Below are 72,089 nucleotides of genomic sequence, written 5' to 3' on the forward strand. Positions count from 1 at the left end.
AATCACGATAATCTATACACATACGAAGCGACCCATCTTTCTTTTTCACAAACAAAACGGGAGCACCCCACGGTGAGGAACTTGGTCGAATAAACCCCTTATCTAACAATTCTTGAATCTGAGACATCATTTCTCAGATTTCTGACGGAGCTAATCTGTAAGGAGCTTTTGCAACTGGCGTAGCACCTGGAACCAAGTCAATTTTATACTCTACTTCACGTACTGGAGGTAACCCTGGTAAATCATCGGGAAACACTTCTGGAAATTCTGACACAACGGGAATATCGGTTACCTGCTTCCTTTCTTTCTTAACATCGATCACATAATCTAAGAACGAATCACACCCTTTCGATATCGCCTTCTGAGCTTTCATTAGGGAAACCATAGGAAAGTTAAATCCACTGCGCTCTCCCCTAGCTATCACTCGGGATCCATTGGCCAAACGGAAAGAAATCATATTCTTATCACATTTAATATTAGCCCTATTAGATCTTAACCAATTCATGCCTATGACTACATCAAATCTAGGTATAGGCATCAACAAACAGGTTAAAGGGAAGGAATGGCCGTCGATTTCGATGGTAATTCCAGACACAGATGATGTGCATGGAACCATTTTACCATCAGCTACTTCTATTCCCAAAGGTGCATCTAACATCCTAACAGGAAACTTCAACTTATCACAGAAGCCTAAGGACATAAAAGAACGATTCGCTCCTTAATCAAACAATACATGAGCTGGCAAGGAATTAACCAAGAACATACCGGTAATAACGTCATCGGTAGCGGTTACAGCGTCTACCGTCATCTGAAACGCCCTTACCTCTGCTGTTGGAGGATTCTTTCTCTTCTGCCCAGCGGTAGAAGCAGAAGATCCCCAAACGTTACTGACCTCGCCCCTTACCCTGCCCCAGAACCGGCTCTTAACACAGATGGATAATCCGCTGATCTATGTCCATCTTGATGGCAACTCCAACAAACATTAGACTTAAAGGAACAAGCTGTTGATTCATGACCTAACACTCCACATTTCAAACACCTTCTGGTCATTGGAGAACACGGACCGACATGGGTCGACTTGCAAACATTACACCACCCAGACTGACTTGAACCCGTTTCGCTCATACCAGACTTACTTTTCTGTTTAAACCCGCCTGACTTTTTACCACGAAAACCAGATTGCTTACTCGACTGCTGAACAGACTGACCACCTGTTTGACTTTCTGATTTCCCCCCAAAAGATCCACCTCTCGAACTTTCTCTTTTTGCTGCATTGTTGTCACCCTCAGTAATTTTAGCCATCTCATGAGCCTGTGACAAAGTCGTTGCAAATCTCGCAACGGTTCTGTACTCCGGCCTAATCACCAGCATAAAATGCTGAATCTTATCTTTCTCAGTTGGTACCCACTGTTGAACAAACCTTAGCTTAGATGTGAAATCTATGAAAACCTCATCAGTCGTCATGCTTTCTGTCATCTTCATACTCAGAAACTCGACTTTCAATCTTTCCATCTCATACTCAGAACAATACTGCTCATGCACCTTAGCAGCAAATTGTTCCCAGGTTATTTGACTGATCTGTTCTTTGGGTAAATATACAGTGATAGAGTCCCACCATTCCATTGCTTCACCTTTGAGAAGCCTACTAGTAAACAGTACCATATATTCAGGCTTACAGAAACATGCTTCCAACGCTCACTCTACTTCTCTTAACCAATTGAGTGTCATTGTAGGGTTTGTGTGACCACTGTACGTAGGAGGTTTGCAGTCTAGAAACTGTTTATAGGTACACTTCTTTCTCGTCTCGGGAACTTGAAATGGGTATATCATCTGATTTGGAAACGTCTGGTTAAACAGGAATGGCATTTGGAGGTCTTAATAGGTGGTTTGAGGAAACTGTGACTGAGAACTACCACCGGCTTGAGTATAAAGGTTTGAAGGAAAAGTTGTGTTCAACGCAGTGGTATTAGGGTGCCATTGCGCTTGTTCTTGTTCTAATTCTTTAATTTTTTCTTGGGCTTCTAGTAATCAACTTTGAAGGTTTATAATTTCTTGTGAGGTTTCCTCTTCTGATGACACATGTCCATCTTCATCGGGAGCTCTAAAAATATCAGTTCTAGGGACAGTGGGGCCAGTAGCGTTTGCTTCATTATCTGCCATTACTGCACTACCACAACACTCACACCAAGGCTTAGTATAAACTCTGTTAGTACTAACAACTAACACATAACCTGTCCTAATACTCACTTAACCCATCCCCACCATGTTATGTTTGACATGACTCGACTAAGTTTGGGAACATGACATTTAAATCACAATGCACATACTGCCAAACTAAGCTCTGATACCAACTTGTGACACTACTAATTATTTTTTTATACATATACGTGGAAGCATTTATTAATTAATTACAATTTACACTTACCAGTGTCACGTGACAACATACAAAATACATATTTTAAACGGAAGAGACGTAAATGTATGATGTTTAAAAAAAACACATTTTAACTGAGTAAAATCACATCAGAGTTGACTCATGTCAAACAAAACATTCACATGCCCGTCTTTTCCCCAAAATGCATCATTTACAAAAGCTAACAACCTGCAGGGAGGAGATGGAGGGGAATTAGCACGAAGCTAAGTGAGTACGGCTAACTACAGGCAATAGTATACAGAAACCGTCATACTAATCATGTCACAAAGGCTAACACACAAACATCACCCAAGTGCCGTCTACAGAGACTCTGGTGGCTCGGCCAAACCATTAACCACCAGCTGATCGGACTGGGGCTTACCAGAAGTTCCTCCACCACCGTGTGTATATATATAATCCACACGCGATGGACGCATCATTCACATATATATACACCTCGATTGTCTAGGCTACCACATGAGGAACCCAACCCGCAGGCTGATCTCTCCTACCGAGGCTACCACACAATAGGGACGCACTGGGCTCCAGCAGACAAGCATCAACTAACATGCAGTCATCAAAGTGTACTAACTAACCACAACAATAAGTATATCTAACAAGCATGACAATCGTAATATAACATGCTACTATATACTATATTCTCCAGTTAGTCCCACTCACCAATTACCAGCAACTAGCTCAGTTAATCTACTACTGAGCGGCTTTCTTATCCTTATCACCTGATCATAAGGCAAATCAAGTTAGTTACTGTCCATTAACATCAAATAACATAGTACAGAAATTTTTGTATCAAAAAGCGTCCGCTAAAAGTTTTTGCTTAACACTTATGCACTTTAAAAATTTACATCCTGAACATCAAAATACAAACGGGCAGCATAACGGCTAAAAATCAACACGTAGTAAAATATTTCACTGCCAAAGACACTCGGTCGACTGTCAGAGACAGTCGGCCGACTGCCTGCACTCACTCGACCGAGTGTCTAATCACTCGGTCGATGGTCTAGTCGGTCGGTCGACTGTCATGAGACACTCAGCCGACTGTGTTTATCTGCAGAAGCTGAAGACAAAGTGACGGGTTTCACCCAATTTTGACCAAATCTTGTTCCTGAACCTGTTTATGACCATGAAATCGACTATACTTTATACACAAACCATTTGGGGACTCAAAGCAACTCATTTTACACTCAAACAACAACATCTCAAGTGATTTTGACCCAAAATCACCATTTTTACAAAACTAAACAAAAATCCCAATTTTGACACTAATTGAACATAAAACACTTGATTCTTACCTTGATAGATTCAGTGAAACACAAGGAACACGATTTTAACACTCAATCAGATTCAAGAACAAGAATGGAAGATTTAGGGTTTAGTTAGGTGGTGAAAAGGAAGAACAAGTGGGTGAGTGTGTGTGTGTGGTGAATTCTGGAAAGTGCCAAAAAGTGACAGCCACAAGTCACTTAATTTAGATTTAATTCCTACACTGTGCAACACACGAGTATTTATCAGTTATCTGATATCTTTCGTTCATTATTTGGCAACCCAAACAAAGTCCAAATTAAATAAACAAACATGTTCTGTGACCCTTGTCACAAACTAGTCCTAACCACATCATTAAATAATAATTAATTGAATAAAAATAAAAGCATATAATAACACAACATATACTTAAGGGCATTTTAGTAATCTTACAGCTAGGCCCGATTGAGGATGTTACATAGAATATGTTTCTGCTAGTAGTTGTACTGCTCAAGTACTATGGATGCAAAGCCAGCTGAAGGACTAAGGTATTCATTTTACCAAAACTCCAATCTACTGTGACAACACCAGTGCAATTGCTATTACCAACAATCCTGTGATGCATTCAAGGATAAAGTACGTTGACGTTCGTTATCACTTCATAAGGGATCATGTTCAAAAAGGAGATGTGGAGCTACATTTTATTTCAACAGACCAGCAGTTAGCAGATCTATTCACAAAGCCCTTAGATGAGAAACATTTTAACTATCTCATCTCTGAGCTGGGTATGCTTGAACTTTAAAATAAAAGACAATTTTGTTGGTGTGCTGGTTCTACAACATGTAGGGTAACCCAGTAAGTCACAAATTCTTTACTTACTGCCTACATGTCAAATAATCAGTACAACAAGGTGTTTTATATCATGGTTATTCAATGTCTAAAATGAAATAATAAATAGCTCACAACATTAAATGATACCTTAAAACAGAAGCTCATTTACTCCCAATGATTTAAAATTAAATTCATAACATATTAAATGTAACAAAGAATTTTTAAAACTTTGTTTTGTAGTCTTTAACTTCATTTTGAATTAAAACCTACTGCATTTAATGCTTAATGGGAGGTATGACAGTTCAAGCCGATTATACGTCATGTCAACAGTCTGTGTCCTCTCGAAAACGTGTCAGTCTGTCACATCTGCCCACGCGCCTGCAGATGACAGTTTTTCTCTCTCCTGCACTTTTTTCCACCAATCCGAAAGGTTAAATAAGGCGATCCATTTCTCATAATAACCTTCAGTTATTAACTCTTCAATTTACCTTTCAAAACACACTCTTCTCTCTAATTCCCCAAATCTTCAAATCATTCATACATTCATCTTCAACAATCTTCTCAATGGCAGACCAACAACAATCACCACCCGTCGAGAACCAACCAGAGGAACAACAACAGCAACAACAACCAGAAAAACAACCTCCACCGGCACCGGTGGAACCAATTGAACAGGGACCATTGTTCAACCTTCATCCAAGTCTTGTTTGTAGTGACCCGAACTTTTCCATGTTTATATATATTAATTGAGATTGATATTTACATGATTAAATGTTTCCAACATGTTAAGCAATCAAACTTGTTAAGACTTGATTAATTGAAATATGTTTCATATAGACAATTGACCACCCAAGTTGACCGGCGATTCACGAACGTTAAAACTTGTAAAAATGACATGACGATATATATATGGATATACATATGGTTAACATGAGATTATGATAAGTAAGTATCTCCATAAGTATATTAACAATGAGTTATATACATATAAACAAGACTACTAACTTAAGGATTTCGAAACGAGACATATATGTAACGATTATCGTTGTAACGACATTTAAATGTATATATATCATATTAAGATATATTAATATATCATAATATCATGATAATATAATAATTTAACATCTCATTAGATATAATAAACAATGGGTTAACAACATTAATTGAGATCGTTAACTTAAAGGTTTCAAAACAACACTTACATGTAACAACTAACGATGACTTAACGACTCAGTTAAAATGTATATACATGTAGTGTATTTAGATGTATTAAAATACTTTTGGAAGACTTTAAGACATATATCAAAACACTCATACTTAACGAAAATGGTTACAGTTACTTTCCCATTCTTTTCTTTCATCAAGAATTCTAGTCGTATTCTTACCCGTATTATACACAGCTTCAAAACGTACTTACTATGGGTATATACCAATAGGAACTAGCATGGGATTCCACTCTTGATTATGTCATGTATGACTAATCAATTTTAACTTCTACCATGAGCTAGTCAACTAACTAGAACTCCTTTTAACCCCACTCACCACTCACCAATTACCACTCATCATTCACTCCATTTCACTTCCAATTCTCTTTCTAATTCTCTCTCAACACACACACACTATTATGAACGTATTTTTCCAGTAGTTAATCATCATCTTCATCAAAAATCACTTCAAGAATCAAGCTATAATCATCATAGGAAGAACACTTCAAGAACACTTCAAAAATCCCTTCAAGTTTACTAATTTACTTCCAAGCTTTCTAATCCATTCCAAGTAATCATCTAAGATCAAGAAACCTTTGTTATATACATTAGGTTATCTTTCTTATTCAAGGTAATATTCATATTCAAATTTTGATTCAATTTCTATAACTATAAACTATCTTAATTCGAGTAAAAATCTTACTTGAACTTGTTTTTGTGTCATGATCCTACTTCAAGAACTTTCAAGCCATCCAAGATCCTTTGAAGCTAGATCATTTCTTTTCACTTCTAGTAGGTTTACCTACTAAACTTGAGGTAGTAATGATGTTCATAACATCATTCGATTCATATATATAAAACTATCTTATTCGAAGGTTTAAACTCGTAATCACTAGAACATAGTTTAGTTAATTCTAAACTTGTTCGCAAACAAAAGTTAATCCTTCTAACTTGACTTTTAAAATTAACTAAACACATGTTCTATATCTATATGATATGCTAACTTAATGATTTAAAACCTGGAAACACGAAAAACACCGTAAAACCGGATTTACGCCGTCGTAGTAACACCGCGGGCTGTTTTGGGTTAGTTAATTAAAAACTATGATAAACTTTGATTTAAAAGTTGTTATTCTGAGAAAATGATTTTTATTATGAACATGAAACTATATCCAAAAATTATGGTTAAACTCAAAGTGGAAGTATGTTTTCTAAAATGGTCATCTAGACGTCGTTCTTTCGACTGAAATGACTACCTTTACAAAAACGACTTGTAACTTATTTTTCTGACTATAAACCTATAATTTTTCTGCTTAGATTCATAAAATAGAGTTCAATATGAAACCATAGAAATTTGATTCACTCAAAACGGATTTAAAATGAAGAAGTTATGGGTAAAACAAGATTGGATAATTTTTCTCATTTTAGCTACGTGAAAATTGGTAACAAATCTATTCCAACCATAACTTAATCAACTTGTATTGTATATTATGTAATCTTGAGATACCATAGACACGTATACAATGTTTTGACCTATCATGTCGACACATCTATATATATTTCGGAACAACCATAGACACTCTATATGTGAATGTTGGAGTTAGCTATACAGGGTTGAGGTTGATTCCAAAATATGTATAGTTTGAGTTGTGATCAATACTGAGATACGTATACACTGGGTCGTGGATTGATTCAAGATAATATTTATCGATTTATTTCTGTATATCTAACTGTGGACAACTAGTTGTAGGTTACTAACGAGGACAGCTGACTTAATAAACTTAAAACATCAAAATATATTAAAAGTGTTGTAAATATATTTTGAACATACTTTGATATATATGTATATATTGTTATAGGTTCGTGAATCAACTAGTGGCCAAGTCTTACTTCCCGACGAAGTAAAAATCTGTGAAAGTGAGTTATAGTCCCACTTTTAAAATCTAATATTTTTGGGATGAGAATACATGCAGGTTTTATAAATGGTTTACAAAATAGACACAAGTACGTGAAACTACATTCTATGGTTGAATTATCGAAATCGAATATGCCCCTTTTTATTAAGTCTGGTAATCTAAGAATTAGGGAACAGACACCCTAATTGACGCGAATCCTAAAGATAGATCTATTGGGCCTAACAAACCCCATCCAAAGTACCGGATGCTTTAGTACTTCGAAATTTATATCATATCCGAAGGGTGTCCCGGAATGATGGGGATATTCTTATATATGCATCTTGTTAATGTTGGTTACCAGGTGTTCACCATATGAATGATTTTTATCTCTATGTATGGGATGTGTATTGAAATATGAAATCTTGTGGTCTTTTGTTACGATTTGATATATATAGGTTAAACCTATAACTCACCAACATTTTTGTTGACGTTTAAAGCATGTTTATTCTCAGGTGAATATTAAGAGCTTCCGCTGTTGCATACTAAAATAAGGACAAGATTTGGAGTCCATGTTTATATGATATTGTGTAAAAACTGCATTCAAGAAACTGATTTCGATGTAACATATTTGTATTGTAAACCATTATGTAATGGTCGTGTGTAAACAGGATATTTTAGATTATCATTATTTGATAATCTATGTAAAACTTTTTAAACCTTTATTTATGAAATAAAGGTTATGGTTTGTTTTAAAAATGAATGCAGTCTTTGAAAAACGTCTCATATAGAGGTCAAAACCTCGCAACGAAATCAATTAATATGGAACGTTTTTAATCAATAAGAACGGGACATTTCAGTTGGTATCCGAGCGTTGGTCTTAGAGAACCAGAATTTTGCATTAGTGTGTCTTATCGAGTTTGTTAGGATGCATTAGTGAGTCTGGACTTCGACCGTGTTTACTTGAAAAATGATTGCTTAACAAATTTTGTTGGAAACTATATATTTTTAACATGTGAATATTATGTGATATATTAATCTCTTAACGCGTTTGATATTATGTGATAGATGTCTACCTCTAGAATGAGTTCCATTGACTCACCTAATAATAATGAAGAGTCAAATGTAAATTGGAATGATTCGTGGACTGATTCACAAGTTCCCGAAGAGGAACCGGAAGAAGAGTCGGAACCGGAAGAAGAATCGGAACCGGAAGAAGAATCGGAACCGGATGAAGAAATAGAACCGGTGGGGGAAATAATAAAACGGTTAAGTAAAAGAAAATCCTCAACCAACCGACCAAGGTTAATTATGGTCAATGGTGTTTCCGCCAAGGAAGCAAAATATTGGGAGGATTACCAATTCTCCGATGAATCGGATTCCGACGATGTTATAGAAATTACCCCAACTAAATTTAAAAAGGCAAAAGAAAATAATAAGAGAAAGGGCATAAAAATAGAGAAATCTAATTCCAACCCCGATGAACTTTATATGTATCGTCAACCCCCGAAGTCCTTAAGTTGTAACAATGACCCGGGAACCTCTAAACCACCAGGTTTTTCTAAACCAATGTGGAAAATGACGGTTCGTATTAGGGGAACATCATATATCCCTAGAAACTTGGGAAAGCGAACCAAAACCGAAGAAGAAGAAACGAGCGAGTCGGAATAAGATAGTTGTATTCGTTAGGTGTAATATATGTAATATAGTGTGCTTATGCTTTATGATATATGTAAAAATTGCTTGTATTAATAAGTAAATTTTTTTATGAATTTAACTCTTGTCTATTTTACAGTTTAAAAACACAAAATGGATAGACAACCCAATATTTTAAGAGACCTACCCGGAGACATGATTGATGAAATCTTGTCTAGAGTCGGTCAGAATTCCTCGGCATAACTATTTAAGGCGAAATCAGTTTGTAAGACATTCGAAGAACGTTACAAGAATGTCTTGGTTTATAAGAGGCTTTCGTTTGAAAGATGGGGGATATCACATTGGAAAATCCATAAGTTACGATGTGTTTACTTTGACGCATATATTGCGGGGAACCCAAATGCTATTTTACGCAATGGGTTAAGAAATTATTTTGACTCAATATATCCGAATATTGGACTTCGTGATTTAGAAAAATCGGCTAACATGCAACATAAAGAAGCATGTTATGCTTACGGATTAGTAATGTTCGCTTCTCACCAAAGTGAGAACAAGAACATCGGGCTACAACTATTAAACAAAACGTTCCCACAAGTGACGGAGTCGGTAATTGGGGTAAGAAATGAGGTTTTTAGATTGTTACGGGACTGTTGGACATTACGTAACCCTCGTCCCTTTGACGACGTTACAACACGCTGTCTTATCAACGGCCATAACGGTTATGTTCCACAAGACCAAGGATGGGAAGTAATCCTAGTAAAACCAGAATGCATGACTTGTTTCTGGACGTATGATTTACGTGTCTTTATTGCCTTTGCTGAACGACTTGTGTACTAGCTAGAATTATCTTCACAACCATCTTGTATCAAATTTATTGTGTGCTATATTTCATGTTATATGTAAAATAAGCGGTATTGTAAGTTTGTAAAATATTGTGTAAAAGTTTGAACGCGAAATATTATTATAATTAGTTTTTCATATAGAATTGTAGTAGTTGAATTGTATATTAGCTACTAAGTATGAACTTAACGGGTAGGTACTACCCGAATTTAAACTTATAAAACGCTAATATGAAGAAAAAGCTTTTATAAATGAGTTCATATTATGCTACGAAATACTATTAACTACTCTTAATATTCTGTATGATTAACTTGTTCCATTTGACTATTTTGAAGGAAATGGCACCGACTACTTGACACACCGTGAATATGAATGAAGAGGAATTCCGTACTTTTCTAGCTTCAAACATAGCCGCAGTACAGGCTGCGCTACATACCAACAATAACCTTGGATCTAGCAGTACAGGAAATCATGTAGGATGCACCTACAAAGAATTCACTGCCTGCAAACCTTTGGAATTTGATGGAACCGAAGGACCGATCGGATTGAAACGGTGGACCGAGAAGGTCGAATCGGTGTTTTCCATAAGTAAGTGTACTGAAGAGGACAAAGTGAAGTACGCTACGCATACCTTCACAGGTTCTGCGTTAACATGGTGGAATACCTATCTAGAGCAAGTGGGACAAGACGATGCGTACGCACTACCGTAGTCAACATTCAAGCACTTGATGAACGAGAAGTACCGTCCCAGAACCGAGGTCAATAAGCTCAAGACAGAACTTAGAGGGTTACGAACCCAAGGATTTGATATTACCACGTACGAAAGACGATTCACAGAATTATGCCTATTGTGTCCGGGAGCATTCGAAGATGAGGAAGAGAAGATCGACGCGTTTGTGAAAGGATTACCGGAAAGAATCCAAGAAGATATAAGTTCACACGAGCCCGCCTCCATACAACAGGCATGTAGAATGGCTCACAAACTAGTGAACCAGATTGAAGAAAGAATTAAAGAACAGACTGCTGAAGAGGCCAATGTGAAGCAAGTCAAAAGAAAGTGAGAGGAAAACGGTGATAAGAATCACCAATACAACAACAACAGCAATTACAACAATAATCGCAACAATTATCCCAACAATCGCAACATCAATCGCAACTACAACAAACGGCCCAACAACAACAACAACAACAACAACAACAACAACAACAACAACAACAACAACAACAACAACAACAACAACAACAACAACAACAACAACAACAACAACAACAACAACAACAACAACAACAACAACAACAACAACAACAACTACAACAATCATCCCAACAACAATAATAACCGCAACAACAACAACAACAATCAGAAGCAGCTATGCCAAAGGTGTGAAAAGTATCACTCGGGGTTCTGCACCAAATTTTGCAACAAGTGTAAAAGAAATGGTCAGAGCGCGGCGAAGTGTGAGGTCTACGGACCAGGGGTTAATAGAACGAAAGGAACAAATGGTGTCAGAACGAGTAATGGCGGAGCAAGTAGTGTCGGAGCAAGTTATGCCAATGTAGTTTGTTATAAATGTGGAAAACCAGGCCACATTATTAGAAATTGCCCGAACCAGGAGAACACGAATGGACAAGGCCGCGGAAGAGTTTTCAATATTAATGCGGCAGAGGCACAGGAAGACCCGGAGCTTGTTACGGGTACGTTTATTATTGAAAATAAATCTGCTTACGTTTTATTTGATTCGGGTGTGGATAGAAGCTATATGAGTAGAGATTTTTGTGCTAAATTAAGTTGTCCATTGACGCCTTTGGATAGTAAATTTTTACTCGAATTAGCAAATGGTAAATTAATTTCAGCAGATAATATATGTCGGAATCGAGAAATTAAACTGGTTAGCGAAACATTTAAGATTGACTTGATACCAGTAGAGTTAAGGAGTTTTGATGTGATAATCGGTATGGACTGGTTGAAAGAAGTGAAAATAGAGATCGTTTGTTACAAAAATGCAATTCGCATTATACGAGAAAAAGGAAAACCCTTAATGGTGTACGGAGAAAAGGGCAACACGAAGCTACATCTTATTAGTAATTTGAAGGCACAAAAACTAATAAGAAAAGGTTGCTATGCTGTTCTAGCACATGTCGAGAAAGTACAAACTGAAGAAAAGAGCATCAATGATGTTCCCGTCGCAAAAGAATTTCCCGATGTATTTCCGAAAGAATTACCGGGATTACCCCCACATCGATCCGTTGAATTTCAAATAGATCTTGTACCAGGAGCTGCACCAATAGCTCGTGCTCCTTACAGAATCGCACCCAGCGAGATGAAAGAACTGCAAAGTCAATTATAAGAACTTTTAGAGCGTGGTTTCATTCGACCAAGCACATCACCGTGGGGAGCTCCTGTTTTGTTTGTCAAGAAGAAAGATGGTACATTCAGGTTGTGTATCGACTACCGAGAGTTGAACAAACTTACCATCAAGAACCGCTACCCACTACCGAGAATCGACGACTTATTTGATCAACTACAAGGCTCGTCTGTTTATTCAAAGATTGACTTACGTTCCGGGTATCATCAAATGCGGGTGAAAGAAGATGATATTCCAAAGACTGCTTTCAGAACACGTTACGGTCATTACGAGTTTATGGTCATGCCGTTTGGTTTAACTAATGCACCAGCTGTGTTCATGGACCTTATGAACCGAGTGTGTGGACCATACCTTGACAAGTTTGTCATTGTTTTCATTGATGACATATTTATTTACTCAAAGAATGACCAAGAACACGGTGAACATTTGAGAAAGGTGTTAGAAGTATTGAGGAAGGAAGAATTGTACGCTAAATTTTCAAAGTGTGCATTTTGGTTGGAAGAAGTTCAATTCCTCGGTCACATAGTGAACAAAAAAGGTATTAAGGTGGATCTGGCTAAGATAGAAACTGTTAAAAGGTGGGAAACCCCGAAAACTCCGAAACACATACGCCAGTTTTTAGGACTAGCTGGTTACTACAGAAAGTTCATCCAAGACTTTTCCAGAATAGCAAAACCCTTGACTGCATTAACGCATAAAAGGAAGAAATTTGAATGGAAGGATGAACAAGAGAAAGCGTTTCAGTTATTGAAGAAAAAGCTAACTACGGCACCTATATTATCATTGCCTGAAGGGAATGATGATTTTGTGATTTATTGTGACGCATCAAAGCAAGGTCTCGGTTGTGTGTTAATGCAACGAACGAAGGTGATTGCTTATGCGTCTAGACAATTGAAGATTCACGAGCAAAATTATATGACGCATGATTTGGAATTAGGCGCGGTTGTTTTTGCATTAAAGACTTGGAGGCACTACTTATATGGGGTCAAAAGTATTATATATACCGACCACAAAAGTCTTCAGCACATATTTAATCAGAAACAACTGAATATGAGGCAGCGTAGGTGGATTGAATTGTTGAATGATTACGACTTTGAGATTCGTTACCACCCGGGGAAGGCAAATGTGGTAGCCGATGCCTTGAGCAGGAAGGACAGTGAACCCATTCGAGTAAAATCTATGAATATAATGATTCATAATAACCTTACTACTCAAATAAAGGAGGCGCAACAAGGAGTTTTAAAAGAGGGAAATTTAAAGAATGAAATACCCAAAGGATCGGAGCAGCATCTTAATATTCGGGAAGACGGAACCCGGTATAGGGCTGAAAGGATTTGGGTACCAAAATTTGGAGATATGAGAGAAATGGTACTTAGAGAAGCTCATAAAACCAGATACTCAATACATCCTGGAACGGGGAAGATGTACAAGGATCTCAAGAAACATTTTTGGTGGCCGGGTATGAAAGCCGATGTTGCTAAATACGTAGGAGAATGTTTGACGTGTTCTAAGGTCAAAGCTGAGCATCAGAAACCATCAGGTCTACTTCAACAACCCGAAATCCCGGAATGGAAATGGGAAAACATTACCATGGATTTCATCACTAAATTGCCAAGGACTGCAAGTGGTTTTGATACTATTTGGGTAATAGTTGATCGTCTCACCAAATCAGCACACTTCCTACCAATAAGAGAAGATGACAAGATGGAGAAGTTAGCACGACTGTATTTGAAGGAAGTCATCTCCAGACATGGAATACCAATCTCTATTATCTCTGATAGGGATGGCAGATTTATTTCAAGATTCTGGCAGACATTACAGCAAGCATTAGGAACTCGTCTAGACATGAGTACTGCCTATCATCCACAAACTGATGGTCAGAGCGAAAGGATGATACAAACGCTTGAATACATCCTACTAGCATGTGTTATTGATTTCGGAAACAGTTGGGATCGACATCTACCGTTAGCAGAATTTTCCTACAACAACAGCTACCATTCAAGCATTGAGATGGCACCGTTTGAAGCACTTTATGGTAGAAAGTGCAGGTCTCCGATTTGTTGGAGTGAAGTGGGGGATAGACAGATTACGGGTCCGGAGATTATACAAGAAACTACCGAGAAGATCATCCAAATTCAACAACGGTTGAAAACCGCCCAAAGTCGACAAAAGAGCTACGCTGACATTAAAAGAAAAGATATAGAATTTGAAATTGGAGAGATGTTCATGCTTAAAGTTGCACCTTGGAAAGGCGTTGTTCGATTTGGTAAACGAGGGAAATTAAATCCAAGGTATATTGGACCATTCAAGATTATTGATCGTGTCAGACCAGTAGCTTACCGACTTGAGTTACCTCAACAACTCGCGGCTGTACATAACACTTTCCACGTCTCGAATTTGAAGAAATGTTTTGCTAAAGAAGATCTCACTATTCCGTTAGATGAAATCCAAATCAACGAAAAACTCCAATTCATCGAAGAACCCGTCGAAATAATGGATCGTGAGGTTAAAAGACTTAAAACAAGATACCAATTGTTAAGGTTTGATGGAATGCTCGTAGAGGACCCGAGTTCACCTGGGAGCATGAAGATCAGATGAAGAAGAAATACCCGCATCTATTTCCAGAAGATTCGTCAACACCTTCAACAGCTTAAAATTTCGGGACGAAATTTATTTAACGGGTAGGTACTGTAGTGACCCGAACTTTTCCATGTTTATATATATTAATTGAGATTGATATTTACATGATTAAATGTTTCCAACATGTTAAGCAATCAAACTTGTTAAGACTTGATTAATTGAAATATGTTTCATATAGACAATTGACCACCCAAGTTGACCGGCGATTCACGAACGTTAAAACTTGTAAAAATGACATGACGATATATATATGGATATACATATGGTTAACATGAGATTATGATAAGTAAGTATCTCCATAAGTATATTAACAATGAGTTATATACATATAAACAAGACTACTAACTTAAGGATTTCGAAACGAGACATATATGTAACGATTATCGTTGTAACGACATTTAAATGTATATATATCATATTAAGATATATTAATATATCATAATATCATGACAATATAATAATTTAACATCTCATTAGATATAATAAACAATGGGTTAACAACATTAATTGAGATCATTAACTTAAAGGTTTCAAAACAACACTTACATGTAACGACTAACGATGACTTAACGACTCAGTTAAAATGTATATACATGTAGTGTATTTAGATGTATTAAAATACTTTTGGAAGACTTCAAGACATATATCAAAACACTCATACTTAACGAAAATGGTTACAGTTACTTTCCCATTCTTTTCTTTCATCAAGAATTCTAGTCGTATTCTTACCCGTATTATACACAGCTTCAAAACGTACTTACTATGGGTGTATACCAATAGGAACTAGCATGGGATTCCACTCTTGATTATGTCATGTATGACTAATCAATTTTAACTTCTACCATGAGCTAGTCAACTAACTAGAACTCCTTTTAACCCCACTCACCACTCACCAATTACCACTCATCATTCACTCCATTTCACTTCCAATTCTCTTTCTAATTCTCTCTCAACACACACACACACACACACACTATTATGAACGTATTTTTCCAGTAGTTAATCATCATATTCATCAAAAATCACTTCAAGAATCAAGCTATAATCATCATAGGAAGAACACTTCAAGAACACTTCAAAAATCCCTTCAAGTTTACTAATTTACTTCCAAGCTTTCTAATCCATTCCAAGTAATCATCTAAGATCAAGAAACCTTTGTTATATACTGTAGGTTATCTTTCTTATTCAAGGTAATATTCATATTCAAACTTTGATTCAATTTCTATAACTATAAACTATCTTAATTCGAGTAAAAATCTTACTTGAACTTGTTTTTGTGTCATGATCCTACTTCAAGAACTTTCAAGCCATCCAAGATCCTTTGAAGCTAGATCATTTCTTGTCACTTCTAGTAGGTTTACCTACTAAACTTGAGGTAGTAATGATGTTCATAACATCATTCGATTCATATATATAAAACTATCTTATTCGAAGGTTTAAACTCGTAATCACTAGAACATAGTTTAGTTAATTCTAAACTTGTTCGCAAACAAAAGTTAATCCTTCTAACTTGACTTTTAAAATTAACTAAACACATGTTCTATATCTATATGATATGCTAACTTAATGATTTAAAACCTGGAAACACGAAAAACACCGTAAAACCGAATTTACGCCGTCGTAGTAACACCGCGGGCTGTTTTGGGTTAGTTAATTAAAAACTATGATAAACTTTGATTTAAAAGTTGTTATTCTGAGAAAATGATTTTTATTATGAACATGAAACTATATCCAAAAATTATGGTTAAACTCAAAGTGGAAGTATGTTTTCTAAAATGGTCATCTAGACGTCGTTCTTTCGACTGAAATGACTACCTTTACAAAAATGACTTGTAACTTATTTTTCCGACTATAAACCTATACTTTTTCTGCTTAGATTCATAAAATAGAGTTCAATATTAAACCATAGCAATTTGATTCACTCAAAACGGATTTAAAATGAAGAAGTTATGGGTAAAACAAGATTGGATAATTTTTCTCATTTTAGCTACGTGAAAATTGGTAACAAATCTATTCCAACCATAACTTAATCAACTTGTATTGTATATTATGTAATCTTGAGATACCATAGACATGTATACAATGTTTCGACCTATCATGTCGACACATCTATATATATTTCGGAACAACCATAGACACTCTATATGTGAATGTTGGAGTTAGCTATACAGGGTTGAGGTTGATTCCAAAATATGTATAGTTTGAGTTGTGATCAATACTGAGATACGTATACACTGGGTCGTGGATTGATTCAAGATAATATTTATCGATTTATTTATGTATATCTAACTGTGGACAACTAGTTGTAGGTTACTAACGAGGACAGCTGACTTAATAAACTTAAAACATCAAAATATATTAAAAGTGTTGTAAATATATTTTGAACATACTTTGATATATATGTATATATTGTTATAGGTTCGTGAATCAACCAGTGGCCAAGTCTTACTTCCCGACGAAGTAAAAATCTGTGAAAGTGAGTTATAGTCCCACTTTTAAAATCTAATATTTTTGGGATGAGAATACATGCAGGTTTTATAAATGGTTTACAAAATAGACACAAGTACGTGAAACTACATTCTATGGTTGAATTATCGAAATCGAATATGCCCCTTTTTATTAAGTCTGGTAATCTAAGAATTAGGGAACAGACACCCTAATTGACGCGAATCCTAAAGATAGATCTATTGGGCCTAACAAACCCCATCCAAAGTACCGGATGCTTTAGTACTTCGAAATTTATATCATATCCGAAAGGTGTCCCGGAATGATGGGGATATTCTTATATATGCATCTTGTTAATGTCGGTTACCAGGTGTTCACCATATGAATGATTTTTATCTCTATGTATGGGATGTGTATTGAAATATGAAATCTTGTGGTCTATTGTTACGATTTGATATATATAGGTTAAACCTATAACTCACCAACATTTTTGTTGACGTTTAAAGCATGTTTATTCTCAGGTGAATATTAAGAGCTTCCGCTGTTGCATACTAAAATAAGGACAAGATTTGGAGTCCATGTTTGTATGATATTGTGTAAAAACTGCATTCAAGAAACTGATTTCGATGTAACATATTTGTATTGTAAACCATTATGTAATGGTCGTGTGTAAACAGGATATTTTAGATTATCATTATTTGATAATCTACGTAAAACTTTTTAAACCTTTATTTATGAAATAAAGGTTATGGTTTGTTTTTAAAATGAATGCAGTCTTTGAAAAACGTCTCATATAGAGGTCAAAACCTCGCAACGAAATCAATTAATATGGAACGTTTTTAATCAATAAGAACGGGACATTTCATTGTTAAGGCTACTAACGCACCTGCACATGATCTCATTCGCATATCTAGAGGCAATGCAGCACATGCTCTCTCTATACCCAAGTCGAAAGCCAACATAGGCTATGAGACTTTGATCGACTACATCAGGCGTTACCCTTTGGCGAGATCTATCACCGAAGTGCATTCTCGACTTTATCCAGCCTGCTTAGCCCGATTCTGGTACACTGCCACCATGGCCACCACTCAACAGAATGCTCCATGTATTCGTGGAATGGTTACTGACGCCATATGCTGCCTTGACACCAGCAATGCTTGAGTATCTAGCTGCTCAAGGTGAAGTTACCCAATCGACTGCCTCTGGTGTTGCACCAGCTGAGGGGGAGGGAAGTCAGCGAAAGCCAGCTACTCGTAGGAAGAAGCCAGCTACCTCAACTAGAACAGCCACCGTCTCACATACTGGTAAAGCAGTAGTTGTATTAGAATCTAGTGTTATTTCTTAATAAAGACCAGCCCTAGTCTTATATACTGACTACCCACTTCTAAGTATTGGAATCCGTTGCTTATCTATTTCTTGGTAACAGGCAAATCCAAACGTGCTAAAGATGCCTCCATGCAAGCCACATGGGAGATTGCCCCAGTCTCAACTGCTGCTTCTGAAAAAAGGCTGCTATGGAACCTGGTGCCTCTCTAGACCAAACAGGAGAAATCTCTAACTTAATTAAAACTATTTTAACTGCTGACTTGAAAAATGAAAGTGGAGTTAAAGGTACAACCTTGGCTCCCAAGTTGACTGGTTTTAAAACTAGTGTTAAGAAGAGTAGCAACCCATACTCTTCTAACTAGGCACTTCCACATTTTTCAAAATTATACTTCAAGAAATATTCTCTACTGACAGTACAACCAGCAGAGAACATAACTGTCCCCCAAAGCAGACTTGAGCTGGCTCCTCATCGTGTTGAATCACCTCAGGTTACTGCACAGCCCAAATGTTACTTGGATCATGATAAGTCTCACACTCCTACATCATTACCAGCCAGAACTCTTACACAATCTGGGTCAACATGTGTTGCCAATGAGTTAGCAGAGTCACAGCTGCACTTACAGACACCTTACTCTGTCTCAATTAAAGGGATGACACAATCACCAGTTTGTCCCCAAAGACTAACAACAGATGCAATTGTTGAGTCAAATTAATTTGGTTCTACAGTTGTTAACATAAAATGCTCTTTTGTTTCAGTTCTTAGCAGGGTAGATGAACAGGCAGAAGGGGAGCAAGAAAAGAATGTTATTGTTTCTACTGATGAGCTCTCTATTTCTGCTACTGGTGTTGGTGCTACTGATTTGCCTACTGGTGATGTTGATACTAGTGATGTTGCCTCTACTGCTGCTGGTGAAACTGAGGATCTAGTTGATGTTGGTTCAACTATTCCTACTGGTCATGAGGAGATGGTTTCTGATGTTACTGCTGCTGCTATTCCTCCTCCTATTCCCAGTATTGCTGTCTCAACTACTAATTTTGAAGTAGTTGATGAGATGATAATGGAACCTCCTCCTGCCCTTGAAAAAGTTATTGATACTATTGTTAAGGAGGTTCTTGATTTTGATGTTACTGGCTCTACCACTATTATTCATCTAGCTGCTGCTACTGAGGAAATCACTATAAGTGGTGACCAGGATGACGTGGTGCTTACTGATGAGCTTATTACAGCAAATGATGCCTCTTCTGCACATGTCACTGGTTCTGTTAGTATTTCGGATGTTGCTGATCTTCAATCAAGATAATTTATTACTGTGGATCCTGCTGGTAATCTACAGGTTTCTGATTCAATAACGGATACTTTCTTTAAAGGTGCTGCAGATACTGCTTCTTCACCTACTGCACAGTCACCTACTGCTGCTACTGGTTCTATGGAACCCACTATGGATGCTGTTACCTCTACTACTGCTACTACTGAAACTACTCTGGCTTCTGTTTCTGGTGAAAAGCCCAAGCATGTGTGTCAGGTACCAGATCCAGATAAAGTTGTGCCCAACTTCATTTACGGAGGAGCCTCTATCACTCCCAAGATTGCCTTGCTGGTGGATCAGCTGACTATTGATCCTCAAAGTGCATTAGTTTCAGCCAGCAAGTTACCCACAGAGGAGCTGACCGAACTACTATCTCAGCTTGACCAACTAGCCCGTGAAGAGGTATATGAGAGGCTGGCCACTCTACAACAAATTAATGAGAAACCATACTACCATTACTTTGGTATGACTCCAGCTGCTTCTCCATGGTCTGGTACTTGGAGGCCTCTCAAGTTCATCATTGATCCTGCTACTGGTAAATGTGTCATGCAAAATGTTCTTGATTTGCCAGTGCCTTCTGATTCATCCGCTTCTTCCTCATCATCTTCTTCATCTGATGATGATGCTGATAAAGGTACTGGTAAGGATGAGCCAGTCATTCATGATAATGTGACTGGCTCCAAGGACAAACCAGTGGATCTCAGTGATGATGATAATGATGATGCTGCAAAGGATACCAGTGGTTCTAAACCTTTGGGTGAAGGTAAAAATGGTGGTGATCATGGTGATGAGTCAGATTCTGACATTCCACCTCCACCACCTCACTGAGGTACTCCTGTTGTAGCTGCTAGTGATCGACCCTCAACCAATATTTTTGATCCTACTGAGGTGGCTGCCATTTCTACTCTGGCTGTCTATCGTGCTGTAGCCAGAATCTCACCAGACATCCAGAGAACCATCTGTGATACTCTCACTGATCGAATGACTGATGCCATTCGCAGAGCTGGGAATGTTACAACGTCCACTATTGAAGCTCAGCTCAAACAAGTATGTGCTTTTATAGATCTAGCGGTGGATGCCATTGTCCAACACCACGACGAAGAGGAGGTTCTTAAAAAACAAATCATCTCTCATAATGAATATGCTGATCATATTGCACGTCTTCAAGCTGAACTTGATGGTGATAATCACAGGATTCTTTTTCTTAATGAGGAGAATAGGGTATTAGAAGAGAGGTTAGATTCGCAGGAACAGCAAATGGCTACAATGATTCCTGCCTCTTCTTATATTCAAATGGTGGAGGTAATGCAACGCATGGCTGCTCTTCAAGCTGACGTAAGGGCCAGCGTAAATCAAATAGCCATGGGTGTTGCAAGGAATGAAGTTCGTTTTTCAAACCTATACCTCAGACAATATGGCGTGGATGCCGGTGCCCATCTATCTCCTGCTGATGCTGACTGGAACAACTTTGCCTTTTCTGTTCCAGAGTCAGATAGTGACCTTGATGCACATGTTTCCCCAAACCATCCTTCTGCCCCTGCTGATGACAAAAAGGGGGAGAAGAAATATAAGAAGCACAAAAAGAGAAAACAAACTGAGGGAGAGCATGTGCATGAAAAAGCTCCAAAGCAGCAAAAGAGAGATGGTGATGATGGTGGTGATGGTGGTGATCAAGGTACTAGTACTAAACCCAGCAACGCTCATACTGAAGCAGGTGTCAAGACTGCTGGTGAATCTCAACCCAGTGTGTCTGCCACATCTGTGGATGATATTGGTTCTGGCAGTAAGCCCAGTGATGTTTCTGAACTGGCTGTTGCTGAATCTTTTGTTGTCTCTCAAACGATCGAAAGAAAAATGAAAAAGAAATTGGAGAGGCATCAGAAGAGACAGCAGGAACTGAACGATGCCTTTAATGCAAAATGGGAGGCCTATGTTGCTCGCAAAAGACACAGAATTGGGCATAGAAGAAGCCTAGACCCTGAAAAGATGGATATTCATGATGAACTACTCAGTATAAACAAATACAAGAGAGATGCTCGAAAATGAAATGTTAAGTTCATGGTGAAATATGATAAAAAGAAGGCAAAGCTGTATGCTGAGCGAGCAGACATGATTAAAAGAATGAGTAAGATTATTTAAAATCTACTGAGTCAGGAGGAGTTAGAGCTGATGTATTCATGAAATGGCTGGACGCTATGATAGAAACCATCCAATCCTCTCGACCAGCATCTTCTGCTCAGCCAGCTGCACCACAACAGCCAGCAGAAGTCATCAACCTTGATGATGATGTTATTGAGGGGGAGTATCTTGCTATTACTCCCTATCTGCCTCCACAAGAACCAGTATCAACACAAGAACCACCAGCTGAACCCAAGCCAATCGATAAACAAAGGTAAAATCTGCCCCTAGGGATAATCAGCCCCTAAGGAAAGAGCCCTTATTTGAGATAGCTGGTGATGATATTGTGGCTGTTGTGCTAGCTGATACTAATCAGTCAGCTGGTACTGAAGACACAGCAAGGAGTGCTGTGAATGAAGACCCAGCCAGAAGTGTGCTGCTGGGTGTAACAAGTGTTGAAGACCCAGCAAAGGTGGATGAGCTGGGTGCTAACCAAGATATTGATTCTGTTGATGCTGCTGATTTCACAGTCTAGGGCAGGGGGAGTTCAACCTTCATTCAATCACCAATTTCTGCCCGGACCCTTACTTATTTTGATAGGTTACGGTAAGAATCTGATTTTGAACCCGTGGGTCCTTCTAGCATAGCAGAATCATTCTTCAAATATCCTCCATCTTCCCCAAAATGTAATGATAAACACACTACTTGGGAAGATGATTCAGCTGCACAAGGAGAGCCAGACTTAAGAAAGATAAATCCATACGAAAGAGAGGCTTACAGGCTGGAGATCACTGTTCCTGAACTGCTTGAACAAAGAGCACCAGCTATACCTGAGAGGATACGCCAAATCAGATTGTTGTACCATCCACTTGATCAGCAATTCTACATCAATGCCTTGGAATTCAGCATTGAAGTTGGTGTGTATCTATATAACAGTGGTCAAAGGCTACATAATGATGAAGAGTAAGCTCTCTTTTATGAGGATCTGCAGCTGGATATGGACTTAAAGCAATACTGTGATGCCATGACTACTGACGAAGGCAGACAGTTGATTTATACAGCAAAATCCCTGAACATGACAATTAATGAGTATATTACAAGGGTTCAACTTGAACAGCAAATAAGGTATGATGCTAAATATGCTGAGAGGCTGAGGCTTAAGGAAGAAAAAGACAAATTGGCTGCTGACAGACAAAAAGAAGCTAAATCTTTAAAGTTAGCAAAAGCCATTGTCAAAGCTCAGGATAAGGCACTTGATGAACAGGAATCAGCTGAGAAAGCACCTACTGTAGCTTCTATAGAAACTGAACGAACAATAGAGCTATCTGATCATTACTATAGGAGCAAGTATGGTGATGTGATGACCAAAAGATCCAATCCTAGCAAGATCATCAAGGTGCACAAAGGCACGAAAAGGGGCTTCAGTGTCAGCAGGGAAAATAATGTTCAGGAGAGGGTAGATTACACTGATCTAAGATCCTTAGGATTCAGTGAATGGATGGAGATACTGCAGTACTTTATTGGTAAAGGTAAAAGTGGTATTAAAGATACACTGAAACCAGAACTTCAAGAGCTCTTCAACAAAGTAGTAAAGTATGGGAATGCACCAGTAGTGAATGTAGAAGAAGTTCTCTCTCAAAAGCCTAAAAGGAAGAAGTCTATTGGTGCAGGTCCACAAAGGAGAGATCCCATCATTCTACCCCCTCAAATTCCAGTGTATGACCTTGCTGAGCTACCTCACCTATTCCCTGAGGCCTGGGCAGCCCTCAAAGTAAAGGAAGAAGAGCTATCTAGTGATGAACAAGAGAAAGATAAAGATAAATATAAATATAGATAGCCTTCTTGTAATTAATTGTATCTTTTGTTATTTCATCTTTCATTATACTATTTTGTAAATATTTGTATATACTCTGCTGTAATGAAAATGAAATGAGTCTATCTTTAAAATCATATTAATTTATAAGATATAGATAACTCAGCAAAAGATCCCAAAACAAACCAAAAAGGGATAAATTTACTGTCTATTTTTCATTAGGTCTCTTAGTGCTGGCTTTAGTGTTTTCTCTTTATGTCATAGGTTTTGTCATCATCAAATAGGGGGAGATTGATGAGTCCCTAAAATAATTAAGGATTTAATTATGACAAAACAGAATTTATTTGCACTAAAATGTGATGTGCAGCCATCACAAGTTTGTTTATGTATAGACAGCAGATTTCGTTGTGTCAAGTGTTCAGTATGCTGCCTAGTCTACCAGCACAAGGTAGACAGTATTCTTCAAATTAGCACAGGATGTGTGCCCAGCAATTCAAGAATATCAAGTGACTCAGTAATGAAGAACCAGCATAGCTGGAATGCAGCTTACTACGCAAGACAGCTATGCTCCATTATAAGCATAGTGGTTTCCTGAGTGGTCTACATCAATTGTACTATTCAACAGAAGTCAAAGACAAAGTTGAACAGAAAAGGACACGTGTCAGCGGCTGACAAGTGACCTTACAAGACTACGTGGGAATGCAGAAGTTTAACGCATGTGCAGACATGTGTTATCCTTTGTCAACACCTAGGGAACACAACATTCTATTTGTTTAATTAAATAGTGGTGTCAAACCGAATTGTGGTGTTCCTGCAAATAGCTAGTAAAGATTAAAGAGGAGAGAACGCTCTCTGATGCAGTTGTCTCCACAAGTACAGACATCCTATGTACCAGTGGACAATAGAACAATTACACGGTCATTAGGACTACTATAAATTGATGTATTCACTATTGTAATAACTAGTGGTGTGGGTTTGTTTATTTACAGTCCAAAACGTGTAATAGCTTAGAACACCCTCTGTAGTTATACTTAGGTAAATCTGTATCAACCAACTATCATTTCGCCGAGGATAGTTGTAATTCTTTGTGATTTAATCAATAAAGAATAAACCGTTGAAAAATTACCTTTGACTCTATTTAATTTACTTGCTTGAATACTAAACTGTGTGTTAACTGTTAAGTTAATTAAAAGAATTGTATTCACCCCCCCTCTACAATATTCCTGTTGTTTATCAAGGGACCAACACTTTGCAAATCCCATATCCGATTGTTGTTCCTTACGATCAGTAGCCTTATAGTTATTCACCTCCGCATCATGGGTTCTAATGGTTTGTTTCTCATGGATATCGTCATTGCGTTCTATGTTTCTAGTGTCATCCATAGTATTTGGCACGTTAGAATTCACCGTGGAGGTTGGACCTATGTTCGTCTTATTACCATTAAATGAACTTTCCGAAGCCCAGCATTTGGATTGTTGGTCGTTTTGGTCTTCCAAGACCACATTCTGTTTAAGACTATCATCGAAAAAATCATCAGAGAAATCCGACTACACCTTGTCATCTACGTTGATATGTTCATTATAAACTGGGGATTCTGAGTCCGATATGCCTTCACTACCATCTCTTTCTGCATGTTTTGGGTTGACTTCCACTTCAAAAATATCCTTAATTTCTTCCGAGACATAGGCGAAAAATATTGAGTTATCGGATGTAACCCTCACAATATCATGGGCCAAATGTGCATCTTATAATTTAACGAGCACCTTTTTAACCACCAAGTTTTGATTACCCGTCAAAGAACAGTTTGAGAAGTCCAAGGGTTGCCCCCACCAACTTGCAATTGATCTAAAAGTTTTTTCCTTCCAGAATTGTACCGGAATACCCATGATGTTTAACCATGTTATCCGACCTTGGTATTGGTGGCTCTCTTCCCATTTACGAATGTTAGACATCCATTTATGCACACAATGGTTTTTCGCACCTAATATTTGGGCAGCTTGTTCTTCTGACTCAAAGATTATCATAACCTCCATCCCACCCAGATACTTCACCTCAATGTTATTTAGATTTTCCAATTCACAAATGAATAAAATATGATCAAGGTATTCAAATTTTAGAATGGTACCGATTATTGCTTTCTTTAGGAGCTCTTTGTCGATGTCATTATCTTCAACTGAAACAACCATAAACTTTCCATTGCAGTCCCAACGATTAAACCACCCTATACTATTTAATTCTCTAGTAATATCACTCGTGAAACCTTCCTTGTTCACTACCACTTCTTTAAAAGCTCTACCATCCATGTGCCCCTTATTAGGAATAGGATGTCGATTTGGATTAATTACCATCTTAGGTGTGGGTGCAAGAGTAGTACCGTGAAGACCTCGGGTATGTGCGTTACGATCATGTGCCTTAAAGGCCCTAAACCACCCACTCCCAATGTGAATGGAGTTTAACCGTTTAAGAAGGAAATCAATATCATTAGCCTCTACGAATCTAGCAAAACCAAACTTATTACCGTTTTCAATCTCTTGACGAAAGGGATGAAGATATCGTACACTTTACCATATCCTCCAAGAAAGTGTCGAAGTTCCTCCTTGTCTTACGAATCTGGGAAGCCATATACCATTACAGACGTAATTGTTGGTTCGTTAATTGGCTATGACGGTTCATTGTTTTTAGGATTTTGTTTGACGGGAATATTGTTTGGAAAAGTGGCAGCGTTTTTGGGTTTATTAGATGGTTCGTCGGATCGTTTAGGGTTTCCAGATGGCACCCATTTTTGTCGATACACTGGATGAGATGGGTTGGGGTTGCCAAATCGATGAATAAGATTTCTTGCATTCGATCATGTGATTCCATTGTTAGCGTTACGTTTTCTCCTCCTCTCCACCAACGTCCAACCGTTATCAGTTTGTTGTTTGGGGTGAGATGTAAAGGATTGTGCGTGTTGTGGGGGTGGTAGGGACGATGATAATGTGGTGGTAGGCGATGACGGCGGTCGTAGGATGCCGGAATTAAGGGTGAGGTCGGGATGGGGAGGAATGCCCGGGGGGGGGGGGGGGGGGGGGGGTGGGGCATTTTATGTTTACTTGATGAGAAATCTTGAACTAAGTCTGCTTTAAATTACAGTATAACACTAAATCATGTTTGGTTGTGTATTTATAAAAATTAATTGTTGTACTTAATATGAGTATATATATATATATATATATATATATATATATATATATATATATATATATATATATATATATATATATATATAGGGTTAGGTTATTGTACAAAGTCACTTAAAATACAAAGTGTAAAATGGAATATGAGCCATTGGATCAATTAGATCTCATGATTAAAAAAAATATGTTTTATTGTAATTTAATTCAAAAATAAATATTCATCAAGGGCATAGAAGACTTTTACGCATAACTTTTCAAAGTATTAATTTCCAAATGTAGATTTGATTTACGTTACAATCATAATACTAACTGATATTTTATTCACCTAGTCGGTCGAACTCGAACATTTCAATATTTAGTGCATAACTAAAATTGACAAATGCTTATTTATAAAAGCTATGCACGTTGCTACACAATGTATTTAAGTGTTTGACAGAATAGTTGGAGTCGTCAAAAAAGAGTAACTGACAAAAAAGACAGAAGTTTTTTTCTTCAAACGCTAGATACGAGTTTTTCCTAAAAGCTGGAACGCCAAAAAGCTCCTCACCAAAATTACCTCTACCCAATGTTTTTCACGCTAGTGGTATGTATGCCAATATTGTTTATTCATACACAACTAAACATGTTGTACACTAGAACACTAAATCATGTTTGGTTGTGTATTTATAGAAATTAATTGTGTACTTAATATTTTGTTGTACTTGAAACACAATTATTCTGAAATATAAGATATGATGAACCTATGAATAACTAAATTAGGTACGATGTTAATAGATAGTAATAAGTAAGCAATCATATAGAGAACAACTACCATGCTATCTGTTTTGCAGTAATAATTGTTACCGATACACATAATTCATTATTCTGTTTTCAATTGTTAGAAGTACTGGTAATATAATATACTTATAATATCATTTTCAGTTTATATGTTATCCGTGTTGATTTTTTATAATCCAAATACTTTACATTAGGATTAGGATTAATTCAATTTTTTCTATAATCAGTTCTCTAAATTCTAGAATTACATTGAATAAGAAAGATTCAACGTAGGTCGAGCAGAAAGCACGTGAATTAAAAATACGGAAAGTTTGTTAGCCGGCAAATTGATTTTGGGAAGGGTACACGTCATGCAATGGGAGCCAAACTCGTACCACACGAGGTGTCTGTTTCACGTGCATTCAGTATTCTTACATAACCCCTTTATTTATTTCATTCTATTATTTTTGTAAATTTAAATCTAAATTAAATTTGAATTTATCATTTACAATTGTTAGTTTATATTTAGTTTTGAACTTATGTACTTCTTGGTCTTTTGGTTGTAAAGTTCTTTCGGAAAAAAATAAAAATAAATAATGCAGATTACACAGTCACTGTTATTAATGTGTCTTATATTATTATACAACTAGCTTAAGGCCCGCGACTTCGCGGGCACTTTTGTATGAGCGTTATCGAAATTGTGATGGTTCCAGTTAAGTAACTTTATTAATAATAATGTTCATTTGATAACAAAGCAAAAGAAAATAAAAAAATAATCTATTACTGTTGTTTAGTTTGTAGTACTAATAGATATTAAATATTAGTTGAGAGTTAAATTTTTAGTACTAATTATATATCAAATTATCCCAGCAATATGATTTTATATAATATTACCTGTTTCTCACAAATAATGACAGAGTTGACCCATATCAATAAAACAGTAACTATTATGACCCCATAGTTGACACATGTAGGGTTTTAGGGTATTTTTAATAGAATATACACTTATGTTACATGTAGGACCATTTTCTGTGATGATGCAACAGATAGATTGTGCTTAAAATACTTCTTCCACACTTATGTGGACTTTCACTCTATAATCTGCATCCCTTTTATCAATAACATAAATTCTTAATCATAGTCAAATTACATCATTTAGGGAAAAAAAAATGAATACTAATACTTTACTAATCATAGCAATGATCATAATACATATGTCATTTAATTATAGACTATCTGATATGCATCTAATGATTATTACCCATAAACTAATCATGTCAGCTTCAAATGAGTAAGTTTCAAATGAGTAACGTGACCATGTAAAATTCATAAATACATATACAGTAAAGAAACTAAATGAACTTGATTATATCTCTGAATCAATTGGAATGGTAATTAGTATCTGCTGTCCATTACTCTTTAAACATGAATGGGTCATCATTCACAGAGGCTTGGATGATTTTGTTGGAATGGTTTCGATTGAATCACGATCTTTATTTCATAAACTTTAGCATTGACGATGATCATCTTTATTCTACCGAATTTTTGTTGTAGACCAAAAACTGAAATTTGGATGTACATCAAATCTGTCTCAATTCGATTTTTCATCCTGTTATATTTGAATAAATACAACAGATAAAGACTAATCTTACTGTTAAAAGCTCAAATGGATCGAATCAATGGAGGAAACTTTTAGATTTGAATTCGATTTTAGGAGACGATTTGTGAGAAAGAATTAAGGTTTTTTTTTTTTATGGTAGCGGTTGATTTAGATTGCTGAAACCCCATTTTGTTTCTTTTCTCCCGTTTGATTTAGAGTTATTTGGGGTAAAATAGTTCGTTTAATGATAATTATTTCTTAATGAGTTCATTAAGATGAGCATGATCTGAGGTACATAAAAATTTCATCAATGTATCGAGCTTCTAGAAAACACCTAGTGAATTGCTTAAATCCATCAACACTTTTTCTTCATACTTTAACTTGAGTGGTAAAGCATTTTTTGATTGAAAAATGTACAAAATATAAAAAACTTAGCCTACTAAAAGTTAAGATGCGTGATGCTTACCAGCATTGATGTTTCTACCAAGAAGCTTGTCCAACTTGTTAAGGGGCTACTTCGTAATCATTACAAAAACCACATGATTAATATATACAAACTACATATACTTTAATAGATACATATTACATAAATACTTTAATAAATAATAATAGCTAAAATATTTATTTAACCAATTTGAACCATTACCTGTTTCGACTCATTACCAACCCGACCCAACCTGACCCTTTTAGACCCGTTCAAAAAATCTGATATATTTGACCCATGACCCATTTCAACCCAAAACCATTTTAACCCGTTACTTAAACAGACCCAACATGACCCGTTTGCCGTATAATTCAAAAATATAGTTCTTTGAAATGGGTCAAATGGATGTAGGGAACCTAAACCACCAATAAGTCCTCCTTACATTTTTGAATGACACACACATTCTTACAACTTTTGTTCGATAACCCCATAAAATAAACCACACCTCTTATCAAAATTATAGAAATCAATACTTATCAAAATGATAGAAATTAAAACTACTTTGCCCCGTTTCATTTTTAGCTAAGTTTCTACAGTTTAACCGTTTGAGATAAAACTTAATCGAGACCAGCGCTTAAAAGCCAGATGTTGTAATAATTAATTAATATAAAAACAGGTCAAAATAACCGTATCAACTAACCAGCCTATAACAATACTTCCAGTAAGCTCTCAGTGGTGTGCGAGAAGGTATATGATAGGTGTTTGGCACCCTCCTCTTGTGGTGAAGGTTGTGACAACATGATAATGATTTTGGTTCAGTTCAAAAATAGTCCCAATTCTGGTCTCTCTATTTCAGTACAACCTTCTCATGATCAATCACCCGAATCACCTAACAACAAATACAAACCAGAACTGCATTATTTTCACTACTTTGCTTAAAACATCAAGAATTTTATATTGATGGCTATTACACCATCATGACCCAACCAAATGGACACACTACACGGTATATACTCCTGAACACACCTTAGACCAACAACTATCATTTTAAAACAAATGGGCTTGTAAAAATGTTCCTGAACACACATTTTTCTATCAAAACAGATTGAATGTAGCAGAACTGCAAACAAAAATAAATTATATGAAATTTTTAGCCAAAAAGTATCAGCCGATCAATATGATCACCTAATCTGTATACTTTAAAGAAATAAAATGAACAAAATAATTATTGTTTTAAACATCTTTCATGAACCCTAATTTCAGGCGGGTATTGAAAATTACTTACAATGAAACCTGGAGTAAGAAATCAATTAATCTGAATGGCCTATGCTACTAATTCGAAATCATATTGTGTTCACCGTCAATCGATTGTTTGAGTTCTTGAACCGCCGATGATCTGTAAAATATAATAATTGGATAGAAAGATGTTAAGTGTGATATTTTTAATATTTAATCGGTTAAACACGTACAAATTGAATAATACAAAATACATAAAAACTAAGGAACTTCATAAATATCCCTAATCAAAACATAATGAAATTAAATGTTGAACTGGTTAACATAAAGAATGTTAAACTGGTTACCATAAAGAACTGGTTAACATGAATTCTGAAAACCCTCTCTACCCATTCCATTTTCACCTCTAACAAGAACAATAATTAAATATGAGAAGTGAAACATGTATTACTTCTTATTACTTCGTATTAAATGTCATTTGAAAAGCCGACCTGAAATAGAGCTTTAATAACATCGTTGATAGAATTGCGACGAACGTCCAGAGCCCAAAAGTAATGATCCTTGCAAATAGGAAGTTACTTTCAAAGTATTTAAAATCGTCAATTTTACTCAAAGAAGCTGAAAATTTATGTGTAACTGGCGAACATTTAAATGTGATTTTATATATAATATCAATTCGGTAGATCTACTTTCAAAACCCTACTTTACCGAAGGTAGAATCATAACACAAAATTATAAACAGTAATTCCATTTCATCGTCAAATCATAGACGATATAATTGAATCAGATTAAAACATAGACATATACATTCGGATCATCATTATTTGTTACATTAATTTTAAATATTACAAAATACACATGCATATAAAGAGAGATGTAGAAACATAAACCTTGAAGACGGTCACAATTCTCAACTTCCTTACGAACAACATCGAGAACTGAATCAATCAACTCCGCTCTTTCAGTATAATGACCTTTCGCCCAATTTTTTCTGGCACCGGTCTGCCCTAACAAATATTAATTTATTTAAATAATAATTATAATTGAAATTTTAATATAACGGTTTAGGAGGTTTAGGCAATAAAAAATACACCTGAAAAAACTTATCATCATTTTGGCAAGTTTTCTATTTAGCTTTTATTCCCAAACTACCTGTTTGACCCATTAAAGATAAAACACAACCCAAATTGACCTGTTCATTAGTAAATGGGTCAGAAATCCATGTCTTATACAACAAACCATAATATGAAGATGACAAGATGTTATACATTTAAAAAAAGTTCATAAAACAGAGCTAAAAACATGCATTAAAAAACAACTGTGTTGTTATTTTATATAAAACATACCAAAATCAAGCATATAACCAACTTCGATTAAGATTTAACTACTTGTTTACTATCAGGACTCCAGCTAACTGCATATATACTACCTTTGTGAGAATCCTCTGAAGACAACTCGGCCGTTTTTCCGTCATATAATAGCCCCTGTTTGTTAGAGCTAACAGTGATGAATTTGGTGCCATCGAGCGAAAATCTTACACAATTGAAAAAATTCGAGTGATCCTTGCATATAAAAGTACCAGTAAACACCCCCAATCATACAAAATGGAAATTTTAACCAACGGAATACTATATCGGGCTATTTTATGATACAAACCTATGTGACTGCTTGAACTTAAATGGTGGTCCTTCGTAAAAATTAACCAAAAAGTCCTCTTCACATGAGACGATGCGAAATGGTCTTGTTGGCTTGAACGCGCAGCTTAGAATTCTTCTTGAATGCCAGTCGAATTCTCCAACATTGCTTCCTGAATCCCACCTGTTTAAGACTTTTAAAATGAGTGTACTCCAATCTAGCAAATCGAAAACTGATTATTAAAATTTGAAATAAATCCAAATTAACCTCACAAAATGACTTTTTATCGTTGAAATTCAAATTTTTGAGCATTCTGTAACCTGTATTATTGACACTCAAATGCATATAACCTCTAACCAATATACAGAATAATAATAGTTATTCACTTATTTGTAAGTGGCAATTACATGTTCAATTTCAATACCGTCGATGTAGGCGATGAACCCTAACAAAAAAAAACATCACGATCATCAGTCTTTAATACCCACGATTTCGAATTAAACAGAAGATCTCAAATTAAAATTTACCGTTAATTGTTGAAACTCGTAGATGCTACAATCGAACTGAAATGTCCCGTTCTTATTGATTAAAAACGTTCCATATTAATTGATTTCGTTGCGAGGTTTTGACCTCTATATGAGACGTTTTTCAAAGACTGCATTCATTTTAAAACAAACCATAACCTTTATTTCATCAATAAAGGTTTAAAAAGCTTTACGTAGATTATCAAATAATGATAATCTAAAATATCCTGTTTACACACGACCATTACATAATGGTTTACAATACAAATATGTTACAACAAAATAAGTTTCTTGAATGCAGTTTTTACACAATATCATACAAGCATGGACTCCAAATCTCGTCCTTATTTAAGTATGCGACAGCGGAAGCTCTTAATAATCACCTGAGAATAAACATGCTTAAAACGTCAACAAAAATGTTGGTGAGTTATAGGTTTAACCTATATATATCAAATCATAATAATAGACCACAAGATTTCATATTTCAATACACATCCCATACATAGAGATAAAAATCATTCATATGGTGAACACCTGGTAACCGACATTAACAAGATGCATATATAAGAATATCCCCATCATTCCGGGACACCCTTCGGATATGATATAAATTTCGAAGTACTAAAGCATCCGGTACTTTGGATGGGGTTTGTTAGGCCCAATAGATCTATCTTTAGGATTCGCGTCAATTAGGGTGTCTGTTCCCTAATTCTTAGATTACCAGACTTAATAACAAGGGGCATATTCGATTTCGATAATTCAACCATAGAATGTAGTTTCACGTACTTGTGTCTATTTTGTAAATCATTTATAAAACCTGCATGTATTCTCATCCCAAAAATATTAGATTTTAAAAGTGGGACTATAACTCACTTTCACAGATTTTTACTTCGTCGGGAAGTAAGACTTGGCCACTGGTTGATTCACGAACCTATAACAATATATACATATATATCAAAGTATGTTCAAAATATATTTACAACACTTTTAATATATTTTGATGTTTTAAGTTTATTAAGTCAGCTGTCCTCGTTAGTAACTTACAACTAGTTGTCCACAGTTAGATGTACAGAAATAAATCGATAAATATTATCTTGAATCAATCTACGACCCAGTGTATACGTATCTCAGTATTGATCACAACTCAAACTAAATATATTTTGGAATCAACCTCAACCCTGTATAGCTAACTCCAACATTCACATATAGAGTGTCTATGGTTGTTCCGAAATATATATAGATGTGTCGACATGATAGGTCGAAACATTGTATACGTGTCTATGGTATCTCAAGATTACATAATATACAATACAAGTTGATTAAGTTATGGTTGGAATAGATTTGTTACCAATTTTCACGTAGCTAAAATGAGAAAAATTATCCAATCTTGTTTTACCCATAACTTCTTCATTTTAAATCCGTTTTGAGTGAATCAAATTGCTATGGTTTCATATTGAACTCTATTTTATGAATCTAAACAGAAAAAGTATAGGTTTATTGTCGGAAAAATAAGTTACAAGTCGTTTTTGTAAAGGTAGTCATTTCAGTCGAAAGAACGACGTCTAGATGACCATTTTAGAAAACATACTTCCACTTTGAGTTTAACCATAATTTTTGGATATAGTTTCATGTTCATAATAAAAATAATTTTCTCAGAATAACAACTTTTAAATCAAAGTTTATCATAGTTTTTAATTAACTAACCCAAAACAGCCCGCGGTGTTACTACGACGGCGTAAATCCGGTTTTAAGGTGTTTTTCGTGTTTCCAGGTTTTAAATCATTAAGTTAGCATATCATATAGATATAGAACATGTGTTTAGTTGATTTTAAAAGTCAAGTTAGAAGGATAAATTTTTGTTTGCGAACAAGTTTAGAATTAACTAAACTATGTTCTAGTGATTACAAGTTTAAACCTTCGAATAAGATAGCTTTATATGTATGAATTGAATGATGTTATGAACATCATTACTACCTTAAGTTCCTTGGATAAACCTACTGGAAAATAGAAAAATGGATCTAGCTTCAATGGATCCTTGGATGGCTCGAAGTTCTTGAAGCAGAATCATGACACGAAAACAAGTTCAAGTAAGATCATCACTTGAAATAAGATTGTTATAGTTATAGAAATTGAACCAAAGTTTGAATATGATTATTACCTTGTATTAGAATGATAAACTACTGTAAGAAACAAAGATTTCTTGAGGTTGGATGATCACCTTACAAGATTGGAAGTGAGCTAGCAAACTTGAAAGTATTCTTGATTTTATGAAACTAGAACTTTTGGAATTTATGAAGAACACTTAGAACTTGAAGATAGAACTTGAGAGAGATCAATTAGATGAAGAAAATTGAAGAATGAAAGTGTTTGTAGGTGTTTTTGGTCGTTGGTGTATGGATTAGATATAAAGGATATGTAATTTTGTTTTCATGTAAATAAGTCATGAATGATTACTCATATTTTTGTAATTTTATGAGATATTTCATGCTAGTTGCCAAATGATGGTTCCCACATGTGTTAGGTGACTCACATGGGCTGCTAAGAGCTGATCATTGGAGTGTATATACCAATAGTACATACATCTAAAAGCTGTGTATTGTACGAGTACGAATACGGGTGCATACGAGTAGAATTGTTGATGAAACTGAACGAGGATGTAATTGTAAGCATTTTTGTTAAGTAGAAGTATTTTGATAAGTGTCTTAAAGTCTTTCAAAAGTGTATGAATACATATTAAAACACTACATGTATATACATTTTAACTGAGTCGTTAAGTCATCGTTAGTCGTTACATGTAAATGTTGTTTTGAAACCTTTAGGTTAACGATCTTGTTAAATTTTGTTAACCCAATGTTTATAATATCAAAAGAGATTTTAAATTATTATATTATCATGATATTATGATGTACGAATATCTCTTAATATGATATATATACATTAAATGTCGTTACAACGATAATCGTTACATATATGTCTCGTTTCAAAATCATTAAGTTAGTAGTCTTGTTTTTACATATGTAGTTCATTGTTAATATAATTAATGATATGTTTACTTATAATAATATCATGTTAACTATATATATAACCATATATATGTCATCATATAGTTTTTACAAGTTTTAACGTTCGTGAATCACCGGTCAACTTGGGTGGTCAATTGTCTATATGAAACCTATTTCAATTAATCAAGTCTTAACAAGTTTGATTGCTTAACATGTTGGAAACATTTAATCATGTAAATATCAATCTCAGTTAATATATATAAACATGGAAAAGTTCGGGTCACTACAGTACCTACCCGTTAAATAAATTTCGTCCCGAAATTTTAAGCTGTTGAAGGTGTTGATGAATCTTCTAGAAATAGATGCGGGTATTTCTTCTTCATCTGATCTTCACGCTCCCAGGTGAACTCGGGTCCTCTACGAGCATTCCATCGAACCTTAACAATTGGTATCTTGTTTTGCTTAAGTCTTTTAACCTCACGATCCATTATTTCGAAGGGTTCTTCGATGAATTGAAGTTTTTCGTTGATTTGGATTTCATCTAACGGAATAGTGAGATCTTCTTTAGCAAAACATTTCTTCAAATTCGAGACGTGGAAAGTGTTATGTACAGCCGCGAGTTGTTGAGGTAACTCTAGTCGGTAAGCTACTGTTCCGACACGATCAATAATCTTGAATGGTCCAATATACCTTGGATTTAATTTCCCTCGTTTACCAAATCGAACAACGCCTTTCCAAGGTGCAACTTTAAGCATGACCATCTCTCCAATTTCAAATTCTATATCTTTTCTTTTAATGTCAGCGTAGCTCTTTTGTCGACTTTGGGCGGTTTTCAACCGTTGTTGAATTTGGATGATCTTCTGGGTAGTTTCTTGTATAATCTCCGGACCCGTAATCTGTCTATCCCCCACTTCACTACAACAAATCGGAGACCTGCACTTTCTACCATAAAGTTCTTCAAACGGCGCCATCTCAATGCTTGAATGGTAGTTGTTGTTGTAGGAAAATTCTGCTAACGGTAGATGTCGATCCCAACTGTTTTCGAAATCAATAACACATGCTCGTAGCATATCTTCAAGCGTTTGTATCATCCTTTCGCTCTGCCCATCAGTTTGTGGATGATAGGCAGTACTCATGTCTAGACGAGTTCCTAATGCTTGCTGTAATGTCTGCCAGAATCTTGAAATAAATCTGCCATCCCTATCAGAGATAATAGAGATTGGTATTCCATGTCTGGAGACGACTTCCTTCAAATACAGTCGTGCTAACTTCTCCATCTTGTCATCTTCTCTTATTGGTAGGAAGTGTGCTGATTTGGTGAGACGATCAACTATTACCCAAATAGTATCAAAACCACTTGCAGTCCTTGGCAATTTAGTGATGAAATCCATGGTAATGTTTTCCCATTTCCATTCCGGGATTTCGGGTTGTTGAAGTAGACCTGATGGTTTCTGATGCTCAGCTTTGACCTTAGAACACGTCAAACATTCTCCTACGTATTTAGCAACATCGACTTTCATACCCGGCCACCAAAAATGTTTCTTGAGATCCTTGTACATCTTCCCCGTTCCAGGATGTATTGAGTATCTGGTTTTATGAGCTTCTGTAAGTACCATTTCTCTCATATCTCTAAATTTTGGTACCCAAATCCTTTCAGCCCTATACCGGGTTCCGTCTTCCCGAATATTAAGATGCTTCTCCGATCCTTTGGGTATTTCATCCTTTAAATTTCCCTCTTTTAAAACTCCTTGTTGCGCCTCCTTTCATTGAGTAGTAAGGTTATTATGAATCATTATATTCATAGATTTTACTCGAATGGGTTCTCTGTCCTTCCTGCTCAAGGCATCGGCTACCACATTTGCCTTCCCCGGGTGGTAACGAATCTCAAAGTCGTAATCATTCAACAATTCAATCCACCTACGCTGCCTCATATTCAGTTGTTTCTGATTAAATATGTGTTGAAGACTTTTGTGGTCGGTATATATAATACTTTTGACCCCATATAAGTAGTGCCTCCAAGTCTTTAATGCAAAAATAACTGCGCCTAATTCCAAATCATGCGTCGTATAATTTTGTTCGTGAATCTTCAATTGTCTAGACACATAAGCAATCACCTTCATTCGTTGCATTAATACACAACCGAGACCTTGCTTTGATGCGTCACAATAAATCACAAAATCATCATTCCCTTCAGGCAATGACAATATAGGTGCCGTAGTTAGCTTTTTCTTCAATAACTGAAACGCTTTCTCTTGTTCATCATTCCATTCAAATTTCTTCCCTTTATGCGTTAATGCAGTCAAGGGTTTTGCTATTCTGGAAAAGTCTTGGATGAACCTTCTGTAGTAACCAGCTAGTCCTAAAAACTGGCGTATGTGTTTCGGAGTTTTCGGGGTTTCCCACTTTTCAACAGTTTCTATCTTTGCCGGATCCACCTTAATACCTTCTTTGTTCACTATGTGACCGAGGAATTGAACTTCTTCCAACCAAAATACACACTTTGAAAACTTAGCGTACAATTCTTCCTTCCTCAATACTTCTAACACCTTTCTCAAATGTTCACCGTGTTCTTGGTCATTCTTTGAGTAAATAAGTATGTCATCAATGAAAACAATGACAAACTTGTCAAGGTATGGTCCACACACTCGGTTCATAAGGTCCATGAACACAGCTGGTGCATTAGTTAAACCAAACGGCATGACCATAAACTCGTAATGACCGTAACGTGTTCTGAAAGCAGTCTTTGGAATATCATCTTCTTTCACCCGCATTTGATGATACCCGGAACGTAAGTCAATCTTTGAATAAACAGACGAGCCTTGTAGTTGATCAAATAAGTCATCGATTCTCGGTAGTGGGTAGCGGTTCTTGATGGTAAGTTTGTTCAACTCTCGGTAGTCGATACACAACCTGAATGTACCATCTTTCTTCTTGACAAACAAAACAGGAGCTCCCCACGGTGATGTGCTTGGTCGAATGAAACCACGCTCTAAAAGTTCTTGTAATTGGCTTTGTAGTTCCTTCATCTCGCTGGGTGCGAGTCTGTAAGGAGCACGAGCTATTGGTGCAGCACCTGGTACAAGATCTATTTGAAATTCAACGGATCGATGTGGGGGTAATCCCGGTAATTCTTTCGGAAATACATCGGGAAATTCTTTTGCAATGGGAACATCATTGATGCTCTTTTCTTCAGTTTGTACTTTCTCGACGTGTGCTAGAACAGCATAGCAACCTTTTCTTATTAGTTTTTGTGCCTTCAAATTACTAATAAGATGTAGCTTCGTGTTGCCCTTTTCTCCGTACACCATAAAGGGTTTTCCTTTTTCTCGTATAATGCGAATTGCATTTTTGTAACAAACGATCTCAGCTTTCACTTCTTTCAACCAGTCCATACCGATTATCACATCAAAACTCCCTAACTCTACTGGTATCAAATCAATCTTAAATGTTTCGCTAACCAGTTTAATTTCTCGATTCCGACATATATTATCTGCTGAAATTAATTTACCATTTGCTAATTCGAGTAAAAATTTACTATCCAAAGGTGTCAATGGACAACTTAATTTAGCACAAAAATCTCTACTCATATAGCTTCTATCCGCACCCGAATCAAATAAAACGTAAGCAGATTTATTGTCAATAAGAAACGTACCCGTAACAAGCTCCGGGTCTTCCTGTGCCTCTGCCGCATTAATATTGAAAACTCTTCCGCGGCCTTGTCCATTCGTGTTCTCCTGGTTCGGGCAATTTTTAATAATGTGGCCCGGTTTTCCACATTTATAACAAACTACATTGGCATAACTTGCTCCGACACTACTTGCTCCGCCATTACTCGTTCCGACACCATTTGTTCCTTTCGTTCTATTAACCCCTGGTCCGTAGACCTCACACTTCGCCGCGCTATGACCATTTCTTTTACACTTGTTGCAAAATTTGGTGCAGATCCCCGAGTGATACTTTTCACACCTTTGGCATAGCTGCTTCTGATTGTTGTTGTTGTTGCGGTTATTATTGTTATTGGGATGATTGTTGTAGTTGCTGCTGTTGTTGTTGTTGTTGTTGTTGAGCCGTTTGTTGTAGTTGCGATTGATGTTGCGATTGTTGTTGTTGTTGTATTGGTGATTCTTATCACCATTTTCCTCCCACTTTCTTTTGACTTGCTTCACATTGGCCTCTTCAGCAGTCTGTTCTTTAATTCTTTCTTCAATCTGGTTCACTAGTTTGTGAGCCATTCTACATGCCTGTTGTATGGAGGCGGGCTCGTGTGAACTTATATCTTCTTGGATTCTTTCCGGTAATCCTTTCACAAATGCGTCGATCTTCTCTTCCTCATCTTCGAATGCTCCCGGACACAATAGGTACAATTCTGTGAATCGTCTTTCGTACGTGGTAATATCAAATCCTTGGGTTCGTAACCCTCTAAGTTCTGTCTTGAGCTTATTGACCTCGGTTCTGGGACGGTACTTCTCGTTCATCAAGTGCTTGAATGCTGACCACGGTAGTGCGTACGCATCTTCTTGTCCCACTTGCTCTAGATAGGTATTCCACCATGTTAACGCAGAACCTGTGAAGGTATGCGTAGCGTACTTCACTTTGTCCTCTTCAGTACACTTACTTATGGCAAACACCGATTCGACCTTCTCGGTCCACCGTTTCAATCCGATCGGTCCTTCGGTTCCATCAAATTCCAAAGGTTTGCAGGCAGTGAATTCTTTGTAGGTGCATCCTACACGATTTCCTGTACTGCTAGATCCAAGGTTATTGTTGGTATGTAGCGCAGCCTGTACTGCGGCTATGTTTGAAGCTAGAAAAGTACGGAATTCCTCTTCATTCATATTCACGGTGTGTCGAGTAGTCGGTGCCATTTCCTTCAAAATAGTTAAATGGAACAAGTTAATCATACAGAATATTAAGAGTAGTTAATAGTATTTCGTAGCATAATATGAACTCATTTATAAAAGCTTTTTCTTCATATTAGCGTTTTATAAGTTTAAATTCGGGTAGTACCTACCCGTTAAGTTCATACTTAGTAGCTAATATACAATTCAACTACTACAATTCTATATGAAAAATTGATTATAATAATATTTCGCGTTCAAACTTTTACACAATATTTTACAAACTTACAATACCGCTTATTTTACATAAAGCATGAAATATAGCACACAATAACTTTGATACAAGATAGTTGTGAAGATAATTCTAGCTAGTACACAAGTCGTTCAGCAAAGGCAATAAAGACACGTAATTCATACGTCCAGAAACAAGTCATGCATTCTGGTTTTACTAGGACTACTTCCCATCCTTGGTCTTGTGGAACATAACCGTTATGGCCGTTGATAAGACAGTGTGTTGTAACGTCGTCAAAGGGACGAGGGTTACGTAATGTCCAACAGTCCCGTAATAATCTAAAAACCTCATTTCTTACCCCAATTACCGACTCCGTCACTTGTGGAAATGTTTTGTTTAATAGTTGTAGCCCGATGTTCTTGTTCTCACTTTGGTGAGAAGCGAACATTACTAATCCGTAAGCATAACATGCTTCTTTATGTTGCATGTTAGCCGCTTTTTCTAAATCACGAAGTCCAATATTCGGATATATTGAGTCAAAATAATTTCTCAACCCATTGCGTAAAATAGCATTTGGGTTCCCCGCAATATATACGTCAAAGTAAACACATCGTAACTTATGGATTTCCCAATGTGATATCCCCCATCTTTCGAACAAAAGCCTTTTATAAACCAAGGCATTCTTGGAACGTTCTTCGAATGTCTTACAAACTGATCTCGCCTTAAATAGTTGTGCCGAGGAATTCTGGCCGACACTAGACAAGATTTCATCAATCATGTCTCCGGGTAGGTCTCTTAAAATATTGGGTTGTCTATCCATTTTGTGTTTTTAAACTGTAAAATAGACAAGAGTTAGATTCATAAAAAAAATACTTATTAATACAAGCAATTTTTACATATATCATAAAGCATAAGAACACTATATTACATATATTACACCACACGAATACAACTATCTTATTCCGACTCGTTCGTTTCTTCTTCTTCGATTTTGGTTCGTTTTGCCAAGTTTCTAGGGATATATGATGTTCCCCTAATACGAGCCGTCGTTATCCACATTGGTTTAGAAAAACCTGGTGGTTTAGAGGTTCCCGGGTCATTGTTACAACTTAAGGACTTCGGGGGTTGACGATACATATACAGTTCATCGGGGTTGGAATTAGATTTCTCTATTTTTATGCCCTTTCCCTTATTATTTTCTTTTGCCTTTTTAAATTCAGTTAGGGTAATTTCTATAACATCATCGGAATTCTCGTCGGAATCTGATTCATCGGAGAATTGGTAATCCTCCCAATATTTTGCTTCCTTGGCGGAAACACCATTGACCATAATTAACCTTGGTCGGTTGGTTGAGGATTTTATTTTACTTAACCGTTTTATTATTTCCCCCACCGGTTCTATTTCTTCATCCGGTTCCGATTCTTCTTCCGGTTCCGATTCTTCTTCCGGTTTCGACTCTTCTTCCGGTTCCTCTTCGGGAACTTGTGAATCAGTCCACGAATCATTCCAATTTACATTTGACTCTTCATTATTATTAGGTGAGTCAATGGGACTTGTTCTAGAGGTAGAAATCTATCACATAATATCAAACGCGTTAAGAGATTAATATATCACATAATATTCACATGTTAAAAATATATAGTTTCCAACAAAATTTGTTAAGCAATCATTTTTCAAGTAAACACGGTCGAAGTCCAGACTCACTAATGCATCCTAACAAACTAGATAAGACACACTAATGCAAAATTCTGGTTCTCTAAGACCATCGCTCGGATACCAACTGAAATGTCCCGTTCTTATTGCTTAAAAACGTTCCATATTAATTGATTTCGTTGCGAGGTTTTGACCTCTATATGAGACGTTTTTCAAAGACTGCATTCATTTTAAAACAAACCATAACCTTTATTTCATCAATAAAGGTTTAAAATGCTTTACGTAGATTATCAAATAATGATAATCTAAAATATCCTGTTTACACACGACCATTACATAATGGTTTACAATACAAATATGTTACAACAAAATAAGTTTCTTGAATGCAGTTTTTACACAATATCATACAAGCATGGACTCCAAATCGCGTCCTTATTTAAGTATGCGACAGCGGAAGCTCTTAATAATCACCTGAGAATAAACATGCTTAAAACGTCAACAAAAATGTTGGTGAGTTATAGGTTTAACCTATATATATCAAATCTATTTCAATACACATCCCATACATAGAGATAAAAATCATTCATATGGTGAACACCTGGTAACCGACATTAACAAGATGCATATATAAGAATATCCCCATCATTCCGGGACACCCTTCGGATATGATATAAATTTCGAAGTACTAAAGCATCCGGTACTTTGGATGGGGTTTGTTAGGCCCAATAGATCTATCTTTAGGATTCGCGTCAATTAGGGTGTCTGTTCCCTAATTCTTAGATTACCAGACTTAATAACAAGGGGCATATTCGATTTCGATAATTCAACCATAGAATGTAGTTTCACGTACTTGTGTCTATTTTGTAAATCATTTATAAAACCTGCATGTATTCTCATCCCAAAAATATTAGATTTTAAAAGTGGGACTATAACTCACTTTCACAGATTTTTACTTCGTCGGGAAGTAAGACTTGGCCACTGGTTGATTCACGAACCTATAACAATATATACATATATATCAAAGTATGTTCAAAATATATTTACAACACTTTTAATATATTTTGATGTTTTAAGTTTATTAAGTCAGCTGTCCTCGTTAGTAACTTACAACTAGTTGTCCACAGTTAGATGTACAGAAATAAATCGATAAATATTATCTTGAATCAATCTACGACCCAGTGTATACGTATCTCAGTATTGATCACAACTCAAACTAAATATATTTTGGAATCAACCTCAACCCTGTATAGCTAACTCCAACATTCACATATAGAGTGTCTATGGTTGTTCCGAAATATATATAGATGTGTCGACATGATAGGTCGAAACATTGTATACGTGTCTATGGTATCTCAAGATTACATAATATACAATACAAGTTGATTAAGTTATGGTTGGAATAGATTTGTTACCAATTTTCACGTAGCTAAAATGAGAAAAATTATCCAATCTTGTTTTACCCATAACTTCTTCATTTTAAATCCGTTTTGAGTGAATCAAATTGCTATGGTTTCATATTGAACTCTATTTTATGAATCTAAACAGAAAAAGTATAGGTTTATTGTCAGAAAAATAAGTTACAAGTCGTTTTTGTAAAGGTAGTCATTTCAGTCGAAAGAACGACGTCTAGATGACCATTTTAGAAAACATACTTCCACTTTGAGTTTAACCATAATTTTTGGATATAGTTTCATGTTCATAATAAAAATAATTTTCTCAGAATAACAACTTTTAAATCAAAGTTTATCATAGTTTTTAATTAACTAACCCAAAACAGCCCGCAGTGTTACTACGACGGCGTAAATCCGGTTTTACGGTGTTTTTCGTGTTTCCAGGTTTTAAATCATTAAGTTAGCATATCATATAGATATAGAACATGTGTTTAGTTGATTTTAAAAGTCAAGTTAGAAGGATTAATTTTTGTTTGCGAACAAGTTTAGAATTAACTAAACTATGTTCTAGTGATTACAAGTTTAAACCTTCGAATAAGATAGCTTTATATGTATGAATTGAATGATGTTATGAACATCATTACTACCTTAAGTTCCTTGGATAAACCTACTGGAAAAGAGAAAAATGGATCTAGCTTCAATGGATCCTTGGATGGCTCGAAGTTCTTGAAGCAGAATCATGACACGAAAACAAGTTCAAGTAAGATCATCACTTGAAATAAGATTGTTATAGTTATAGAAATTGAACCAAAGTTTGAATATGATTATTACCTTGTATTAGAATGATAACCTACTGTAAGAAACAAAGATTTCTTGAGGTTGGATGATCACCTTACAAGATTGGAAGTGAGCTAGCAAACTTGAAAGTATTCTTGATTTTATGAAACTAGAACTTTTGGAATTTATGAAGAACACTTAGAACTTGAAGATAGAACTTGAGAGAGATCAATTAGATGAAGAAAATTGAAGAATGAAAGTGTTTGTAGGTGTTTTTGGTCGTTGGTGTATGGATTAGATATAAAGGATATGTAATTTTGTTTTCATGTAAATAAGTCATGAATGATTACTCATATTTTTGTAATTTTATGAGATATTTCATGCTAGTTGCCAAATGATGGTTCCCACATGTGTTAGGTGACTCACATGGGCTGCTAAGAGCTGATCATTGGAGTGTATATACCAATAGTACATACATCTAAAAGCTGTGTATTGTACGAGTACGAATACGGGTGCATACGAGTAGAATTGTTGATGAAACTGAACGAGGATGTAATTGTAAGCATTTTTGTTAAGTAGAAGTATTTTGATAAGTGTCTTGAAGTCTTTCAAAAGTGTATGAATACATATTAAAACACTACATGTATATACATTTTAACTGAGTCGTTAAGTCATCGTTAGTCGTTACATGTAAATGTTGTTTTGAAACCTTTAGGTTAACGATCTTGTTAAATTTTGTTAACCCAATGTTTATAATATCAAAAGAGATTTTAAATTATTATATTATCATGATATTATGATGTACGAATATCTCTTAATATGATATATATACATTAAATGTCGTTACAACGATAATCGTTACATATATGTCTCGTTTCAAAATCATTAAGTTAGTAGTCTTGTTTTTACATATGTAGTTCATTGTTAATATAATTAATGATATGTTTACTTATAATAATATCATGTTAACTATATATATAACCATATATATGTCATCATATAGTTTTTACAAGTTTTAACGTTCGTGAATCACCGGTCAACTTGGGTGGTCAATTGTCTATATGAAACCTATTTCAATTAATCAAGTCTTAACAAGTTTGATTGCTTAACATGTTGGAAACATTTAATCATGTAAATATCAATCTCAGTTAATATATATAAACATGGAAAAGTTCGGGTCACTACACGAACGTCTTCTTGATTCTGCTACAATCGATGTTGTTAATCGATTGTGACTGGCTTCAAGCAGCGGTGACGACGATGGAAAATCGTTTAATTAGATGGATTCAATTGATAGACTATGAAGATTTCGATTATATCACTGTAACGATTTGTTTTTGATTTGCTGATTCAGTCTATCTCGAATTTAGTCGACCAATTGGGATAGAAATGTAGGGTTTTGTTTGGAGGACCCTATTTTCTGATTTTTAGCCCGCCTCTTTTCTTGATTTCAGGGGCAAAATAGTCAAGTTATTGTAATTTTTTTCCTAATGACTTCATTAAGATGATTTGTCTAATCTAATGGTCATTATTTACTCTCATATTATTAATGGATGGCTAAGATTGATTTATTTAGTTTTGAACGACTCTATTATGCTTTTCTTATTATGTATAGTATAGATAGATATAGATAGATATAGATATAGATTTGATAACTATCAATTAGAAATGGATTGACAACCATTAAGAACCATTATTAGATAAATTTTACATACATAAATCTAAATATTAAATTTGAGGGACTAAATCTGAATGTTCAACTTAGGCCACTACAATCAACATGTGAAGGGAACGGAACACAAATCGCTCTATAAGACATGAAACTTTTTGACTGCTTCAGAACTTCCTAAAAACAAAAAAAAAAACTTTAACTTAAGAGATGCATTTAGTTTGTTCATTTTGCTTGGTTGAACATCTAATCCGGTTTCATCAAATTATTGTGAGATGAGCTTTATTATTTAGTTGTCGCTTTTGATCCTACTTGCATATTAAGAGTCAAGTTTCACGTGTTAGTATGAGTGGTTCCGACGGATTCTTATGATTTACTTTTATTGTCAAGGTCAACTTAGATGGTTATTTTGTAGTAGTATAATCTGTTCAATTTATTAATTTTTGTCTGGTCAAGTAGTTCTTTTCATCGCATATTTCACATATGTGAGATTGTGTATTGTTATTGTTGTTCTGATGGCACATAATTTTCTTCACATTCTAAGTTTATGGTACATATTCTGGTCTTTTGACTATTTATATACATCTAATGAGGAATTATGAGAGAGAATGCTTACAAGCAATTTTGAGAGAATGAAATTGTTTTGTTCTTTCATAAATAGTTATCTACGCTAGATTTAACTCACAACTTCTCTTAAATGACAACATTATATTTTTAACCCATAAATTCTAAAAATGTAGCTTCATATTTCATTAATTTGTTTAAAGTAATAAAAGATAACGAATAATATACTTGAAAACATGTTGTTAACCAAAAATAGTAAATCTTAACCATTTCAAACTTTTTTTTTTTTAAACAGCAAGGTAAAACTTATTTTATTAACCAAATGATAGTATTTACGTTACATCAAAGCTAAAAGCTCAAAACTCGAATACAACAGGAAGACAGTATAAATCGAATGAATACACGATGAAGACGCAAATCATAACCCCCAGGACAAGCAGCCGCAACATATAGGCATACTTGAGAAAAACAAGCAGGCCAAATTCAGAAGGCCACAATGTTGTACACCAGCAACAAAGCAGCCTGAACTTGGGCCATTTCGTCCCAACGTTTGACTACCTATTAGAGGGTATAAGGTGTGCATCAGCCACTATAGCAGACACGAGTTTTATCACACGAAATTCCGAACGATTAGAGCATCAGCCTATTCCAGTACGAAAGTCGGTATCCCTGTCAAAGATTAATGGGTTTGATAACCAATGGCTCCACTCTAGGTTAAGCTTCTTGTGTCTATTCGAATACCACGCGAAACTTTTGATTTGAATTTCCTTGAAAATTAATTTACTTGTTTGCTTTAGTTTCGAGAAGGTCGCGGCATTCCTATTCTTCAAAATCAAATAGCACGTGACCCATTTTATTGCTTGCCAAAGGAGCTTTCCGGTTGGTGAGAAGAACGTGTGGCCATTTCCTAGAAAAGCCTCGCCCATATTAAAGTTTTGAGGTACACCTATCTTCCACCAATTGTACACATGCGACCAAGTATATAATGCAGTTTTGCACTCGAAAAGTGACTGTTCAACACTTTCCAACCCGTCATCACAGACCGGACAACGTATCGTTCCCAAGTCAAGGCCACGTTTATCAAGCTCAACACGAGTAGTTATGCGTTTATACCTTGCACGCCAAATAAATAGCTCGACTTTTAATGGCACAAGTTTGTTACGAAGGGTATCCATTGAGCCCCTAAAATTTTCCAACTCCGCTTTAGTGATAAGATCCGACAGTTTATTAACCGAGAAGGAACCATTCGGATCTAGCGACCACATTCAATTCCCCCGACCTGAACTACATGGGACAAAACTTTTTTTTTTTTCTTTTTTGAAAGGCAAGCTTGCATCAGTTCGGACCGAAGCCTAGTCATCATTTGCACACACACACGCGCTTTCGGGCAGGAAACCCGAACCACACTCCGAGGATCCGACCCTTTAACCATCCCGAGGGGCAGGCGGGCCGGATCTTAGTCCCGGAGCGGGTCGGTAAAACCTTCCCTTTGGGCCACCTTCAAGGAATATATTTCAATTCCTAGAGCGGGTGACGAGGCTCGAACCCGAGACCTCTAGCCCTGCGAGTACACAAGTGTAACCGCGGTACCATTGAAGCAATGCTTCGTTGGTTACATGGGACAAAACTAGACAAAATATTAGTAAGATTGGTGACGTCCCCTAGTAGTCTCCCCGAGATACTACTGGACCAGCACCAAGATGTAGTAAGCCCATATGTAGGTTTTAATAATGTAGTTATTAAAATTGTGATTGCACACATAGCCCATAATGCCCCGACCTATGTATGATTGTTGTGATTGTTGAATAGTTATGTGACTACTTTCATGTAAACTAATTAAATTTGCAATCATATACAAAATGGATCCAGACACTAAGATTTGAAGATATACAAAATGGCTTCAACAAGGTTAACTTTACAAATCAAATACAAAAGAAGATACAAAATGACTACATACATGAAGATTACAAGATACAAAATGGCTACATACATGAAGATTTCTGGGTTTTATTTCCTTCGAATAACGTTTACAAAGAAAGGATAAAATTGCAGAGAATAAAAAGTTTTCTGATAACTACAAAGTGAAAACTATTCCTATTAAATAGCAAATAAAACAACTACTCCATAAAGCCACGATCCAATTTGAATTCCACTTCCTTTAAAATCGGCCGAAATCTTTTACCACAATCTTGGACTAAGTCTCCTCATGTGCAGAATTATTTCCATCAGGTGAGTAGTGGGAGGAGATGGTGGAAGGAGGAAAAATATAAAGTTTTGAATTTTTGCTTGATCTTTCGGTACCCGCTTTAAAAAAATGAGGAAAAATAAGACCGGTTTTATAAAATGCAATCTTTTTTGGAATCGGTTTTTTGCACTTTTTAAAAAAACATGTTTGGAAAAGGGGTTTGTGTCCTCATTTTTTGTAGTAGTGCCGTTAAACCCCCCCCCCCCCCCCCCGAGCCCGACCAAAAATGGAGACGCTTTGGTTTGAGTCAAGTCGGTAGAGTCTATTAAACTTATTTTTTAGCAAACAGTCCCCAATCTACATTTCATCCCAAAACTTAGTATTTTTGCCATCCACAACCCTTTCAATAAAAGAATACATAAAAGGTTCGTTAAGACTGTTCATACTTATCCAACTCTTAAAATATGTGACCATGTTGACATATTACGGTTTGCAGGAGGTGTATATGAATCTAATAGGCCGACATCATTACCGTATATGGTTTTTATTATTTTTACCCAAAGAGAGTTATTAATTGTTTTAAATCTCCACCACCATTTACCAAGAAGAGCTCGGTTTTTTATTGTGAGTGATCAAATATTTAACCCCCCTTTTATGTATGGCAAAATACATGTATCCCATTTCACCCAAGCCATTTTAGAGACCTCACTTGACCCGCCCCAAAAGAAGCGACGTCTCATACCCTCAATTTTTTTTTTATAATGACGGTGCATTAAAGAGCGAAAAGAAATATAGGGGAAGACTAGATAGTACCGATTTAATTAGCGTGAGTCTTCCTCCGTAAGAAAGTGATTTAGCTTTCCAATCTGCAAGTCTTTTCCTGAATTTCTCGAAAACCGGATCGCAATCGTTTGACTTTTTCATGGCGGACCCGATTGGCAAACCAAGATAAGTGATAGGTATAGTGCCCGCCATACAACCAAGCCACTCCGCCATTTCCCTCGTTTCAACGCTCGACACCCCCACCCCATATACACAACTTTTGTGAAAGTTTATTTTGAGTCCCGAGGTTGCCTCAAAACATTTGAGTATTTTGATTAGATTTTTTTTTTGCGTTTCGTCTATTCCATTCACCAAAAAATAGCGTATCATCCGCATATTGTAGGTGATTTTCCAGCCCAATTGAGAATCCTTAGAACTTACGTTTAGAAGCCGCAACTTTTGTAAGATTGTTTAGACCTTCAACTACCATAATGAAGAGGTACGGAGATAGAGGGTCACCTTATCGAACATCCCTTGAAGATTAAATTCTTTGGTTGAGGACCCATTAACCAAAACGGATACTAAAGCCGATGATAGGCACGAAAAAATTCACTTCCTCCACTTAGATCCAAACCCTATTAGTTCCATAGCTTCCGTCAAGAAACGCCAATTGATGCTATCAAAGGCTTTCTCAAAGTCGACTTTAAACAAGAAACCTTTACGTTTGTTTTCTTTCATATCATGAAGGGCCTCATTTGCAATTTAGATATCATCCATTATGTAGCAATTTTTGATATACGCACTTTGTTCAAAACCAATAATTGAAGATATTACCAACTGAAGTCTTTTTGTCAACACTTTGGATAAGAATTTGTAGAAACATTCGATTAGACTAATTGGTCGTTAGTCATTGAAACCTTGGGGATCATTCTTTTTCGAGATCAAGGCAATAAACGACGAGTTGCAACCTTTAGATATTTCCCCATTCGCCCAGAATTTATTAGAAGCCGCAAACAAATTATCCGTGATTATCTCCCAATATTTTACAAAGAAATTCATGTTAAAACCATCCGAACCTGGGGCCTTATCACCACCACAATCTTTGATCGCAAAATTTTGGACAAACTAAAGGGCTCTTCTAACATCGAGGCTTCAACTTTTGATAGTTTATTCTCGAATGGTCCACGGAATTTAAACCGTCTAGAATCATCCTCTCAGAATCTATTACGTAAATGTTTAAAGGCTTCCTCTTTTATTTGTTGCGGGTCTTCAATCCATAGTCCATTTGTATTAATCCCCCTTATGTTATTTTTATTTTGCCGCCTTTTTGATACAAGGGTGGAAATATCTACTATTTTCGTCTGTAGGAAAATATGTACGAAACTAAAACGAGTAAATAAAATCATAACATATTGCTCAAAAAAATAATCAGATCATAAACATAAATAATAAATAATCTGAATAAGAACGGAAAAAGATAGAACGATCTAACCGATTTGAAGGGTTGAACCGGGCTTGTGTTTGACACAATTCCCTTCAACAGATTCGACGTCTGTTCCCAGGGTACACCGGCTCGAAGCAGCGTACTGTCGGACTTGAACACTTGCCTGAAAGGTAACCGGGATGGGGAGACCTTGTTGCGGCTGAGAAGAAAACTCCTATCATATAAGAATGCTTATATGATTTTTTGTATATCTTTCTTCAAAGCCTAAAGCCTTTATTTATAATGGAGACTATAGCCTTAAGTTTGTTCCCACAACCGATATGGGACAAAATACTAAAACTTCTAGATTGTGCACCAAACTAGCAACTTTGAGATTCGATATCTCATTCACCTTTAATCCGTTTTGGACGCTCTTTAACTCATTTTAAAGCCCCCCGTCAAGGACTACAAAACTCACTAAATAGTTACTATTATATGTCACTCGAACCAGTGTTGTAAATCTCCTTATTTCTTCCCGAGTTCAACCCGAGATCTCGTTTTTGGAAAGCCGCCGAGACGAGATGTCCATCTCCCGAGATTTCTCAGTCAACGGGGTCAAACTTAGTCAAAGTCACGATTTCTCGAATTTTCTCGCTCATTTCTCGAATTTTCTCATAAAATCTCGTAAAATTTCGGATTTTCTCGCTCATTACTTGGATTGTTTTGTAAAATCTCGTAAAAATGTATATAAATATACATATATTCATTTATTTGTATATATTTATATAATAAAAACTAAAAAGTCAACGTCCGAGATCTCCCCGAGATTTTTCCGAGATGCCGAGATCTTCCAAAAAATGTCCAAACGAGATCTCCCCGAGATCCGAGATCTCCAACCTTGACTCGAACATATAATTATTTGTGTCCACATTTTGGTGAAAACACGCGTTTTTCTCAAGTTATTCCAGCATCGTCCCCATCAGTTGCCCATTTAATTCTCGATTTTTTGGTTTAACATTTCTGCCTTTTCCTTATCTTTTTCGAGCCATTTTTTCCTCGATTCAATCCATGAATTTATTTCTGATTCGCTGAGATCACGTGTACCAACAAGTTTTTCCCATTTTACAATGTTTTCATGAAGAAGATCAATTTCCGCGTTTAGTTTAATGAATTTTGGGTTGCATTTTTTCCTTTAGTATACTTCATTTACCTTTTTCAGTTTATCACGAAAGATACAGTCCGCACATGTGTTTCTAGTGTTTTGATCCCACGCTTTCCTAATTGACTCATCACACTCTACATTTTCAAACCAGCTATCAAAGATTCTCACCGGTCTCGGTCCAAAATCGTTATTAGAATCTTTTAAAATGATTGGGCAATGGTCAGAATGACCCCTGTCGATTTTCCATCCGTTTTGCAAACTGACTAATCTCAGGGCAACAACTCGTTTTGCAGATAGCCGGGATCATCACGGGTAAACCTCCGTGACCACAAAGACATTTATTTTGTACTAGGAGGGATTCGAATTTAAGCCCTTCGGGGAGTTTCACCACTTTTAATTTCGAGACAAGTTTTTACCATTAGACTACCACCCTTATGGTTATCATTTCAAAACGTACATGAACCACAAAGTAAAATACACTTACAATAAAAGTAAGTTGTGAAAATGCTACCATAACAAAAGTATAATTTATTTACGAAAATATTACCATCATCTCTAACTTAGATAAGATCAAATATTTAGATGTAAGTTCACCCAATACTTCTTTGTTTGAATTGAAACATATTTATTTCAAAATAAATCATAATAAAATTTTGAACAACTAAATTAGGTACCTTTGTTAAAGATGGTAATAACATATAGTGATCATGTTGAAATCCAACAACTACCATGCTATCTGTATTGCAGTAATAATTTTGAACGATACATTATTAGTAAGCTTTGGTAATATGTTATGGAGTATGTTCCATATAATTAATATACTCCGTAGTAACAAACTCATCCATCAAATCTTTGTACTTGAAGAGCTACCTTTATGTAATGCTCTATTGTTTTTAGTATCAACATATGAATACGAAATTTCTACTATTATCATTCTTATTTGTACGCCATTCGTGTTTATTTTATTATGAACCATACATAATAAAAATATAAAATGAATAAAGAAACTAAAAGTATAATGAATAAGAAAGATTTAGAGTGTGTGTTATATAAAACTAAATGAGATCGCGTTGAATGATTTATAATTTGAATGATTCAAAAATTCTGAATAAAGTTATCTCTAAATAGCAATAACATGTTTAATAATCATTATGAACAAATAATGTGAATGCGTAGAATTACCTTATTAGCTTTTGAAATGAATAAAAACTACAATATAATTATTTAATAAGTATATTTATCTAATATAAAAAGCATATTACAAAAAATTAATATGGTTAAAAGGAAATTATAGCTATGAATGGTTCATCACTCAATATTGAACCATTTTGCATAATCTGTCATTCAGATGTAACAAAAAACGTGTTAAATATTGAATAGTTTTGCATTTAGCGTAAATCGTTCAATTAATATGTAAACAAACGCTCCATTAACCTAGCTTGAGCATTTAAACTTGTTAGCGGAGCCAAATCACACCACACGTGGTCTTTGTTTCTTATGTTTGTTTTTAACTTACGCACTACGGAAAATAAAAATTTTAATAGTTCACAAGATCTCATTGAATTACAAGTTGACTAGATCAATCGATCTATTTACATATATATTAAAGCATACGAGATTTTTGGTCGTATTAAGTTTTAAACTTTGTAGCTTCGTTTAAAACGACGTTGTCCGATTCTTAATTTTAAAACAACTCTGGTGTGTCATGTAACGGTTGACGAGTTAGTTACAAAGGATATGATGCAATTGATTTTATTAATAGAAAATTATACTTCGTAATTTTAATTACACAATTGTAATAATAATAATAATAATAATAATAATAATAATAATAATAATAATAATAATAATAATAATAATAATAATAATAATAATAATAATAATTTGCTAATGAGAGCCCTTAGAGTTGTCATTAACGTACTGAAATGCTTGTAAAGTTTGATAATTGCCATTAAAAAGTCAACAGTAACTACTATATACAATTTTTTTTACATTTTAACGTTATCCTTTAGGACTGTCATTAGCAGAATCTTTAATATATAATAACAATAATAAAAATAATAATATAATATAATATAATATAATATAATATAATATAATATAATATAATATAATATAATATAATAATAATAATTATAATAATAATATAATATAATATAATATAATAATAATAATTAATATATTTATATGATCACATCTAACCGATGTATAATCGCATTGTATGATCACATCCAACCGATGTTTCATCATCAATGACACGTATGTAGACATTTATATATATATTTATATATATAGTTACACATATATTATACAAATAAAGCACATTATCCTACAACTAGCATGCAATCCATTCAAGTAAGCATATATTCCTAAGTTAAGCATAATCTTACTGAGAAATTCTTTAAACTATTTAGAAAATGTGCAATTTTGAAAACGTGACACATTGACTTAAAATACATTATATTTTAAATGCACAATCCTTTTTTCTTACTTTTTTTTATTGATTCTCATTTATCCTAAGATTACTCAACCCTTGACTTGTTCCTCCTATAGACTTGCTAGATTTGTTTATCCTTCCTAGTTTTACAACTTTCTTGATAATTGACCTTGGACTTAGAGTACATTGCTTGTGTTTACTAGAATTGTGACTAGTTTCAAAACAATTTCATTTTTAAAACAATTTTTATCATTTAAAGAACTTTTCAAATAATTATTTTCATCACTTAAAATTTTGTTGAGTTGATTTACCCTTTGCAATTCTTTTTCCAACAATTTTACTTTGTCACAACTTCTAGTATACATAAATTTTACCGCTTTGTACTCATCTAGCAAATCTTCATAATTAGAAGGATAGAATACATGTACCTCATTACTTTGGATGCTTGAGCTTTCGTCTTCTTCTTCTTGATAACACGATTCCATTTCATTTTCACTACGAGCATCTTAACTTGAAGAGTATCTTGAACCCATGAGACAAAACTCTTCATCTTCATCTCCATCTTGATCAACCCACCAATTCCCATCAATATATTTAAGTCTTGTTATCTTTTCTTCAAACCCATTATTCCTTGACTAACTAGAGGCTTCTTCTTCTTGAGGACATAGTGAATCTCAACATTCTTTTGCACTTTCACATGAAAGCATTTTAAACCTTTCTTCATTAGGAAGAACTCTATGAAGTAGTGACATAACATCAATTTGCTTTTGAACTTTGTTCACTACTTCACTATTTTGGAATGTTGAATTCACCATTTTTGAAGATTCTTGAGAAACAAGGTTTCCTTCCTTGATGATTCTCCACATGTCATAATCTCTTGATTTGACATAGATCTCGAATATTTTCTTCCACACATAGACATTCTTTCTATCAAATATTGGTTCTTCATTAGCCAATCTTTCAAGATATGTCATCGTTTGAGTTGATCCCAAGAACGTTTAACTCGGGTTTTTGCCCAAAATGATTTTTGACCAAATCAAAAACATTACTAGAGAAAATGTACGAGCAAACGCTCTGATACCAATTGTAAGCAACTAGAGGGAGGGTGAATAGTTACTTCATACGATTTTTGAAACTTTTTCGATGATCAATATGATATGAATAATGATTGATCACGTTAGTCAACTCAAACTAATGTGTGATGTGTTTATGTTTGTAATGATGCGAAAAGTAAAGTAAAGAACATAAACACAAGAATTTATAGTGGTTCGGGTGGATGTTAACTAATCCACCTTAATCCACTTCCCCTTAATCCACTTCCCGATTCACTAATCGGGATTTGTTGCTTTACTAAGCACTTTTTTCCAAATCCGGTGAAGATTCGATTTACCAGCCTTGTACTTCTCATTAGACAACAAACCTAATCCCTCTATCCCTTTGAAGGATTACCTCCAACTTATCTTCAACTTGGACAAGTATTAATCTCCAATGAGATTAATCAACTCCTTAGTTCACTTTAAGGAAGATGATAGCTAAGCTAGCATATGCCTCTAATTACAAAGTACAAAGACTCTCCATTTTCTAGTGATGATAATCCTAAGACAATTCTAAGAATTATTACATCACTATGCAAACTTACAAAGATTAGAATTTTAAAGTAAGTTTACAATGACCCTTTTTATAATCTTTGAGATTATAAAACTTCTCTTGATTAATCACAATCATATGTAGAAATATATTATGTTCTTGTGATTCTCTGATGAATTTGAGTTGTAGTATGCAAGAGGTCCAAGTCTTCAAAGTTCTCCAAGTCTTGCTATTTATATGGAGAGATAAAAAGGTCAGCCCTGTCTGCGGTTTGACTCACGGTCGACCATGGGTCAACCGCACGTGCTTCAGTCCAAAACATATATCCATTGTATAGCCATTTGAATCAGTTTTTGGACATCACTCTTTGGACACTTTACTTCATTTAACACGTGCAAAAGATAACCAACATCCTATTCAAGTACTATATGCATTAAATGTCCATTTATCTTGGATGAATTGCTTTGATAGTGACTTATCATGTCCAAAGTGGAAATTCTAATATTCTTGGATACAAGACATGATAATCATTTGAGGCTCAGTTTTGTCATAATCCTTTATTTGTATTTAACACATTTGCTAAATCTCTATTGGTTGGTCAACATGTCATTGATGACACAAACCCACTTTAATCACAAAACATGCTAGTATTCAAATTTAAACTTGTTTGAAAGTGTGTTAATGATGTCTTGACAAATTAAGCATGTAGTAACAATTAAGCATGTTGCAAGACATCAAGTTAATCAAGTTTAAACTTATTCATAAACTTAATTTAAGACTTAAGCAAACCTATGTGTGTTAATATTTCATTGTCTTTTAAGTTTACTAGATTATGACATTTTACAATTTATCCAAGTAACACATGCATATATTGAAGTAGTACTAGTTCCATCTTGTAACAAATAGCAAGAAAAGTTTGATACATATACATATTAACTTACTACTTATTGTTTAGCACTTAGTCAAATAGTCAAGTAATACACATGTACTAATAACAAGTAGTCATGTAATATTCATGTAATAACTAGTAAGAGGTAATCTTAGAATTAAGCATATATTGATAACATAACATTAAACTAAGACTAAGTAAGTTTTATTTGCAAAGATGCATTTGCAAGATTAATGTATAAGCATACATTAATATCCAACACATGTATAAGGAAAGAGCAATTCTTGGTTGGGACTTGGTGACCATCCTAAGTATGTCTAGATACATTTTAGATGTACATATTTTTCTATAACACTTTTGTGTTATCCTTAATCTAGGCTTAATTGTCATTAAGGTGTCATTAGGCATAATTAACTAAGATTAGTGTTCTAGTGACCAAAACTCCTTTGGGAATGAAAGAGGTGAAGGTATTTCGTATGCCCGAGAGACATATTAAATTAATGTGGCTAATGTGTTTTGATCCAAGTCGGGTCATACCCAATAACAAGCTTACCGACACCTTGTTCATATTTGATCTTAAGCGATTGGTTCGTTGATTAAAATACGAGACACTTGAATTTTAAGAAAAATGGTTTTTCTAAAATAATATCACTTGATATGTATATAAATTAGAATAATTTATATAATGAGAATTTAATTATTTATAGGTTAAATAATTAATTAAGTTATGTTACATTTTATAAAATGGGTTTTATAAATAAAGTATACATAACAATTAATATGGAAGTTTATAAAATATGTTTTATAAAATTTAATTTTATAAAAACTATTTTATAAAGTGGGAGTGACATTGGGAGTGTAAGTTTGCATACCCTAGACACATTTAATTGGTCATTTAGTGTGGTTGCTTCCCATCTCCATATGCATATGTACCTAGACACATCGGGTACTAAAGACACATGCAAATATACATATCAAGAGATTGAAAAAACTCTCTCTTTTTTTTTCTTCTTGCTGGCCGAAACTTTCAAGAGGCAAAAAGGAGTTCTTGAGTTTTTTTTAAGGTAATTTCAAGTGAGAAAATCCTAACCAAAATCAAGAAGGTGTTGGTGTTATAGCTTGGGGTATTACTACTTGAGACTTCATCCTTTTGGAGTTGCATTCTTCATCATCATCCTCACCATCCACTACCTAGCTTGGAGTAGATATAATCTCTTTTCTCACTTGTAGTTTGTAAGCATATTTCATAACTTGATCCTATATGGGATTTAACTTTAATTGGTTAAAGAATAACATGTTTAAAATGGTTTTTCACGCTTCCGCAATGTTTTATTTCTTAAATGGTTTTAAGTATTTTGAAACATGTTAAATCCCAACAATGGTATCAGAGCCGAAGTTGTTGAAATATGCTTCGAGATGGTTATTAAACCCACTATATTTGCATTCTATAAACATGCATGAAGGTAGAATGCAAAAATTTTCGTGTTTTGGGTGGGTTTAATTTGGCCGAATTCATGGGGACCCAAAATGGGTTTTGGGTTTTTCCATTTTGGTCATATTTGGTTATATGATGATGTTCACAATCTAAGCCTTGACCTTATGTTTGGTTGTATGTTTGGTTGATTTGTTATTATTCAATTGATTTGTAATAATATTTATTCATTTGGTCATGTAATTTATTTTATATTTGGTATGTAAAATAGATTAGGTTATATTTTCATTTTCTAGAGAAAAATGTATTAGGATATATTTTTTTGTAACAAGATGAAGATACAAGATGGAGACAAAAAAGAACACAAAGAGGAAGCATTTGGATGCAACACTTAGTGGGAGATTTTGGAATCTCCAAATTTGTGTTTGTCCCCATTGACCGGTGACATTTGTTTTCGGCTAAACAAATGTCTACCAAATTGGCTTGATTGTGAACATATTCTTTGCATGCTTGGTTGTTTATTGTTTGATTGTGGATTGTATGTTTGTATACTACAAGTTTATCTTGCATTATTAACAACATGCAAAGAATAAAAACTATAATTTAATTAGTTAAATTTGAAATGACTAAAAGGACTTAGTAGTAATAAAATTGGTTTTGTTACATGACATGAAAATGGATTTTTCACATGTACCACACACTAAATGCATGTTAGTGTATGGTATAAAAGTTTTCTTGAACTAGAATAAAGAAACCTTGAAAAACCCTTTTACATGCAAGGTAAACAAGTTTAACGCCATCCTTTTGTGTAACACTTAGGCATATTAGGGAACTCATGATGGGATAAAGGTCACCTAACTGTTATGAGCAAACTAATATGACTAAGGTGAATTTCGCATGCTTGTGGGATAAAGGTCACCTAACCACTTGTATGTTAGGTTTACATGTTTGCACAAGTAGGACGACTTGATTTGGGAATCATGAACTTAGGGTCACCGAAGCATGAAGAACAAATAGGCGTTGATGGGATAAATATGCCATGCAAAAAGATTGCATGATCCCATACCTTAAAAGTTGCAAAGGGTTGCAATTGTCGTAAGATGACTACCTAGTTAAATCAAATAATGGGATAAATGTCACCTAACCGAAATTTAGTTTACCATTGGATTCTAAAATTTAATATATCAATTGGATTTAAAAGGGTATTGATTGTTAAATTAAATTTGTTACTTAAACAACTTTGTTAAATTTTGTAGATGGCCGCCAATAACAACAACATTCCTAATGCACCAATTAACTTTAATAACCTATCATTGAGGTCCATCCTCGAAAAGGAAAAACTCAACTATACGAATTTCATGGATTGGTATAGCAATCTAAGAATTGTCCTCAAGCTTGAGGATAGAGCTAATATGTTGGAAGACCCCATTCCCGATCAACCCGAGGAGGATGATACCTAGGGTATAGCATATTGGGAGAAATATTGCACCGATTCGGTGCAAGTTTCTTGCATTATGCTTGGAACAATGATCCCAGAACTACAAATGGACTTTGAGCATCTTGGGGCATACAACATGATCACTCAGTTGAAGGAGATTTTCCTTCAACAATCTCGTGTTGAGCGCTTCGAAACGGTTCGAGCGCTTCATGCTTGTCGAATGTACGACTCCCAATCCATCTCATCTTATGTTCTTAAAATGAAAAGCCTAATTGATTGATTGCACCGTCTAAACTGTAATGTGTCTAATGAATTAGCCACGAACCTTATCCTCAAATCTTTGTCAAAAAGGTTTGACACATTCGTGTTGAATTACAACATGAATGGTTGGGATAAGAGCATTGGCGAATTGCATGCCATGCTTAGGACGGCTGAATCAAGCATGGGTAAAAGGGCTTCACCCGTGCTTATGATCAAAGAAGGTGGGTCCAAGAATGATTCCACTTCTAAGCCAAAAGGGGCTAAAAGGAAAGGACCCGCCTACCAAGGCAAGGGCAAGGGAAAGGGAAAGATGGTTACCCCAACCAACAAAAATAAAAAGCAAAAGGTTGCTGGTCAAGTAAACCCCAAGGAAGATCCGTGTTTTGGTTGCGGTGAAATGGTCACTTGAAACGCAACTGCCCGATATACCTAAAGGAGTTGAAAGAAAAGAGGGATGCAGGACAAACCACAGGTAATGTATATATGGTATACGTTGAGCTTAGTATTACTTCTTCTAATACATGGGTATTAGACACAGGATGTGGAACTCATAATTGCAATTCATTGTAGGAGTTCAAAAAAAGTAAACTAGATGCGAGAACAACAAGTCTCTTCATGGAAAATGGTGCAAAGGTGCACGTAGAAGCTCAATGAGACTTTATTTTGAAGTTACAAACTAGTTTGAAGATTGTTTTAAAAAATGTTTTGTATTCACCTGATTTGACTTGAAACATTATTTATGTATCCCGTTTAAGACAATTTGGTTTCAATCTTAATTTTATTAATGATGATATCCACGTGTCTTTAGATAATATGTTCTATTTTAAGGCTTCACCTTTGAATGGTATTTATGAATTGGTTCATGATGACACATCATACAATAGCTCAATGTTCTATGCAAACACTAAAAAACTCAAAAGGGATTTGAGTGATTCCTACTTATGGCATTGTCACCTTGGTCACATAAACAAGAACTGAATGCATACACTTCAAAAGAATGGTCTTTTGAAATCAAGTGAGCTAGACTCGTTTGATGTATGTGAATCTTGTTTACAAGGCAAAATGACTAAAGCACCTTTCAAAGGGACCTATGAAGGGGCTAAAGACTTATTGGGATTAATACATTCGGATGTATGTGGACTATTTAAGCCCATGACTAGGAATAGTGAAAGATACTTCATTACCTTCATTGATGACTTCAGTCGTTTTGGATATGTCTACTTGTTGAGACACAAGGACGAAACTTTTGAAGCATTCAAGGAATATCAAAACGAAGTACAAAATCAACTCAACAAAAAAATCAAGGTACTTCGTACCGATAGAGGTGGTGAATACCTAAGCGATGCTTTCCAGGATCATCTTAAAAGTTGTGGGATTATCTCGCAACTTACTCCACCTGGGACACCACAGCTTAATGGAGTATCCGAAAGGAGGAACCGAACCCTAATGGATATGGTTCGATCTATGATGGCAAGAAGCTCGTTACCTCTATCATTTTGGGGTTATTGTCTATGCTCCGCGGCTCGTATTCTAAATATGGCCCCAACCAAGAAAGTGGAACGAACTCCTCATGAGATGTGGTTTGGAAAACCTCCTTCTCTATCATACTTGAGAGTATGGGGATGTGAAGCTTATCCTAAGCGCTTCGTCGCTAATAAGCTGAATGCTCGATCTACGAAGTGTATTTTCATAGGATATCCCAAGGATGATATGGGATACTATTTCTATGATCCAATCGAGCAAAATGTATGTGTTGCTCGGAAGGCGGAATTCCTTGAAACTAAGTTCCTTATGGAAGGTGATAGTGAAAGGAAGATAGATCTTGAAGAGGTTCAAGATCAAGAAGATGATACACAATTGGTTGAAACTAGCACTCAACATCAAAATGTTGGGAATGATCACATGGGTGATCAAAGTATACAAAACGTTCGTAGATCTGGTAGGATTAGTAATCCTCCTGAGAGATATGGGTTTCTCATGGATGGTTGTTATGTGGTTGATTTGGATTAACCAACCTACTACCAAGATGCTTTATCAAGGATTGATAAAGATAAATGGCAGGAAGCCATGAACGTTGAGATGCAATCCATGTATGACAACCAAGTTTGGGAACTGGTTGTACAACCTACTAGCTCCAGGTTAGTTGATTTTAAATGGCTTTTCAAGAAGAAAACTGACATGCATGGAAACTTGGATACATACAAAGCTAAACTTGTGGCAAAAGGTTTCACTCAAACTCAAGGGGTTGACTATGATGAAAATTTTTCACCTGTGGCAATGCTAAATTCTATCAGGATATTATTTGCCATTGCTGCTCATTATGATTATGAGTTATGGCAAATGGATATCAAGACCGCCTTCCTAAATGGATATCTTGAGGAAGATGTCTATATGGTTCAGCCTGAAGGTTTTGTTGATCCAAAATATCCTAACAAAGTATGTAAGTTAAAGAAGTCAATCTACAGATTGAAACAAGCATCTGGAATGTGGAATCATCATTTTAATGAGGAGGCCAAGAAATTTGGCTTCATTAAAAATGGTGATGAAGCTTGTGTATACAAGAAAGCTAGTGGGAGCACTATCATGTTCCTGGTACTATATGTGGATGATATATTATTATTTGGAAATGATATTCCGACGATGCAAGGTGTTAAAACTTGGCTAAGTAGATGCTTCTCCATTAAGGATCTTGGAGAAGCACAATACATTTTGAGGATTGGGATCTACAGAGATAGATCCAAGAAATTGATAGGTTTGAATCAAAGTGCATACATTGAAAAGGTCTTGAAAAGCTTGAAGATGGAGAACTCTAAGAAAGGTTTGGTACCTATTCAAAAGGGAACGCTTCTCAGTTCATCTCAGTGCCCACCACGAAAGATGAACATGAGAGAATGAAGAATGTCCCATACGTGTCTGCTATTGGGTCAATCATGTATGCAATGATATGCACTAGACCGGATGTGTCATGCGCTCTTAGCTTGACAAGTAGATACCAGAATAACCCTGGAAACAGTCATTAGATTGCGGTTAAAAGTATATTGAAATACCTTAGGAGGACTAAGGATATGCTTATCATATACGGGTTTGGTGAGGAGGAACTCGCAGTAAAAGGTTACGTGAACGCGAGTTTCCAAACTGATCGAGATGATTCTCGATCACAATCCGGTTTTGTCTTCATGTTAAATGGTGGTGCGGTCTCTTAGAAGAGTTCAAAACAGGATGTTGTTGCATTATCCACTACAGAGTCAGAGTACATTGCCACCTCATTGGCAGCTCAGGAAGCTGCATGGATGAAGAAATTCATCGACGACTTAGGAGTGGTCCCTTCCATTCAGGACCCTCTTGAGATCTTTTGTGACAACGAGGGTGCAATTGATCAAATCAAGGAACCTCGTACTCACCAAAAGACCCGTCACATTGAGCGAAGATTCAACTACATAAGGGATGAAGTTGAAAAGGGAAAGATATGTATTCGCAAAGTTCACACAGATCTTAATATAGCGGATCCACTCACGAAGCTCTTACATGGAGCAAAACATGAAGGACATGTTTGTGCATTAGGGATTCGATATTCTAGTGATTGGTTATGATCTGTTTTATGTATTGTAACGGAACGATGTGGTTCAAACTCATTAATATAATTATGGTGTTAATTTATTTTGAGTCAAGTTCATATTTTCATAGTTTATCCATGAATAAGCTATTATTCTAAATTCCGTAGTCGATCACATTTGTGGGGAACAAGTGTGAGGTCTAGACTATTACGAACTTGGATTGGTATACATTCACAGGCTGAATGTGATGCCCCGTACAAAATTAACGTATACGGATCATCAATAACATGATCATTACAAGGTCAAACACTATATGCTATTTTAAAATAAGTTTACATTCATAAAACGGAGTGATGTCTTAACCAACATTATGTAGTGACCCGAACTTTTCCATGTTTATATATATATATATATATATATATATATATTAAATGAAATTGTTATTTACATGATTAAGTGTTTCCAACATGTTAAGCAATCAAACTTGTTAAGACTTGATTAATTGAAATAGGTTTCATATAGACAATTGACCACCCAAGTTGACCGGTGATTCACGAACGTTAAAACTTGTAAAAACTATACGATGACATATATATGGTTATATATATAGTTAACATGATTTTATTATAAGTTTGTATCTCATTAGGTATTTTAACAATGAGTTATATACATAAAAATGAGACTATTAATTTAAGAAACTCGAAAACGATATATATAACGATTATCGTTATAACAACGTCTTACTAGGTACATATGAATCATATTAAGATATTGATACACTTGGTTAATTATGTTAAATGATAAGTAAATATATTATTAAGTGTATTAACAATGAAATACATATGTAAAAATAAGACTACTAACTTAATGATTTCGAAACGAGACATATATGTAACGATTATCGTTGTAACGACATTTAACTGTATATATATCATACTAAGATGTATTATATATTATAATATCATGATAATATAACAATTTAGCATCTCATTTGTTATAATAAACAATGGGTTAACAGCATTCAACAAGATCGTTAACCTAAAGGTTTCAAAACAACATTTACATGTAACGACTAACGATGACTTAACGACTCAGTTAAAATGTATATACATGTAGTGTTTTAATATGTATTCATACACTTTTGAAAGACTTCAAGACACTTATCAAAATACTTCTACTTAACAAAAATGCTTACAATTACATCCTCGTTCAGTTTCATCAACAATTCTACTCGTATGCACCCGTACTCGTACTCGTACAATACACAGCTTTTAGATGTATGTACTATTGGTATATACACTCCAATGATCAGCTCTTAGCAGCTCATGTGAGTCACCTAACACATGTGGGAACCATCATTTGGAAACTAGCATGAAATATCTCATAAAATTACAAAAATATGAGTAATCATTCATGACTTATTTACATGAAAACAAAATTACATATCCTTTATATCTAATCCATACACCAACGACCAAAAACACCTACAAACACTTTCATTCTTCAATTTTCTTCATCTAATTGATCTCTCTCAAGTTCTATCTTCAAGTTCTAAGTGTTCTTCATAAATTCCAAAAGTTCTAGTTTCATAAAATCAAGAATACTTCCAAGATTGCAAGTTTACTTCTAAGTTTTCTAAATCCATTCCAAGTAATCATCCAAGATCAAGAAACCTTTGTTACTTACAGTAGGTTATCTTTCTAATACAAATTAATAATCATATTCAAACTTTAATTCAATTTCTATAACTATAACAATCTTATTTCGAGTGGAAATCTTACTTGAAATTGTTTTCGTGTCATGATTCTGCTTCAAGAACTTTCAAGCCATCCTAGGATCCTTTGAAGCTAGATCCATTTTTCTCATTTCCAGTAGGTTTATCCAAGGAACTTGAGGTAGTAATGATGTTCATAACATCATTCGATTCATACATATAAAGCTATCTTATTCGAAGGTTTAAACTTGTAATCACTAGAACATAGTTTATTTAATTCTAAACTTGTTCGCAAATAAAAGTTAATCCTTCTAACTTGACTTTTAAAATCAACTAAACACATGTTCTATATCTATATGATATGCTAACTTAATGATTTAAAACCTGGAAACACGAAAAACACCGTAAAACCGGATTTACGCCGTCGTAGTAACACCGGTGGCTGTTTTGGGTTAGTTAATTAAATACTATGATAAAATTTGATTTAAAAGTTGTTATTCTTGGAAAATTATTTTTATTATGAACATGAAACTATATCCAAAAATTATGGTTAAACTCAAAGTGGAAGTATGTTTTCTAAAATGGTCATCTAGACGTCGTTCTTTCGACTGAAATGACTACCTTTACAAAAATGACTTGTAACTTATTTTTCTGACTATAAACCTATACTTTTTCTGTTTATATTCATAAAATATAGTACAATATGAAACCATAGCAATTTGATTCACTCAAAACGGATTTAAAATGAAGAAGTTATGGGTAAAACAAGATTGGATAATTTTTCTCATTTTAGCTACGTGAAAATTGGTAACAAATCTATTCCAACCATAACTTAATCAACTTGTATTGTATATTATGTAATCTTGAGATACCATAGACACGTATACAATGTTTCGACCTATCATGTCGACACATCTATATATATTTCGGAACAACCATAGACACTCTATATGTGAATGTTGGAGTTAGCTATACAGGGTTGAGGTTGATTCCAAAATATATATAGTTTGAGTTGTGACCAATACTGAGATACGTATACACTGGGTCGTGGATTGATTCAAGATAATATTTATCGATTTATTTCTGTACATCTAACTGTGGACAACTAGTTGTAGGTTACTAACGAGGACAGCTGACTTAATAAACTTAAAACATCAAAATATATTAAAAGTGTTGTAAATATATTTTGAACATACTTTGATATATATGTATATATTGTTATAGGTTCGTGAATCAACCAGTGGCCAAGTCTTACTTCCCGACGAAGTAAAAATCTGTGAAAGTGAGTTATAGTCCCACTTTTAAAATCTAATATTTTTGGGATGAGAATACATGCAGGTTTTATAAATGATTTACAAAATAGACACAAGTACGTGAAACTACATTCTATGGTTGAATTATCGAAATCGAATATGCCCCTTTTTATTAAGTCGGGTAATCTAAGAATTAGGGAACAGACACCCTAATTGACGTGAATCCTAAAGATAGATCTATTGGGCCTAACAAACCCCATCCAAAGTACCGGATGCTTTAGTACTTCGAAATTTATATCATATCCGAAGGGTGTCCTGGAATGATGGGGATATTCTTATATATGCATCTTGTTAATGTCGATTACCAGGTGTTCACCATATGAATGATTTTTATCTCTATGTATGGGATGTGTATTGAAATATGAAATCTTGTGGTCTATTGTTACGATTTGATATATATAGGTTAAACCTATAACTCACCAACATTTTTGTTGACGTTTAAAGCATGTTTATTCTCAGGTGAATACTAAGAGCTTCCGCTATTGCATACTAAAATAAGGACAAGATTTGGAGTCCATGTTTGTATGATATTGTGTAAAAACTGCATTCAAGAAACTGATTTCGATGTAACATATTTGTATTGTAAACCATTATGTAATGGTCGTGTGTAAACAGGATATTTTAGATTATCATTATTTGATAATCTACGTAAAGCTTTTTAAACCTTTATTTATGAAATAAAGGTTATGGTTTGTTTTAAAAATGAATGCAGTCTTTGAAAAACGTCTCATATAGAGGTCAAAACCTCGCAACGAAATCAATTAATATGGAACGTTTTTAATCAATAAGAACGGGACATTTCAGTTGGTATCCGAGCGTTGGTCTTAGAGAACCAGAAAATTTGCATTAGTGTGTCTTATCGAGTTTGTTAGGATGCATTAGTGAGTCTGGACTTCGACCGTGTTTTCTTTAAAAATGATTGCTTAACATTTTTGTTGGAAACTATATATTATTAACATGTATATATTATGTGATATATTAATCTCTTAACATGTTTGATATTGTGTGATAGATGTCTACCTCTAGCACAAATCCCATTGACTCACCTAATAATAACGAAGAGTCAAATATATATTGGACTGATTCACAAGTTCCCGAAGAAGAACCGGAAGAAGAATCAGAACCAGAAGAAGAATCAGAACCGGAAGAGGAGGAACCGGAGGAGGAAATAGAACCGGTGGGGGAAATAATAAAACGGTTAAGTAAAAGAAAATCCTCAACCAACCGACCAAGGTTAATTATGGTCAATGGTGTTTCCGCCAAGGAAGCAAAATATTGGGAGGATTACCAATTCTCCGATGAATCAGATTCCGACGAGAATTCCGATGATGTTATAGAAATTACCCCAACTGAATTTAAAAAGGCAAAAGAAAATAATAAGGGAAAGGGCATAAAAATAGAGAAATCTAATTCCAACCCCGATGAACTTTATATGTATCGTCAACCCCCGAAGCCCTTAAGTTGTAACAATGACCCGGGAACCTCTAAACCACCAGGTTTTTCTAAACCGTTGTGGAAAACGACAGCTCGTATTAGGGGAACATCATATATCCCTAGAAACTTGGCAAAACGAATCAAAACCGAAGAAGAAGAAGAAACGAGCGAATCGGAATAAGATAGTTGTATTCGTGTGGTATAATATATGTAATATAGTGTGCTTATGCTTTATGATATATGTAAAAAAATTGCTTGTATTAATAAGTATTTTTTTGAATCTAACTCTTGTCTATTTTACAGTATAAAAACACAAAATGGATAGACAACCCAATATTTTAAGAGACCTACCCGGAGACATGATTGATGAAATCTTGTCTAAAGTCGGTCAGAATTCTTCGGCACAACTATTTACGGCAAAATCAGTTTGTAAGACATTCGAAGAACGTTCCAAGAATGTCTTGGTTTATAAGAGACTTTCGTTTGAAAGATGGGGGATATCACATTGGGAAATCCATAAGTTACAATGTGTTTACTTTGACGCATATATTGCGGGGAACCCAAATGCTATTTTACACAACGGGTTAAGAAATTATTTTGACTCAATGTATCCGAATATAGGACTTCATGATTTAGAAAAAGCGGCTAACATGCAACATAAAGAAGCATGCTATGCTTACGGGTTAGTAATGTTCGCTTCTCACCAAAGTGAGAAAAAGAACATCAGGCTACAGCTATTAAACAAAACGTTCCCACAAGTGACGGAGTCGGTAATTGGGGTAAGAAATGAGGTTTTTAGGTTATTACGAGACTGTTGGTCATTACGTAACCCTCGTCCCTTTGACGACGTTACAACACGCTGTCTTATCAACGGCCATAACGGTTATGTTCCACAAGACCAAGGATGGGAAGTAGTCCTAGTAAAACCAGAATGTATGACTTGTTTCTGGACGTATGAATTACGTGTCTTTATTGCCTTTGTTGAACGACTTGTGTACTAGCTAGAATTATCTTCACAACTATCTTGTATAAAAGTTATTGTGTGCTATATTTCATGCTTTATGTAAAATAAACGGTATTGTAAGTTTGTAAAATATAGTATAAAAGTTTGAACGCGAAATATTATTATAATCAGTTTTTCATATAGAATTGTAGTAGTTGAATTGTATATTAGCTACTAAGTATGAACTTAACGGGTAGGTACTACCTGAATTTAAACTTATAAAACGCTAATATGAAGAAAAAGCTTTTATAAATGAGTTCATATTATGCTACAAAATACTATTAACTACTCTTAATATTCTGTATGATTAACTTGTTCCATTTGACTATTTTGAAGGAAATGGCACCGACTACTCAACACACCGTGAATATGAATGAAGAGGAATTCCGTACTTTTCTAGCTTCAAACATAGCCGCAGTACAAGCTGCGCTACATACTAACAATAACCTTGGATCTAGCAGTACAGAAAATCGTGTAGGATGCACCTACAAAGAATTCACTGCCTGCAAACCTTTGGAATTTGATGGAACCGAAGGACCGATCGGATTGAAACGGTGGACCGAGAAGGTCGAATCGGTGTTTGCCATAAGTAAGTGTACTGAAGAGGACAAAGTGAAGTACGCTACGCATACCTTCACAGGTTCTGCGTTAACATGGTGGAATACCTATCTAGAGCAAGTGGGACAAGATGATGCGTACGCACTACCGTGGTCAGCATTCAAGCACTTGATGAACGAGAAGTACCGTCCCAGAATCGAGGTCAATAAGCTCAAGACAGAACTTAGAGGGTTACGAACCCAAGGATTTGATATTACCACGTACGAAAGACGATTCACAGAATTGTGCCTATTGTGTCCGGGAGCGTTCGAAGATGAGGAAGAGAAGATCGACACGTTTGTGAAAGGATTACCGGAAAGAATCCAAGAAGATATAAGTTCACACGAGCCCGCCTCCATACAACAGGCATGTAGAATGGCTCACAAACTAGTGAACCAGATTGAGGAAAGAATTAAAGAACAGACGGCTGAAGAGGCCAATGTGAAGCAAGTCAAAAGAAAGTGGGAGGAAAACGGTGATAAGAATCACCAATACAACAACAACAGCAATTACAATAATAATCGCAACAATTATCCCAACAATCGCAACATCAATCGCAACTACAACAAACGACCCAACAACAACAACAACAATAACAACAGCAACCACAACAATCATCCCAACAACAATAACAACCGCAACAACAACAACAATCAGAAGCAGCTATGCCAAAGGTGTGAAAAGTATCACTCGGGGTTCTGCACCAAATTTTGCAAAAATTGTAAAAGAAATGGTCATAGCGCGGCGAAGTGTAAGGTCTACAGACCAGGGGTTAACAGAACGAAAGGAACAAATGGTGTCGGAATGAGTAATGGCGGAGCAAGTAGTGTCGGAGCAAGTTATGCCAATGTAGTTTGTTATAAATGTGGAAAACCGGGCCACATTATTAGAAATTGCCCGAACCAGGAGAACACGAATGGACAAGGCCGCGGAAGAGTTTTCAATATTAATGCGGCAGAGGCACAGTAAGACCCGGAGCTTGTTACGGGTACGTTTCTTATTGACAATAAATCTGCTTACGTTTTATTTGATTCGGGTGCGGATAGAAGCTATATGAGTAGAGATTTTTGTGCTAAATTAAGTTGTCCATTGACGCCGTTGGATAGTAAATTTTTACTCGAATTAGCAAACGGTAAATTATTTTCAGCAGATAATATATGCCGAAATCGAGAAATTAAACTGGGTAGCGAAATATTTAAGATTGATTTGATATCAGTAGAGTTAGGGAGTTTTGATGTAATAGTTGGCATGGACTGGCTGAAGAAGGTGAAAGCAGAGATCGTATGTTATAAAAATGCAATTC

Source organism: Rutidosis leptorrhynchoides, chromosome 6, assembly GCF_046630445.1.
Source record: "Rutidosis leptorrhynchoides isolate AG116_Rl617_1_P2 chromosome 6, CSIRO_AGI_Rlap_v1, whole genome shotgun sequence".
NCBI classification, from domain to species: domain Eukaryota; kingdom Viridiplantae; phylum Streptophyta; class Magnoliopsida; order Asterales; family Asteraceae; genus Rutidosis; species Rutidosis leptorrhynchoides.